This window comes from Lactuca sativa, chromosome 4 (genome assembly GCF_002870075.4).
Source record: "Lactuca sativa cultivar Salinas chromosome 4, Lsat_Salinas_v11, whole genome shotgun sequence".
In the NCBI taxonomy this organism is placed as follows: Eukaryota; Viridiplantae; Streptophyta; class Magnoliopsida; order Asterales; family Asteraceae; genus Lactuca; species Lactuca sativa.
Genome location: NC_056626.2, coordinates 169,442,616 through 169,506,939, shown reverse-complemented (window position 1 = coordinate 169,506,939; position 64,324 = coordinate 169,442,616). Strand labels below are relative to the sequence as shown.

The 64,324-nt window shown below is 40.5% G+C and overlaps 1 long non-coding RNA gene across 8 annotated transcripts; it reads left to right on the top strand.

The window, feature by feature from the left end:
* The first annotated feature begins 4,768 nt into the window (after positions 1 to 4,768).
* Positions 4,769 to 7,323, top strand: LOC111906853 (uncharacterized). 8 transcript variants are annotated; one of them, XR_002855361.3, is made up of 7 exons: positions 4,775 to 5,005; positions 5,119 to 5,262; positions 5,367 to 5,684; positions 6,372 to 6,517; positions 6,605 to 6,639; positions 6,782 to 7,013; positions 7,096 to 7,323. It is a non-coding gene; the product is annotated as an uncharacterized LOC111906853 (long non-coding RNA). The 8 variants fall into 8 exon arrangements; XR_008231736.1 differs by having other exon boundaries at positions 4,769 to 4,828; positions 4,946 to 5,005; positions 6,372 to 7,013; XR_008231737.1 differs by having other exon boundaries at positions 4,773 to 5,005; positions 5,367 to 5,416; positions 5,511 to 5,684; positions 6,372 to 7,013.
* Positions 7,324 to 64,324: the final 57,001 nt, after the last annotated feature.

The following is a 64,324-nucleotide window of genomic DNA, read 5'->3' as shown; positions in this document are numbered from 1 at the left end:
AAATAACCAATTTAAAATAATCTTCAACCTACAACAAAAGTTGATTCAAACTCACAATCAAACTAAAAATTGATTCAAATCTTCAATCAATTCAAACTCATACTTCAATGATAAAACTTCATCCTTAAACATATATTATTAATGGTGCCCCATAATTCAAAAAGAAAGGGGAGGGAGAAAGATGCGGGGGGTATGGTGGTTTTCACAAAATAGTAGGAGAATGAAAGGGACAAAGAAAAGTGTGAGCGGCGGCAAAATGGATGCTAGCATAAGTAAAGGGTGTAGGGGAGTCTTCATTGGAGATCAGGAGGATAGTGTGTGTGTTAGATGCATTTTATATGCATCTTTTAGCACAATTTCCTACGTATTTCATTATAAAAAGTTAATTAGTTCCCGATTATTCTTATGTATTTCGTGTTTCATGATTATTTTGAAGAATGCCCGTATTGCTCATGTTTGTTATGATTTTTCAGGACCATTTGGAGCACATGGATGATTGCGCAAGTTCAGGATGCGTTCGTGGATGCTTAGGAGCTTAATTGGAGTCTAGACTAAGGTAGGATACCGGGAAATGATCATGAACTGCTTGGAATGAAGAATGACGATCAAAATAGCCAAAAGAAGCAACTTGCGATCATATCTTCTATCCTTGTGATCGCAGGTATGTCCTTGCGATCGCAGGTTCGATCGCAGGTTGCCTTCGAGGATTTGTCGAGCCAAAAAATGCATCAGTGTAGAAAAAGAGGCACTTGCGATCACAGGTACAGTACATGCGATCGGAGGTTGGTCAATTTGCGTCGAAATAGCAACGTACTTCATTAAAAAAATCCCGTGACGCACTTTTGGGTGATACATGCGATCACAGGTACGGTGTTTTGACAGCTAGACGTATAAATACAACCCGATACTCTTCCAGTAACCCTAATTGGCGATTCTTGGCGATTCAGAGGCGATTTTCAGAGGTTTCCAAGTGAAGAACGCAGATCTAAAGGAGACGATTCAATTTTTATTCGTAGTTTAGTAAGATTTATCGTTTATACTTTATTTCTACGGTTTGTAATCCGTTTTTAGCCATGTCTGGCTAAAAAAACTCAGATTTCAGTTTCGCAAGACATAACCTTTTCGTATGATTAATCATTAAGCACTATGGTTGACTATGATTACTGTTTAGTTTGATCAATTCTGTGTTAAATTGAATGCCTGATTTTGATTTCAGTTTCTGTTGGCCACTTAAATTGGTTACGAATCATTATAGTCATCTAATTGTGTGGATCCGTAATTATCTAGACTAATTAGTAAAAAGTGACAAGTATTAGATTAATTCTTAGATTAGGGTTAAGTCTGATACGAATTGATCAAACAAGTTTTAACGCCTCCGAGCTTATAAGAGGTATTGAACGGTATTGAACTTTACTGGGAAATTACATTGTGTCTAATGCAACTTTTCTTTGTTGATCAAGAGCTTGTTTGATTAATTTAGTTAAAAGTTAGGTTTAATTCAAAGAACTTATTTTGATTAAATGATTTTTGTAATAAAGGTCATTAGAGCTTGTTAATGAACCTTAGTACCAGTTTAAACAAGTGCATAGTCAAATATTGTGTTGAAGGTTAATTATATGATTAGGGGAGTCATCACGAAACTGAAATTGCTTTCTCTCATTTGAATTTTCGTCACTTTAAAGTTAGTCCTTTTCTCGTCATTTTCAATCTCTGTTAGTTTAATTTTCAAAAACAAAATCACCCCCTTTTTATATTTATTGTATTCATCAAGAATCAGTTCACACCTTACGCAAAGAGGTGTAAACGTTAGGACGTGCCCCTGAGGATTCGACCCTGCTTACCTGTACTACCTGTTAGTGCAATAAGGCAGTTTATCTTATACTTTTATTTGTTTAAATCGTGTGCGACAGCGGTTCTAACAGTGTGTTTTGCAATGTTTTAAAAAAATGACCCGGTAAAATGATAGTTTATTTCATCATTCGTAATAATAATAAAAAAATAAACCTTTATCCTTAATAAAATGGTCTTTTATCATAAAAACAAATAACAAGATTGACATCAATTGCAAGTGACAAATACAAAATGCACCAACAATCTGTCCCTTTTTTGATGAGGACAAACATCATGGTGTCTTGGATTAAAAGGGTAAAAGATTTTATTGAAATTGGCTATACCCAAATAATAATAAATATAAGTTGATACCTGTCACACAATCATTTATTTTTTTCCTTTTTGGTGAAGCAAAAGACGGAAAACTTACCCCTTAAAATAAGTTTCCCCTCAAATAGAGCACTTTGATTTTATAATTAAATTAAATATAAATTTAAAGGATTTTTTTAGATACTTGTCTACCCTATATCAAAAAAATAATAAATGATTTGATCAATAATAATATTATTCACATACTTAGCACTTAAATTTGATCAAATACGGCATTCTTTCAAATATGCATATTAATATATCATTTGACAAGCATGACACTAATTGAAAGGCAAAACATCATAATCATGCTTGGTTTTTTTAAGTTAAGTATATAAATTACTAATTTTACCAATTGATCATGCATAAACAATTCTTTTTAAATCATTCGATCAAGCAAAATCAAACAAGTAAGCACGAATAAAAGCAATCAATCAAGCAATCATACATATATGGAACACAATTATGTGAAAATGTCACATTCTAAAAGACAATTTTTTTATACACATCACTCTATTATATACCTATTACACATCGGTCTAATTTTCATCATTAACTATTCACGGTGGTAGTTGGATGTTAGGCACACATGGATCTGATTGGTTAGTTTTCACATGTTTTTTATTTTTCAATTTCGAGTAAGTTTTTACGTAGAGATTTTTTTTCTTTTCAAAATCAACATTTTTATATTGTTTTTTCTAAAAATCATTTATATCTTAATATTTATAAGGACGCATATTTTATAATTATTCATATGCACTCATTTTATCTAATATGTTCACACTTATTATTATACAATATATATAAAATTGTCTACCTTAGCTACAGTAAAGTGGCTAAAAAATTGACATAAATGGTCCCTCAATTATTAGTACATATACATTAAAAATGTCCTAAGTTAGCAATGGTAAAGTTGCAAACCTTTTAGCAATTTTCGTCCTCTGTTTATGTTATTGTGTTCATCTCTGTCAAAAGGGTTTCTTTTCATTTTAGCCCTTGGGCTTTTTCTGTTTATGCGTTTTGTCAAATTTCGTCTCTGGTCAAATAATGTATGCATCCTGCTCACTATATGGTTAATGGTGGTGGCTGGAGACGCTTACGCACAGGTACGTGTTGACTTCTCCTTCTCCACCGTTTTCTTCTCCAATGAAAAGCTTACAGGTTATCACCTCCCTTTCTCTCTCTTTCTCGATCAAAGGCCATTAGCTAGCACCAGATGATGTTCCACCGGACCACAAGTACTATGTATTCGTATGATCATATCTTCACTTCAGAACCGCCGATCCAGACTGCTTCACACACTCCGCCTACTGCCGGTCGTGGCGTCTTAGAATTGCAGTCTTTCTCCGTTTCAAACACTTTGAAGCACAGTTGTGTTCATGGAGGAAGCGGAGGAGAACGGATGATCGATTTAATTTTTAACTTCATCTTTCGATTCTTAGTAAAATTGAGAAAAATACTTCTCGGATTAAAGAAAAGGGATATATACAGTAAAGTCCCAATATTTTCATCGATTTGACAAGAAAGTCCTAAACTTTATTTTTTTGACAGTAAAGTCCAAATTACCGACAGTTTTTGACACTTTTACCCTTTTTCCCCGGTTAGCCGGTAATTAGGACTTTTTTGTCAACTAAATAAAGTTTAGGACTTTCTTGTCAAATCGTCAATTAGGACTTTACTGTCAAAAAAATAAACCTTAGGACTTTTTTGTCAAATCGTTCAAAATATTGGGACTTTAGTGAATATATAATTTTTTTGTTAGAAATTTAATGGTATGATACTCTTTAAGCATAAGAGTTATCGAAACATTCTCTAATCAGCTAGATCCTATTGAAATCATTTACGTTTGCTTCTTGTTAAATCGTTTTTTTAATCTCAACAAACCGACATTGAAAAAAATTGAGATAATCAAGAAAGAAAGAAAGAACCAGGGTTGTGTTGACTTTTTGCAGTCTCAAAAATGGAGAAATAAGAAACCGAAAAAAACGAAATTGCCCTTCTTTCCCTTCTCCACATTCACACCCTTTTGACTAGGCATGTGTTGTTTGTGTTTGTATAAAGCTAGGGTAATTTCGTTTTTTTAGGTTTCTAATTTCTCCATTTTTGAGACTACAAAAAGCCAACACAACCCTGGTTCTTTCTTTCTTTCTTGATTATCTCAATTTTTTTCAATGTCGGTTTGTTGAGATTAAAAAAACGATTTAACAAGAAGCAAACGTAAAGGATTTTAATAGGATCTAGCTGATTAGAGAATGTTTCAATAACTCTTATGCTTAAAGAGTATCATACCATTAAATTTCTAACAAAAAAAATTATATATTCACTAAAGTCCCAATATTTTGAACGATTTGACAAAAAAGTCCTAAGGTTTATTTTTTTGACAGTAAAGTCCTAATTGACGATTTGACAAGAAAGTCCTAAATTTTATTTTGTTGACAAAAAAGTCCTAATTACCGGCTAACCGGGAAAAAAGGGTAAAAGTGTAAAAAATTGCCGGTAATTTGATAAAGTTTAGAACTTTCTTGTTAAATTGATGAAAATATTGGCATTTAGTGTATATATCCCTAAAGAAAAAAACCCCAAATCGACATGGAGGGTTTGATTTTCTCGCTTCCTCCTCTAATTGTTGGTAAAATTATGTCGCTTTTTTTGTTCTTTGTTCGCATTTTTCTTTTATGTTGGAACAATCGAAGCTCCTCCGGTCCACATGTAATCTGTGATCATAATCATTACTCTAAACCTACAGCTAATGTCTTATTCGCTTCAAGGTTCTCTTCCCGATTCTTCTCCGATAAAGATGAATCAGGTATAAATAAGTTTATATCAGTTGTAAGTAAGCCTTCACCTTCAAAATTTGAAATAATTTATTGTATGTATAGGAGATTAGGCTCTGTTTTGAATTCAGAATATTTGTTGCAGTTAAGGAGTTGAAATTCACTGAGATATGGGAGAGGTTTAAGCAAGATTGCCTAGAGAAAGATAACTGACTTTTATATCCAAGTGAAGCTTTGGTTTTAGCTTCTTGGCTGGAGGAAGAAAAGGAAGCAGGAAAAGGCAAAATAGGTAAAGCATTTAATATAAAACTTATACATCTAATTATCACTTTTCATGTTAACATAAATCTTTTTTAGATCTCATGTTTTAATGTATAGAATGATTGTTTGCAGGTTCTTTCTGGCATATGATCTTTACTAAACCGGAGGTGGTTTCATGTAATGTAAGTATACATCTATAGTTGTTGACAAATAAAAAACTCCTGAAACATTCGTAGTATATATCACTTAAACTACTAAAATGAGTGTTTTTTGTAGATGATTTCATTTCTTAAGAATCCGATAGACAAATGCTTTTTGTCAGGTAGATAATGTGTATTTTTTATTATTATTTATATATGAATGATTAATTGCTGAGTTTAGGCAACAAGATCAGCTTAAGGGAGCAAAAGTGCATGAGAGCAAATACACAACCCTTCCCAACGTACTAAAGTCAGTAAATACAAACAATTACTAATTTCCTTTTTTGCTTAATAACAAATTTTACTATAACTTTATAATTACTCCCTGAATAACTAAAAATAGCTAAAAAAGAAATAGGACGAAAGTGTATTCTAACGCTTGATCATTTTATTATTTGGATCTTCATTTTTTATTTTGTAAACATATTAAATTCATTAGTAATTTTTAATGTTAAGAAATGAAGAGAAAATGCTATATTTGTTTGTATTTTGGATGCAAGGGTATTTTAGGCAAATGTATAATTGGGTGACATTCAATTTGTATATTGGTAAAAAAATTTTGTAAATTTGTCAAGTGGATCATAAATGGTATGGCAGTAATTGGATCTTTAATTCTTTATTATTAGGAGGTGATTAGGTGATTTTTCGAGTAAAGGGCAATTTGGTCAAAACTGAAAAATCCCGGACATGATAGATAGATAATATATTGTATATAGACAACATATACATTACAGCCTTAATCTGAATGAACATGGTGTAATCCATACAAATGTAGGCAATGTACTTTTTTGAAGTAATTAGAGGAATGGAATGTTGAATATGAAAGGAGAATACAAACATGGGATTAGGCCATTTTATATATTTATGTGAGTTTCTGTTAACTTTTCTTATGTGATTCATTACTTACTTTACCATGTGATTGAATTTGCATGAGCAGATTTGCGCTTGGAATGGAAAGGACATCATCTTCAAGCAAACTAAATATTTGTTTCCATATAATATAATACTGTCTCTTAGTGCGAAATTGATGGAATGAAAAAGATTTTCATTATTCTTGCATTTTCCCCAAAATTGAATCGAAAGGTATTCATGAATTTGTTAATTATATTCCTAATGCAACTATATATTTTATATTAATTTTAATTGTGGAGTGAATAAAACAATTTGTAGCTTACCAACATACTATGCATATGTCAGCTTTCAAGGTCATATTTCTTCTTTTTTTAACTCTTCAATTTTTTTTTCTTTTTTATTTATTTTAATTTTTCTTAAATTTTATATACTATTTTCTAACAATATTATAAAGAATTGATTGAACATTGTAATCTCATGTTTGTATAATTTCAGAAAGATAACTTCCAACTACAACAGCCACACCAGAAGATTGGATTAAACGGATACAGTTGCTATTTGGGCAAAATCGGGAAAAAAAATTCGGCTAAGTTTCAGATATATCCTTCTCAAATAATGCATGCTCAATGTAGATACTACTAGAACAAATTACTCTACCTCTACTACTTTTTTATCGTATAACAGTGGAGATTAAACAGCTCCAAGGGCAAGATGGTCATTACAACAGGTCAAAATCGAATCATATGAGTGTTTTTGCAGTTTACTATTAATTTATTAACGATTTCTTAAGGTTTTTTTTTTGTTTTTAGTTTTTGGATACGGACAACCATTGAAACATATAGTCGAAGGGAAATCATGCATCAGTGCTCAGATTACACACATATATATTGGCTCTGAAATTATATTAATGCAAAAAATAGCAACATACTTATATTTATTTGTGTTCTATGTCTTTCTATTACGACATTGTATTGTTTATTGTAGGGGCAATTTGGTATAATGGGATGCATCAAGAAATAGATGTAGTTTATGCTACATTTGTGAGATAGCAATGTACTTTTGTCGTCAAAAAATGGTCTATAAAGCTTAATAAGTTTCATGAAAATGATTGTGAAACTTATAATATTTTGCATCAGTAACAATAACCCTTCCGACCCATGCGAAGCATGGGCAACCTTACTAGTTATTATTATTTTACTAGTTGATGGAAATGTTTCGTCGTCCAAAAGTTAGTGACACAAGTTACGTTCCCGTTATAAAATATAGATTTACCAATAGACGTGAGTTCATCATTTTAAAAAACTTTATTCATAATGTTTTATAATTTATTATACAAACTTATTTAATGCTGCTCTTAGTTAATAATAATATAATTAATTTTTTTAAACAGTAAATTTAACCCACTCCTAAACTACTCTTTAAATCTACCTATGCCCACAACTTGACTTAAACCCTCAACCTCAAAAAGAAAGAACAACATTGGATACCGCTGGTCTAAAAGCTCTTTGGTAGTGACAAAATTATATTTATATTGATGAGTTAATAGGTGAGCAATATTAGGATGTCAGTGGTATCTGGTGTTGCCACTTTTCTTGAGGTTGATGGCTAGACATATGTGGAATTAAGGTGTAGTTTATGAGTAGATTATATTTACCGTTTCAAAAAAATCATGACCTTTCTTTTATAAAAATTAATTACACTAATATATTTGTAAGGGTATTTTAATCATTTAAAGCAGAAATAATTTTTTTAAAAGTTAAAAAGAAAAAAAAAGACGGGGTTTGTTGTTAAAATTTATTTGTCTCTTAGATTGGAGGCCTCGAGTTTTAATCTAGGTGTAACACCCAAAATCAGAAAGACCAAGAAAGAAAAGAAAACCCTAAGTCAAATGGGTCAACTCGTCGAGTCCAAGGAGGAACTCGACGAGTCGGAGCGGGAACCGGGGGATCGGGTAAGTGACCAACTCGGCGAGTCGGCCTCATGGATTCGGCGAGTCCGGTCTGAAGAGGGAAACCCTAAATTTGGGACTTTGGGCACTATTTATGCATCTTATTCTCTCCATTAGGGTTCCTTTACAACCCCTCTCACCCAGAACACCAAACCCTAGCCACCATATCCGTTTTTGGAGCAAGATCTAGCCTTGGAGAAGTAATTTGCAAGCTTTTAAGAAGAAGAAGAAGAAGGAGTTGGGAGGTCCCAGGGAGAAGCTTGTTGGTCCAGGATTAGCTTCTCAACCTCATCATTTTCTGGTAATAAATCTCTCACCTTGGGTATTGTACCTCTAGATCTGGTTTGCCCCCAAATGGGTGGTTTCGAGCTCAAAAACCATAAATTCGTAATGATGAAGCAGTTGTATCGGTTCATATTGTAGATCTAGACATCCTTGAGTTCCAGGAGCTCAAGAAAGACATCTTTTGGGAAGCCATGACCTCGTTCTAGCCAAATAGCCTCCTTGATAGTTAAATTTTAGTGTTTTGGCTTCATTGCATCATAGACACACGTAAAGTTAGCAACTTTACGTGTTCAGATAGTCTTAGAAAACCAGATCTATTGTTTGGAGCAAAGGAGAAGCTCTGTGACTCGAAATTATGGAAATGCACGTATGGACTCGGTGAGTCTGGGAGATGACTCGTCGAGTCGGGCTAGATATCAGACTTGAGTCGCGTAGTAACTCGGCGAGTCACATGGGTAGACTCGGCGAGTTGGATGAAGATAGGCAGGAACTCGACGAGTTGAAGAACAACTCGGCGAGTTTGTTGAAGATTGCCTTGGACTCGACGATTCTGTTCTTGGACTCGGTGAGTCAAGTCGTGAAACCCTAAACCCTTCGAGTTAAGACTCGAATCAGTGAGTTGAGTGGAGACTCAGTGAGTTGGACAGGACTGGACTCGGAAATCAGTAGACTTGGCGAGTCGAGAAGGAAAGGGTTTTTGAGCTTATGAACTCGGTGAGTCAGTAGACTGACTCGACGAGTAGGGTCAACCTGGAAGGTTGACTTTGACCAGGACTTTGACTTTGACTAGAGTTGACTTAGTTTGACTGTTGAAGGGCAGTTTGGGACTAAATGTTATATTTGGTATTAGTAGATCGGGGAGTCATTGGAGTAGCAGTTCGGGAGTTGTCAGATAGCAGTTAGAAGGGTATCAGCCAGAACTCCAGCAGTGCAGGTGAGTTTCCTTCCAGTAGGAACGGGTCTAAAGCCACAATGTCGACCCGTTTAGTTAGCTGTAGTTCTGGACTTCGGTCCGATGCAGTAGTTCAGTATGCTTGGTGTCTCTGTGATTCAAGCATGTTTATGTGTTATGTGTTCCGGACTTCAGTCCGATGCAATATGCAGTATATGTGTTTATGCTATGCTATGTTCAGTCAGTTCCGGACTTCGGTCCGATGCAGGGGATAAGGTCCCAGTCAGTCCGGGCTTCGGCCCGATGCAGTTTCCGGACTTCGGTTCGATGCAGGGGGCAAGGCCCCAGTCAGTCCGGGCTTCGACCCGATGCAGTTTTCGGACTTCGGTCCGATGCAGGGGGCAAGGCCCCAGTTAGTCCGGGCTTCGGCCCGATGCAGTTTCCGGACTTCGGTCCGATGCAGGGGGCAAGGCCCCAGTTAGTCCGGGCTTCGGCCCAATGCAGTTTCCGGACTTTGGTCTGATGCAGTAGGCAAGGCCCAGTATGTGCTTTATATGTTATTGTATGGTATGTGGTAGATTGGGGGAGCTCACTAAGCTTCGTGCTTACAGTTTTCAGTTTTGGTTTCAGGTACTCAGTTTTCAAAAGAGGAGCTCGGGAAGATTGCAATGCACACACCATAGCTAGTCAGCCTGGGATGTTTTACTCAGATAATACGAATATGTTTTAAACTAATACTCCGGATTTACGTTAAGAATTATGTTATGGTTTGACAATCATGGTTTAAGTAATGTTATTTAAACGAAATTTTTAGACTGTACTTTTGGGATGTTACACTAGGCGTTTGACGATTTTGTGATACTAACTTCTAACCATTAACCCCGTCGTCTAAAATATGATATTAGGTTTATGGAAAATGAAAATAAAATAAAATAAAATAAAATGTATTAAATTTGTGGATTTACAAATAAAAACGAGAATAAAAAATTTATTCAAAATTTATTTGAAATTTTTTAATAATGTTATTTATATTATTATATTATAAAAATAATATTATTATTGTTTCTATTACCTTAATAAAAATTAAGTTTAAAATTACTAATTTTTAATAAATTTAGGAATAAAAATGTTATTAAATAATAAAACAGATTAGATTATAATGAATTTAAGTAAAAAATTAATCAAATAATAATCATTACCTAAAAAGTAAGTATATAAGGACTAGGATGATGTATCCATAATATACATTAGATTCGAGACCAAGGCAACACTTTTATGATCCTAAGGCAGCCTTTGTGGAGAGTTGTATTATATGTTTGAATTTTAACAAATTAAGGTTGTCCGATGTGGTAGAAGAAAAGACGTGTGAGGCTCGGCTGGAACCCCTGGAGACACGTGAACACCGCCCCGGGGATGGGTGGTTTGCGCATGACGTGAGGCGAGAGACGGACGAAGACGCATGTTTTGATTGGTCAATTCTTTTTTACCACTATTTCGACCGTTTGCATGTAAAAAAAATATTTTTTTCAAATTCTCTATATATACAATCATTTTATACATAACTCTCCACTAAAACACACCAATTTTATTTCAAAACAAACACACACATTCAACCAAAAAATGGATAACTCACACGACGATTATGATGATGAGTAGGTATTGCACACACTATTGTCTGCGGCACAAAACATGGTTCGAGAGAGAGGCAAAAGTTCACACGGCGAGAAGAAACATAGAAAATGGATCAATCGGGATCGAGAGGCGGCAAATGAACTTTTGGTACGTGATTATTTTTCCCCTGATAGTCTCTATGACCTATCGAAATTCGAAGATCATTTTCGTATGTAACACCCGGAACCCAGGAGATCAATAAAGGAAAGAAAACCCTAAATCAAGGAGGCTACTCGTTGAGTCCAGGGAGAAACTCGACTAGTAGGAGCGGATTTTTGAGTCGCGGGTTAAGTGACCTACTCGACGAGTTGGGGGACCAACTCAGTGAGTTGGTCTGGGGTTGGGAAACCCTAAATCCAGGATTTGGTGACCTATTTAAGCATCTTATTCTCACTCCCTTGGCCTCACTTCCAGTCTCCAAGAACAAAACCCTAGATCTCGAAACCCTAATGGGTGTGAGCCATTTATGAGAATATTTTGTGTTCTTGAAGTCTAGAAGAAGAAGAGGAAACTTGAAGGCTCAAGGAAAAGGCTTGTAGATTCAGAAGTAACTTCTCAATCTCATCATTTTCTGGTAATCAAGACTCTAACTTGACCATTGGCTCATTAGATCTCTTCTCCCCCCTTTATGAAGGTTTTTGGTCCAAGGTTGGTAGCTTTTGGGATTTGGACGTCCCAAACAAAAATCCTTTCAGATCTGGAAGCATTAAGGGTGGTTAAGGCATAAAGGTGCAAACTTTATGCCATTGGAACCTCCATGCAAGCTTTAAGGAGTTGTTATGGCCGTTTTAAGCAAAAAGGGCCATGCAAGGATGAAAAGGTAGAGACTTTACATGTCCTTCTGATGTCTAAGGCCAGGATCTATGTGGACATGCTTTGGTTTGGAATTCTATGGTCTTTGGACAAAGACTTATGCTTTTAGGAACTAGGGTTTCGAGCTAAACCCATTAAGAAGGACTTGGGGTGGTTAAAGTTGGAAACTTTACCCTTAATAAGTCATTTCCCGGATGAAGGCGAAGTTTGGGACTTAGATCTGGAGTGTATAGGCTTAATCCATTAAAATTAGCCAAACAGATTGAGGGACTCGGCGAGTCCAGGGAGGGACTCAACGAGTAAGGGTGGATTGTTCTGATTCTGTATGGTAGGACTCGCCGAGTCTGAGGAATGACTCGGCGAGTTGATTCGACAAATCGCGACCATAAGTAGCCAGGGAACTCGGCGAGTCAGGGGCTGACTCGACGAGTTGGATCGCGATTTCAAGATTCCGAGTTTTAGAACTCGATGAGTTGATGGAGCAACTCGGCGAGTTGAGTCAACTCGGACCGTTGACTTTGATTTTGACTGTTGAATTTGACCAAGGTTGACCTAGTTTGACTTCGAAGGGTATTTGGTCTAAGTGCTATTTTGGTATCGGTAGCTCGGGGAGCCAAAGGAGTAGCAAATCGGGGAATTGCCAGTTAGCAACCAGAGGAGTATCAACAGAGCTTCAGTAGTTAAAGGTGAGTTTTTCCTAGTAGGAACGGGTCGAAGGCACCAATGTTGGCCCGTTTATGTATGTTAGTGTATACCGGATTTAGATCTGATGTCGGGGTTAGCCTGATGTAGTTTATATATTTCATATTTCAATCTGATGCCGGGCGAGGCCCGAGGAAGGTTTATATGTATATTTCCGAACTACGGTTCGATGTCGGGTGGTACCTGAGGCAGTAGTGCATGTTTAGTTATACTTGTTGTCTTTGTGATACTTGTATGTGCCTGGTAGGGAAATGAGTGTGGGTGGGGGCCCGTATCTCGTCACTAGCTGAGTGTGGATGGGGTTCTATATCTCATTAGTAGCAGAGTAGGGGCGAGGCCCAAGATAGGCGGGGCCTTTGTTTGTATGTGTATAGTGGGCGGGGCCCAGAGACAGGCAGGCCTAGTAGAAACAGATATGTATACCGAGTGGGGATCGATGCCAGGCGGGGCCTGATGCCGGATTCGTCCGATATCGGCCGGGGCCCGATGTAGCGGGCTAGGCCCAATGTTTGTAGTATGTGATTATGTATATGGTATGTGGTAGTATGGGGAGACTCACTAAGCTTCGTGCTTACAGTTTTCAGTTTTGGTTTCAGGTACTTTCGGTAGCAAAGGGAAGAGCTCGGGATGACTGCACCGTACACACCAAGAAGTTTCAGCCTAGAATGTTTACTCTGATAAAATGAACAAATGTTTTGAATAATACTCTGATTGATACAATGGTTTGTCTTCTAGTTAAAAGGGGGTTTTGATAATCATGGTTTATTAATGATTTGAAAATGAAATTTTTGTACCGTATTTTTAGGATTTTTCAAGTTGGTATCAGAGCCGTGGTTTGAGGGATTCAAGCACACTCTTGGGTGTGTTTGAACTCAAACTGAGGACTTGGTATGAGAATTTTCAAAAGAAAATCATTTTTATAAAAAGAGTTTTGAGAAAAGAAAAGAATTTTGAAAAAGGAAAAGAACCTTGAAAAGAGAAAAGGGTGCGGTGCATGTAATCAGCCGAGCTCAAGTAAGTTCTCCCAAATTACCCATACATGTTTGTTTATGTAACGCCTGTGTTTCCGGGCTTGCCATTTTTAGCAATGTAATAGTCTAGGTTAACCTTTGTAACCCGTTTTGAAATAATAAGAGTGTATTATTTGAGTATTATGTGTTTTGTGCTTAATTGCTTAATTATGTGGTTTGATTAATTAAGAATAAAAATAAGCGTCAAAATTTAAGTGTAAAATAAACTTAATATCTTTGAATAATGTTGTAGTAGTTGAAACGAGGTTTCCGAATATATGTAGAACGCCCAAATCTGACTTCGTATGAGGAAGTTATGATTTATCGAAGTTTCGGCTTAGCGGTGAGCAGCCTGTTTTACTCGATTTGAGATCGAGGGGTTTTTAGCCGAAGCAATCTAAATGAGAATCGAAGATCTCATTGTTGGTATTAAAGCGATAAAAAGTTAGGCGAGAACGGACGTCAAACGAAGAAGTTATGAATTTATAACGAAGTTTTTCTGTCGCGGCCTATTAAAAATAAATAATAAAAATAAATTCGAAATTAGCCGACGGAGTCTAAACGAAAGTTGTAGAGCGTAGTCCCACCTTCGTGTGGATATAAAGAACGTCGAAAACGGAGTTCGTATGAAGAAGATATGAATTTCCGAAGTTTATTAATTATTTTGTATTTAAATTTAAATGGAAATTCGGAAGCATTATCCGAAGACGAGTCACCGGTCCGATCCGATGTACGCCCCGCGTACTCCGAAGAGTGTCGACATTTCGGATGACGCATGCAGTGACGATTTCGGAAGCAGTACGCGCTGCGTACTGCAGTACGCCCCGCGTACTCCGATGCTCCAGCCTCCTATAAATAGGATGCGAGGGCAGCCGACCCAATTGCCAATTTCTTCTCTTCTCTCTCCCGTTTTGCATCGTTTTGTGTGCCAGAAATATCCCGAAGTCCCGGTATTATTCTCGAGCCCCGAGGCAAGTCCCGAGATCCCGAAGATCCCAAGAAGTGCGGTTCCCGAGCCGAAGCTCTGCCCGCGAGAAGTTCGATTTTTGAAGAGATCTTCCAGATCTGCTGAGGATTACTACTTCTGCAAGTCGTAGTGCTGTCCGATCATCTTCTGATCAAGTGAGTGTATACTACCTTTCATAAACACGAGAATAATACAAGTTTGGTTCGAGTGTATTAAGTATATTGTTGTTTATAAGTGTGAGTGTGTAGTTACCTTCTTCCAAATACAATAATATGAAGTATTTTAAATAAAATGCGTGCTATGTGTATATATTTGGTTGTGCTATGTGTGAATGTGTATTCACTCTCTTCTATCTCATAGATATGATTTATTCTCTATGAGATATGTGCTATGTGTGTGTGTGCCTCATCTGTTATGTGGATTATGTGTTGATTAAAGCATGCTATACAGGTTTTCAAAACTATGTATAAAAATGTATATTTTATCTACTAATATGTTGGGTAGAACATGGGTAGATAGTTGGTGTGTAATAAACAGATGAGAGGCCTCGTTGTTGTTTGATTTAGTCATCTAGCGGAGTTTAGATGACGACCACTGGCTATTCTAGACAGTCTTGTGGAAACATTAGCAGGTTCGCCACCTGTAGGTGTTAATGAACTCGGGTGTTCATTTGCTGTACTCCATCCCCCTCATGGTTGCCTTATTTGACTTATATTGCTGAGGTACCCCCGAAGCATGTGTTGTCGCCCCAATGAAATATTCTTAGACTAGGTCCCTTGTGTTAGCTGTTTTAGGGACATAAAGTGAGAATAACGGGAATGGGTAATTGGGTTATTGTTGGTTGGTGAAAATTAAATATGATTATTTATTGTGGGTTGAAAACCCTATATGCTCACCAGGCTCCCAAGCCTGACCCACTCACTTTTAATTGTATTAGAGGAAGTGGTGCGAGGGCATGAGATGGATGAACCATCAGTTGTTTTGATTGCAAGTCTGTATATGTTTATATTTGTTGAATGACTTGTAATGTATTCGTTTATGCTTATTGGTCTGTATCGGAACATGACACCCCGAGTTTTGATTATAATGAAAAATACATTTCTTTTATGAAATGCTTTGGTAAACATTGTTTTATCATGTTTTGTTTTTGGGAACAAATTCCGCAACTCTTTCAAATCAAAAGGATTTACTCTGAAATTATTTTAAAAGCATAAATGAAATCGGTCTTTTATGGCCGAGATTTTGGGGATGTCACAGTTTAGGTAAGATTTGCTTACAAGAACTGCATGCTACATTAGGACTAAGGATCTAGGAGGATGCTTTATAAGCCTGTTATATGTATATGAGCTTTATGAGTTGCATTCTAGTACAGATTCCTGATATGTGGATAGAATTGCTTGATTATGTTCTGGTTTGTAACACTCGGTTCCTGGTACATATTTTAATTTAAGTAAACTCATGTTTTTTGCTCTGGGACTCAACAAGTTGGAGGCCCAACTCGTTGAGTAGAATCGACTTTGGATCGACAAAATAAGTGACCTACTCGACGAGTCGGGAGATCGACTCGACGAGTAGGACTGTCTGGATGAAACCCTAATATTTAGGATTTGAACCCTATTTAAACAACTTATAACGCCCAACACAGCGCCCACTGTTCCTTCCATCCCAAAGAAATCCTAACTCGAAAACCCTAAGCCTTATTTGAGTGTTCTTGAGTTTTTGGTGCCTTTTTGTGTGTGTTTGAAGTTAGAAGAGGAGAAGTAAGCTTGGGAGAACAAGAGAGAGCAAGTAGATCCAGAAGTATTGGCATATTTCTTGCTCATTTGAGGTATAAAGCTGATACCTTGGCTATTCGTTATTTAGATCTTGATTTGGGGCTATTTTCTACCTTTTTCTAAGCTTAGTGAAAGCTATACTCGGATTTGTGTGTATATTTAGAGTTGTGCTTTAGATCTGGAACCATTGAGGGTTCCCATGGCATAAAGATGCCAAGTTTACGGCCATGGGAGACCCATGCATCATATAAAGCCCTTTTTATGGCCTTTTGAGCCAAAAACCCCATGCATGGGCTTCAAGTTCGTAACTTTACGTATAAAAGGGACCCTAGGAGGCCAGATCTATGATTTAGATGCATTAAGACCCACTGAAATCGATTGGATAGTTTTAGACAAGGAGGGACTCGGCGAGTCGTTCTTGGGACTCGATGAGTCGAGTCACATTTCCCCATAAAATCCTTCATATTGAAGGACCAGGTGCTAAGATAGAAGAACCCTTAGTTCTCTAGGCTCATTGGGGGCCTAGAAATCATGGAACTCAGTGAGTGGATGGACAAACTCAGCGAGTTCAAGGCAATGTCCCAACCACATGAAGACAGACTCGACGAGTTCAAGGAGAACTCAGCAAGTCATAGATTGAACACCTTCATACGGATGAAGACGAACTCTACGAGTTCAAGGATGAACTGGGCGAGCCTATTGAAGATAGTCTGATGTGTTGTTGAAGGCGAACTCGTCGAGATCTTGCTAGAATCGACGAGTAGGGACAGGATTATGGCATTTTGTGGACATGGGGACTCGGCGAGTTGGCGGACCAACTCGGCAAGTCGAATCAACCAAAGTTGACTTTGACCAAGGTTTTGACTTTGACTTTGACTTGGATTTGAGTGAACCTTGTAAGGGTTATGAGTATGAGTTGATAACTTAGAAAAGTTGTCGTGTAAGGATTGAAGAGTCGGGGAGAGTCGATTTTCACACCGAGGACAGTGCAGACACTACACGACATTGAGGTGAGCTACCTTCCGGTAGAAGTGGGTCTAAGGCACCAAGGTCGGCCCACTAGTAGTTGATTATAGTTGAGATGATTGTCTTTGTGATAATTGTTTGGTTTGCTATTACTTGATGTGTTCTATGTGCCAGTATGTTATATTCTATGTGATAGTGGTAGTATGAGGGGAATAGTCCCCCGATCGGTTGTTAGGACCGAAGGGTAGGTCAGACACCCCATATACCTGACAACATGTTTATGATATGTTATTATGTGATAGTAGTAGGGGGTGAAATACCCCTTGTGACCGAGCGAGATAGACCGGAGGGTAGGCAGGCACCCCATAATGGCCTGATACGGGTAGGTCAGCACCCCATAATGGCTTGACATGGGCAGGTCAGCACCCTAGAATGTCTTGACATGGGTAGGTTGGGCACCCCAAAATTGCCCGACAGTATGTATGATTGTATGGTATGTAGTATGATGGGGGGGGGGGGGGGGGAACTCACTAAGCTTCGTGCTTACAGTTTTTAGTTTTGGTTTCAGGTACACCTTCAGCTAAGGGAAAGGAGCCGACAGGGTAGCAACACATCACACACACATGATTTCTGCTTTAAGAACCCTGGGATTGTACTCTGGCATTTTTACTATTTGATGTTGTGATTTTCGAGACTTGAGATTTGTGACTTGATGTTTGAAATGATAGTAAATATGTTTTCCGTAAACTATTTTTATAAGTGATATAATTAAACAAAAAATTTTGGTCTCGATTTTGGGATGTTACAAGTTGGTATCAGAGCCTTGGTTTGAGGGATTCAGGCACACTTTCGGGGGTGTCTGCACTCAAACCGAGGGCTTGAAGGATTTTTACAAGAAAAATAGTTTTCTAAAATTTAAAATAAGGTGTTTGAGGAAGAACAAGGTGTGTGATGCGTGCGACCAGCCGAGCTCAAGTAAGTTTTCCCCAAGATACCCATGCATGATATGTTTGTTGGATAAGGTGTCTAAGTCCATAACTATTTCGGGCTTGTATTTGACCCGACCCGGCATGGTCCATTTGGGTTGCATGGCACCATGCAATTGGATAGACTAAATGAGAGAAATAACACTTGGAGATTATTAATATATTATAAGTTCTAATATATTAATAATATTATTTGATTAGTTGATCAAAGAATTAATTTGGAATTAATTAAGTGATCAAAGGATAACTAATTAAATATATGGGTTGATTGTTTAAATCATCCATATCTTGTATAGTGGGCTAAGAGGCTCCATGGATTATCAAGTTGGGTTCTACCCATAGGATGCTCCATGGATGCTCCATGGGAGTTACAAACCCATGGGTCATGAAAATGAAGAGTCATGACACATTAGGGTTTACATGGTGTAACCCTAGATGTGTCAACACTATATAAGAAGCATGTTCTCCACCAAAATCGGCACTACTAAGGAAACAAGAGGGCTTGGCCGATTTTTGTGAAGTGTGTTATCTCAAGAGTCTTTCCAAGAGCATTTGGTGTTGTGTGAAGCATTTGAGGCATCACACTTGGGGTGCTAGGCTCACAAGGTTTCAAGGAACACAAGCAACAACAAGGTAAGTTATTCTATCTATGATTCAAGTTAAAATTGTTCCCCATGTATGCTAGATAGGAATATAACCTTGGAATTCAACTTTGCATGATAATTAGACAAACATAGATCCAAGGTTATTAGGGTTGCATGTACACTTAGGAAGTGTTAGAATGCTCAAAACCCATCAGTGGTATCAGAGCCTAGGCTTGTTTGTTTGTTATTTGTGCTTAAAAGTTGAAGAAAGTCGAAAATCTTGCTGTCTGACTGATGGACTCGGCGAGTCCATGGGGAGGACTCGACGAGTTCATGTGTATCTTCAACCTACTCGGCGAGTAGGTTTATGCACTCGGCGAGTAGGGTCGACAGAGTGCAGAATTTCGACTTGTGTTGCTGGAAATGGATTAGAATCATTACCCTAAAATGTTTTGGTACTTGAAAAACTTATTTTAGAAGGTGTAATGTCTTTTCTAACTCATTTACAACAACTAGTTATCAAAATTACAAAGATTAAATGTGATTTTGATTCTTGAAAGTGTTCATATTCATGTTCTTGTTCTTATGATGTTTAGATGATCATAGGAATTATTTGTAACCTATGTGGTAGATTAATTCATGATCATAATGTGTTTTAATGGAGTCCATAACTTGTCCTCAAGTTATGGAAAACCAAAAAGTCTCTTGGATTAAAAAAACCATTAAAAGAACACAAGAGTTAGAAAAATGAAAAGTTCTCATTTTATTACTCTATTAAACTCATAAGTTACAAGAAATGAAAAGTTTTGAAAGTTTACAAAACTTGCCCTCAAGTTTTGGAACAAGTAAAGTTAAGTTAAAACTTTAGTTCCAACCCCTAGAATTTTAAAAGTTAAAATTCAACCCTTATACTTATATTATTATGATTTAATAATTATATATATATGTATAAGAACAAAGTCGTCTTACCGCTAGTACGCCTCATTCACGAAGCCGGTCTATAAGGTGGGTATAAGGTTGTTGCCTATAAAATGGTGACTTAATGGGTGTCCACTCTCACCCACCGCTTGCTTGATCGGTGGAGGGTCGTTAGCCGAACGGGTAAGACAAGGACTTATTAATTCTCATTCAAAGTATGATGAATATTATAAAGTAACTAAATGTTTTATTAAATTCCCAATCTTAGTTACTTTAGGAAAAATGTGAATAAGGTGCTATTCCATGAAATTACACTTTACACTTTGATTAAGTCGTTGGTGGAGCGTGTGTGGTTAACCGGCACACTAACTTGGACTTAACAAGGTAGGTAAAGGGTGACTTAGGGTTTATTATAGTATCGATGGAGCGTGTGTGGTTAACCGGCACATCGATTGAGTGATAAACTTTAAGGGTACCAAGTGATTTGCATGGTTACTTCACACCTCGTTTTGTGATCCTCGGTATCCCAGTCACAAAACTTGGAGGGCACACTCGAGATTGAAACATGCCTTTGAAAAGTTCATTGAATCTCAAAGAATCTAGGAATTTCTAGAACCATTCAAAAAAAACCTAATAGTAAAATATTGCGGTTTTCGTGGTGGAAATTGGTGAATCGTCATTCACCTACCTTTCAAATATGATATAGCTTAGATTACGGCATACCTCTTCTAAGTTATATTATATTGTGATTGGATCCTAGCCTTAATATTACATTTGGGTGTTTTATTAAGGACTCTCTCATATCTAAACTAATCTTGTCCTCTCTCCTTCAGATGTCTTTCAACAATGCTTCTGGCTCTAATCCTAATGGCTCCTTTTCCCTTATGAACTTGTGTGGGAAAGTCATCTTTGATGGATCCAACTTTAATGAGTGGATCAGAAACATCAGGATGATTACCCGCTATGAGGACAAAGAATATGTCCTTGACAAGGAGCTTAAGGAGATTAATGAGTCCACTGCAACTCCTCAGGAGATCGCTGAATTTCGGGCGCATGAAAGGGATGCTACGAAAGTGGCTTGCATCATGACGGCCACGATGACAGCGGAACTCCAAAAGTCTTATGAAGATTTCTACCCTTATGACATGCACCAAGATTTGATGGAAAGATACCATCAAAGTGCAAGACAAGAGAGGTATGAGATCATCTGCTCCATGATAACAACCATGATGAAGGACGGGGAATCCGTCACGAGCCACATGCAGAAAATGCAAAGGTATGTGGATCGTTTGCTGAAGCTTAATGTGAACTTCCCGGAGGATCTTGCAATAGATATTATTTTGCATTCCTTACCATCGTGCTATGATCAATTTCGCATGACATATCACATGAACAAGGAAGAAGTCACCCTCAGCAAACTTCAAGGACTTCTCAAGACCGCAGAAACAGGTCTTAAGGGGAAGTCGGTTGCTATCACTCCTACTCAAAACTCTACTCCGGTTTTGGCAATCGGGAAGAATCGAGGGAGGAAGAGAAAGAGCTCTTCTAAGGGTACCAAGGCTCGGACCCTTGATGGCTCTTCTTCAAGTCGAACCAAGAAAGGTTTCGTTACTCCTTCTTCTGACCCAAAAGAGGCTGAATGCTTCTATTGCCATGAAAAAGCTCATTGGAAGCGGAACTGCCCAAAATACCAGCAAGATGTGAAGGATGGGAAAGTTAAACCCAACCATGCAGGTATTTACACTATCATTTCTAATAACTCACCCCATTCTAATTCTTGGGTCCTTGATACCGGGTGTGGTATTCACATTTGTTGTGACTTGCAGGGACTAAGAAGAAGTGAGGATGTGGAGCAAGGAAGGATAAACTTGATCATGGGGAATAGGAAAGTTATACCTGTTACCAAGATTGGAGTTTATACTTTATCGCTAAGTAGTGGGTTTAGTTTAGATTTGAATAAGTGTTGTTATTCGCCAGGAATGGCAAGAAATATTATTTCCTTTCATGCTTTGTACAAACAAGGGTTTACCTTTTCATTTAATAATGAAGTTGGTTCTATAGAAGTTTTCTATAATAATGTCTTTTATTTTAAAGCATTACCTTGTGATGGTGTGTATGAAGCTGTATCTGTTGTAGATGACTTGGGAAATAATGTTTTGTGTATTGATTCTACTAATAATAACTTGGATAAAGCATCTTTATGGCATTGTCGTCTTGGACATATAAGCAAGAAACGCATAGGCCAACTCCAAAAAGATGGAGTCTTGGAGTCGTTTGACCTAAAGTCAGATGATAGTTGCGAATCATGCTTACTTGGAAAAATGACAAAGTCACCCTTCACAGGTTCATGTGAGAGGGGTGAAGGTTTGTTGGACCTTATACACACGGATGTGTGTGGACCATTCAAACATGCCACAAGGGATGCTAATCGTTATTATTTGACTTTTACTGATGATTATAGTAGATATGGATATGTCTACTTGATCAAACATAAGTCAGAGACTTTCGAGAGGTTTAAGGAATTTAAACAGGAAGTCGAGAATCAGTTGGGCAGGAACATTAAGATGCTTCGATCCGATCGTGGTGGTGAGTATCTTAGTTCAGAGTTCCTCGACTATCTAAGGGAATGTGGGATAGTCTCACAATTGACACCTCCCAGGACACCACAGTTGAATGGTGTGGCTGAGAGGCGTAATCGAACCTTGTTGGATATGGTTCGTTCCATGATGAGTCGAGCTACGCTACCAATCTCATTCTGGGGGTATGCCTTAGAGACTGCCGTCCATATCCTCAATCTAGTCCCTACAAAGAAAGTTGCCAAAACTCCTCACGAGATGTGGACTGGTAAAGTACCTAAACTAGACCACATCAAGATTTGGGGTTGCGAGGCTTTCGTGAGACGCGAGACTCATGATAAGCTCGAACCTCGAAGCGAGAGGTGTATTTTCATCGGCTACCCACAACATTCCTTTGGTTACCTCTTCTACAGACCTAGTGACAATGTGGTCTTTGTAGCAAGAAGAGGAGTCTTTCGAGAAAGAGAGTTTATAAGCCAAGGAGACAGTGGGAGGCAAATTGATCTTGAAGAAATTCAAGAATCAAGCGGTGAAGGAACTTCAAACTCTAGCCCTCAACTTGAGGAGGAAACTCCTGTTGAGCAAATTGACAAATCTGTACCTCTGAGACGTTCCACGAGAGTTAGGAGTGCACCTGAGCATTACTATGGATTCCATATTACTGCAGAAGGTGAGACACTTATTAGTGATGAGACACTAGTAAGTCAAGATGACCCTAACAGCTACGAGGAAGCCATGGCAGGCCCCGAGTCTGCTAAATGGAAAGAGGCTATGGATAGCGAGATACAATCCATGTATGACAATCAAGTTTGGAACTTGGTTGAAAATGTACCAGGTCGTAAGACAGTAGGGTGCAAATGGGTCTTCAAGAAGAAGACCGACATGGATGGTAAAGTACACACTTATAAGGCTAGACTGGTTGCAAAGGGCTTCTCTCAAATTCCTGGAGTGGACTATGATGAGACCTTTTCTCCGGTAGCCAAGATTAAGTCTATTCGGGTTCTGTTAGCCATAGCTGCATTTCATGATTATGAAATATGGCAGATGGATGTCAAAACCGCTTTCCTTAATGGGAAGTTGGCTGAAGATGTTTACATGAGTCAGCCAGAGGGTTTTGTCAGCAACGAGTACCCTAATAGAGTGTGTAAGCTTGAGAAATCCATTTATGGATTGAAGCAAGCACCTCGCAGATGGAATCTTTGCTTTGATGAAAAGGTCAAGGAATTTGGCTTTTCTAGGAGCGAAGATGAATCTTGTGTGTATGTCAAGGCTAGTGGGAGTATAGTGAGCTTTTTGGTATTGTATGTGGATGACATACTACTCATAGGAAACGACATTCCAACCCTGCAGGAAGTAAAGTCCTGGCTTGGGAAGTGTTTCGCTATGAAGGACCTTGGTGAAGCTGCCTATATTCTAGGGATAAGAATCTTGAGAGATCGGAGTAAAAGACTAATTGGACTTAGTCAGAGTACCTACTTGGATAAGGTGCTGAAGAGATTCAGCATGCAGGACTCCAAGAAAGGAGAGCTACCCATCCAGAGTAACACCAGGTTGAGTAAGACACAAAGTCCTAGCACTGAGGCTGAGATAGCAGAAATGAGTCGAACACCTTATGCTTCGGCTGTAGGATCGATCATGTATGCTATGACGTGTACTCGACCCGATGTAGCTTTTGCCTTGAGCATGGTTAGCAGGTATCAGGCGAACCCTGGCAAGGCACACTGGACTGCGGTAAAGAATATCCTCAAGTACCTACGGAGGACTAAGGACTGGGTCCTTACCCTCGGTGGGAGTGATAACTTGAGAGTTGTAGGGTATAGTGATGCTAGCTTCCAGACTGATAGGGATAATTTCCGCTCTCAGTCGGGCTGGGTCTTTACTCTAAACGGAGGAGCAATTTCTTGGAAGAGTTCCAAGCAAGAGACAGTGGCTGATTCTACCTGTGAATCAGAGTATATTGCAGCTAGTGAAGCAGCAAAGGAAGCGATATGGCTGAAGAACTTCATTGGAGACCTTGGAGTTGTACCAGCTATTAAAGAGCCAATGGAAATTTTCTGTGATAGTGAAAGTGCTGTTGCCTTAGCCAAGGAACCAAGGGATCATGGGAGATCCAGACACATCGACAGAAAATACCATTTCATTAGACATCGGATCGAAGAAGGACTCCTCGTGGCAAAGAGGGTATCATCGGATGAGAACCCAGCAGATCCCCTCACGAAGGGACTGAGTAGGGTTAAGCATCTCCAGCATGCTCGGAGCATAGGGCTGAAGGATGATATAAGTTTTAGTAGTTAGATAACTCAGAAATTTGTAAAGTGTAATTGACATTTGATGATGAATAAAAGGTGTTTTATTTATGAGTAAAGTGTTGCTATCTCTTGTCAATCGTTTACTATATTTCTTTTGCATGTTTTGACTTCCAGAATAATTTTGTTTGGTGTAACATATTATTCAAACCTCCACAGTCGGTCATATGTCGGAAGTAGGTATGAATCAAGACTGTCATGATGGGTTGTAGAGGTCCAAGGTGTTGGACAAGGCTACAACAATCATGAGTGCTCATAAGTTCTGAGCATTGGACTCAACCCACGCTCACTGGAATCACTTCATGGAATTCTATCTCGAGTGATCGTGAGACGGTAATATCATATAAGTCTTCAAACCTAGAGATATGATTTGTTACTTACAAGTTGATTATGCATTGACTGTACGAAACCGCATTGGTAACTCGATGTTATAAAACGTACTTTTGTGTGTAATTCAATGAGTGGTAGAACAAACATATGAGTCGAAGTTTATCTGTTCCTTCTTGGATTAGAAGCTGATATCTGGGCCCCTCGATGATTTTGTTTTGACCCATGTACCGGGCCCGGTCAGAACTAAGTTGATGTGTTCAATTAAGTTCTATGTCAAACAAATCGGAAATCGGGAAACAAATGCTGGACAATAAGCAAGACTATGTTCCATGTATTTGTCCGGCTGATATCTAGAACGGAGGATTATATGATCACTTATCTTAAATGGCGTACCATCATCTTCTCAAGTTTCGAGAAACCTTGTAAAGAGCTACGATTGCCGGTCGGTTCCTGAAGTACTAGTGATATAGTTATTAGACTTATCCAAGTGGGAGACTGTTGGATAAGGTGTCTAAGTCCATAACTATTTCGGGCTTGTATTTGACCCGACCCGGCATGGTCCATTTGGGTTGCATGGCACCATGCAATTGGATAGACTAAATGAGAGAAATAACACTTGGAGATTATTAATATATTATAAGTTCTAATATATTAATAATATTATTTGATTAGTTGATCAAAGAATTAATTTGGAATTAATTAAGTGATCAAAGGATAACTAATTAAATATATGGGTTGATTGTTTAAATCATCCATATCTTGTATAGTGGGCTAAGAGGCTCCATGGATTATCAAGTTGGGTTCTACCCATAGGATGCTCCATGGATGCTCCATGGGAGTTACAAACCCATGGGTCATGAAAATGAAGAGTCATGACACATTAGGGTTTACATGGTGTAACCCTAGATGTGTCAACACTATATAAGAAGCATGTTCTCCACCAAAATCGGCACTACTAAGGAAACAAGAGGGCTTGGCCGATTTTTGTGAAGTGTGTTATCTCAAGAGTCTTTCCAAGAGCATTTGGTGTTGTGTGAAGCATTTGAGGCATCACACTTGGGGTGCTAGGCTCACAAGGTTTCAAGGAACACAAGCAACAACAAGGTAAGTTATTCTATCTATGATTCAAGTTAAAATTGTTCCCCATGTATGCTAGATAGGAATATAACCTTGGAATTCAACTTTGCATGATAATTAGACAAACATAGATCCAAGGTTATTAGGGTTGCATGTACACTTAGGAAGTGTTAGAATGCTCAAAACCCATCAATGTTATGATACTTGATATGATTATGAGAACTGCATGCTAGACTAGGGCTAAGGATCTAGGGAAGATGCCTTGTATGCCTGTTATGTGATTATGAGAAATACATGCTAGATTAGGGCCAAGGATCTAGGAAGGATGCCTTATATGCCTGTTGTATGAGTTTAGTGAACTATATGCTAGGGCTGGTTAGTTGGCAGTATGATAGCCTGATTAGGTTATGCTTGGTAATGGTTACTCAATGCACGAATGCTACTTGCTTTGTGCTTATAGGGGTTCCAGCTAGCTTTAAGTAACTAGCAAGCGGATATGTAATGGTATTCGCAAGCTAGTTAGGGAAAAATGGTAGGGACTCCTTGTGTAGCTGATGTTGGAGAGTAGGTCGGAGAATGCCCTAGGGCAAGCCTAGGATGAGATTAGTTGGAAAGCAGTATTAGTAGAAGTGACTTGGTGAGGTCGAAGAAATCCTTGAGGAAAGTACGAATAGATGTGGAAGGTAGTATGGGCCCGTACTATTGGAAGCAGAGGATCCGTACTCGAATCAAGGAGGGCTAAGATAGAACCAGGAAACTTGGAGAGTGTGTGAGACCTCTCGATAGTATGTATGACCCTGACATTTATGTGTTTATTTTCAGTATGGCGATTAAGCGACATGGAGAAGGAGGTTCAAGATCTGGGTCAGAATCAGGATCATGCTTAGGTGTGGGATCTGAGCAGGTTGATGACGGGCTACGTGAGTTCATCTCGTCTGAGATCACGAGAGGTATCCTTGAGGCCGCCCCGGTCATTTTCGGGTCGATCAAGGAGGGGATTACTGAGCTGATGGAGGATTGCCTTCAGACATTCAGGAGTGACTTGGCGTCTAGCCAGTCGGGTACGCGCACACTATCCTTCAAGGATTTCAGGGGGAGTGGTGCACTAGACTTTCACGAGGTGAAGGATCCCATTTCATCCAGGAGATGGATCACAAACATCGGGTCTATGCAGTTGACGAGCTTCTGCTCGGAGGGGTCAAAGGTCCACTTTTTTGCGGGTTGTTTGAGGGATAGAGCTATGGATTGGTGGGAGTCAGTCGGTGACTCACTGGGAGCCCCAACCATTGAGGCTATGACTTGGTTAGAATTTGTGACCAGGTTTAGGGCTGAGTTTGCACCAGCTGTGGAGCTTCAACAGCTGGCGAGGGAGTTTCTTGACATGAGACAGACTACGGAGTCAGTGGCGGAGATCACCGCCAAGTTTCGAGAGAGGACCTTGTTGGTACCTTAGTATGCATGAGATGAGGAGATGCGGAAGACCCGCTATCATGATATGTTGAGGGTTGATATTCGGGAGCATGTCAGCTACTCAGCCTGCCCGATCTTGGAGTCCATGATTGTTAGGGAAAAGGAGAGGGAGATTGACTTAGAGCACCTCAGGAAGAGGAAGGCAGAGATGGAGCAGGTTATTGTGGTTTTGGGGAAGAAACCCAAAGGATCCGACATGAGGTCGAAGGGCCATCTGGGCCAGAGGCGCTGCAGGAAATGCAGTAGGCCGCATGAGGGAGCTTGTAGAGCGGGTTCATCAGGCTGCTACAAGTGCGGCAAGACGGGGCACTTTGGCAGGGATTGTACTGCCCCTGCCCCCCACTATTCAAACATCAGACCTGATTTGGTTTCATTGAAATTAGAGGGGCCATAAAAAGGCCAATTGCCCTAGATTGATAGCAGTAGCAGCGCCAGTGGTGGCACCGACTCCAGCGACTGCACGGGCTACGGATGGTCGGAAGGTCAAGTCAGATGCTCTAGTGGTGAGGAGCCGAGTGTTTCAACTGACAACCGAGGAGGCACACGCCGCACCCGATGTGGTGACGAGTATGGTTTCTTCTCCTTAACTTTTATTCTATGTCGCTTGTGATATTGATGTATTATGTTATATGTTTTGCTTAGGATCATTCCATGTGAACGGTATCCCAGTTCAAGTGTTGTTTGATTCGGGTGCTACCTGATCATTTGTCTCTCTTGCGCTTAGTAAGAGGTTCCCTGAGTCTTCGGGCATGTTGGATTGCCCTCTAGAGGTCGAGATTGCGGACGACTAATCGGTGCGAGCATCATAGGTTTTTAGGGATTGTGTTTTGAGACTGTTCGAGGAGCGCTACTTGGTAGACTTGGTTCCCATACCATTGCGAGGGAAAAAGGTTACTATTGGCATGGATTGGTTGATCCCCAACGGGGCGGTGATCGACTGCGTACAACAGTTGGTCTGGGTCAGGACCCCAAGTAGGGGAGAGCTGGTGATTTAGGGCAAGAGGCCACAGTGTGGACCAGCCTTATGTTCAGCTGCGAGAGCTAGGCGCTATCTCCATCAGGGGTGCGCAGGGTATGTCGCCTATGTTTTGGATTCCCGGGATACGAGAGAGGCAACAATGAGTGGCGTGCCAATGGTACGAGAGTATGTAGATGTATGTCCAGAGGAGCTGCCCGGAATACCTCCAGAGAGGCAGGTAGAGTTTAGGATCGACCTAGTCCCTAGTGCGGCTCTGATAGCCAAGGCACCGTATTGGCTGGCTCCTCCTGAGATGCAAGAGTTGTCTACACAGCTGCAAGAGCTGTTAGACAAGGGATTCATTAGATCGAACAGTTCACCTTGGGGACCCCGATACTATTTGTGAAAAAGAAGGACGGGTCGCATCGGATGTGTATAGATTACCGGGAGCAAAATAAGGTAACGGTGAAGAACCGTTATCCACTCCCGAGGATTGATGACCTCTTTGACCAGCTTCAGGGAGCATCTTGGTTCTCCAAGATCGATCTGCGTTCGAGTTATCATCAAATGAGGTTTAGAGAGGAGGATGTGCAAAAGACTGCTTTTTTGACACAATATGATCACTATGAGTTCGTGGTGATGCCTTTTGGGCTCACCAATGCTCCTGCCACGTTCATGGATCTCATGAACCGCGTGTGTAGACAGATGTTGGATTGGTTTGTGATAGTTTTCATTAATGACATCTTGGTCTATTCCAAGACACAAGAGCAACACGAGGAGCACTTGTGTGACAACCCGAAATTTTTATGCTTTAAAAGCCAGTCCAATCAACCTTAAGTCAGACTCACTCCTGCTAACATTTGGCATTGTTTAGAGCTTGTTTAAGTGTTCTTAGCCCAATACACTCAAGGAATGAGTGTTAGAAAGTATCTGCTAAAAGCCACAACACAAGATTCAAGCCCTAAACTCCATCTTATGGAGTTTACGACCATAAACATGGAGTTTACGGTCGTAAAATCAACCCTGGCCATGAACTCCTCTATATATACAAGTATTGGCCATTTTTCTCATTCCTTTCTTTCCTTGGCCGATTTTCTATCATTCTCTCTCAAGTATCATCCTTTCATCTTAGATCTTCAAAAGTGTAAGTATTCTATCCCTTGATTAGTTGATACACCTTCTTAACTAGCTTTACTCATTGATTACATCCATGAAAATCATGTTTTCTTAGATCTACAAGGAACACCAAGAACACACACTAGTGTTCTTGGCCAAAATCAACCCTTTCAAGCTTCTATATGTTGGATAAGGTGTCTAAGTCCATAACTATTTCTGGTATGTACTTGACCCGACCCGGCATGGTCCATTTGGGTTGCATGGCACCATGCAATTGGATAGACTAAATGAGAGAAATAACACTTGTGGTTTATTAATATATTATAAGTTCTAATATATTGATAGTATTATTTAATTAGTTTGATCAAGAATTAATTTAGAATTAATTAAGTGATCAAAAGATAACTAATTAAATATATGGATTAATTACGTAAATCATCCATAACTTGTATAGTGGGCTAAGAGGCTCCATGGATTATCAACTTGGGTTAAACCCACAGGATGCTCCATGGGAGTTACAAACCCATGGGTCATGGAAATGAAGAGTCATGACACATTAAGGTTTACATGGTGTAACCCTAGATGTGTCAACACTATATAAGGAACCCATTCTCCACCAAAATCGGCTACACAAGAACAAGTGAGGGCTAGGCCGATTTTTCAAGTGTGTATATTCTCTCAAAAGTTTACTCCTTTGCATTTGGTGTTGTGTGAAGCATTTGAGGCATCACACTTGGGGTGCTAGGCTCACAAGGTTTCAAGGATCATAATCAATAACAAGGTAAGTTATTCTATCTTTCATTCAAGTTAAACATTGTTCCCCATGTATGCTAGATATGAATATAACCTTGGAGGTCAACTTTGCATGATAATTAGACAAACATAGATCCAAGGTTATTAGGGTTGCATGTACACTTAGGAAGTGTTAGAATGCTCAAAACCCATCAGTGGTATCAGAGCCTAGGCTTGTTTGTTTGTTATTTGTGCAAAATTGTGTTAAAAATCAAAACTGTTTGCTGTCTGAACAGTGAACTCGCCGAGTCCATGGGGGGACTCAACGAGTTCAAGTGTATATTCAACCTACTCGTCGAGTAAGTTCATGCACTCGACGAGTAGGAGGTCCTGACAACAGTTTTTCGACTTTTGTTGCTAGAAATGGACTAGAAACATTACCCTAAACTGTTTTGGTTCTTGAAAACTTATTTTAGATGGTGTAATGTTTATGCTAATCCATTTACAGTGGCAATTATCAAAATTAAAAGTTTTTAAGTGTAATTTTTGATTCTTGAAAGTGTTCATATTCATGTTCTTGAACTTATGAAGATTAAATGATCATAGGAATTACTTGTAACCTTCATGGTAGTTTAATTCATGATCGTAATGTGTTTTAATGGAGTCCATAACTTGTCCTCAAGTTATGGAAAACCAAAAGTCACACTTTTATTAAAGCCATTAAAAGAACACAAGAGTTATAGAAAATGAAGAGTCTTCATTTTATTACTCAATTAATCCATAAGTTATAAGAAATGAAAATTTTTGAAAGTTTCCAAAACTTGCCCTCAAGTTTTGGAACAAGTAAAGTCTTGATTAAAAACTTTAGTTCCAACCCTTAGAATTTTAAAAGTTAAAATTCAACCCTTATACTTTATAATATTATAAGTTAATAATATATATATATATATATATATATATATATATATATATATATATATATATATATATATATATATATATATATATATATATATATATATATATATATATATATGTATAAGATCAAGTTGTCTTACCGCTAGTACGCCTCATTCACCAAGCCGGTCTATAAGGGGGTATAAGGTTGTTGCCTATAAAATGGCAACTTAATGGATGTCCACTCTCACCCACCGCTTCCCTGATCGGTGGAGGGTCGTTAGCCGAACGAGTAGGACAAGGACTTATAAATTCTCATTAAAAGTATGATGAATATTATAAAGTAACTAAATGCTTTTATTAAATTCTCAATCTTAGTTACTTTAGGAAAAATGTGAATAAGGTGCTAATCCATGAAATTACACTTTACACTTTGTTTAAGTCGTTGGTGGAGCGTGTGTGGTTAACCGGCACACTAACTTGGACTTAACAAGGTAGGTAAAGGGTGACTTAAGGTTTATCATAGTGTCGGTGGAGCGTGTGTGGTTTACCGGCACATCGATTAAGTGGTAAACTTTAAGGGTACCAAGTGATTTGCATGGTTACTTCACACCTCGTTTTTGTGATCCTCGGTATCCCAGTCACAAAACTTGGAGGACACACTCGAGATTGAAACATGCCATTGAAAAGTTCAATGAATCTCAAAGAATCAAGGAATTTCTAAGAACCAATTAAAAACCTAATATCTATATTTCGTTTTTCATGGTGGAAATTGGTGAATCGTCATTCACCTATCTTTCAAATATGTTATAGCTTGGATTACGACATACCTCTTCTAAGTTATAATATATTGTGATTGGATCCTAGCCTTAATATTACATTTGGGTGTTTTATTAAGGACTCTTAATATCTAAACTAATCTTGTTCTCTTCATTCAGATGTCTTCAAACAACGCTGCTTCTGGCTCTAATCCTAATGGATCCTTTACCCTTATGAATTTGTGTGGGAAGGTCACTTTTGATGGATCCAACTTCAATGAATGGATTAGAAACATCAGGATGATTACCCGCTACAAGGACAAAGAATATATCCTCAATAAGGAGCTTAAGGAGATTGATGAGACCACTGCAACTCCTCAGGAGATCACTGACTTCCAGGCATATGAAAGGGATGCTACCAAAGTGGCATGCATCATGATGGCCACCATGACAGCAGAACTCCAAAAGTCTTATGCGGACTTCTACCCTTTTGAAATGCACCAAGATCTGATGGAAAGATACCATCAAAGTGCAAGACAAGAGAGGTATGAAATCATTTGCTCCATGATAACAACCATGATGAAGGACGGGGAATCCGTCACGAGCCACATGCAGAAAATGCAAAGGTATGTGGATCAATTGCTGAAGCTTAATGTGAACTTCCCTGAGGAGCTTGCAATAGATATCATTTTGCACTCCTTCCCATCGTGCTATGATCAATTCCGCATGACATATCACATGAATAAGGAAGAGGTCAGACTCAGGAAACTTCAGGGACTCCTTAAGACCGCAGAAACAGGTTTTAAGGGGAAGTTGGTTGTTAACACTCCTACTCCAAACTCCGCCCCGGTTTTGGCAATCGGGAAAGGTCAAGGGAAGAAGAGGAAGAGATCTTCGAAGGGTACCAAGGCTAGGACCCTTGATGGCTCTTCTTCAAGTGGAACCAAGAAAGGTTTCGTCACTCCTTCGTCTGACCCAAAAGAGGCTGAATGCTTTTATTGCCATGAAAAATCACATTGGAAGCGGAACTGCCCAAAGTACCAGCAAGATGTGAAGGATGGGAAAGTTAAACCCAACCATGCAGGTATTTACATTATCTTATCTAATAACTCACCCCATTCTAACTCTTGGGTCCTTGATACCGGTTGTGGTATTCATATATGTTCTGATTTGCAGGGACTAAGAAGAAGTGAGAATGTGGAGCATGGAAGAACAAACTTAATCATGGGGAATAGGGAAGCTATACCTGTCACCAAGATTGGAGTTTATACTTTATCGCTAAGTAGTGAGTTTAGTTTAGATTTGAAAATAATGTTGTTTGTAACATCCGGGTTCCCAGGTATTATTTTTTTTTATTCTTTTTTTATATTGTGAGGGGACTCGGCGAGTTGGCGTGTAAACTCGCCGAGTATGGTCGCAGATGTTCACGCGGGTTCGCGTCTGGACTCGGCGAGTCCAAGGGGTGGACTCGGTGAGTCCACGCTATTTAATGAAACCCTAATTTCATGGGTTTGGGACCTATTTAAAGGCCCTTAGGGCCGTCATTTGCATCTATCAGTCCCTGGAGAGAAACCCTTGAGCACTTGAGCGTTTTAGGAGAGAGAGGAGGCCATTGTTAACCTTTGAAGCTTTGTTTAGCAAGGAAAAGGAGGTTTTAGCCAAGAGGAAGCAAGGGAGGTGGAAATTCTGCGAATATGGAGCTCAGAACATTTCATTAGAGGTAATATCTTGGCTCCCCTTCTGTTATTATGATGAGGATATGGATTTAGGGTTTCTTGGACCCTTTATTTACTAGATTTGATGTCCAATCCGTCCCTATGTGGGGTAAGGCTGTAGGTCTGGATCCATTGAGGTCCAGAGAGCTTTAATCTTCAAGCTTTATGAAGATCATTGGGGGGTTTTTGTTGGAATAGTGTCTAAGGCTGCAACTATATTAGGCAAGTATTTGACCCGGTTGTGCATGGTCCTTTTGGGTTACCTTCACCATAGCAACCTGATAGGATGATTTATTATGAGAGAAGAAATATTATTAATATATTATGAGAATAATATAAGGAATAATAATATTATTATTTGATTAATATAAGTCATAAATTAATTAGGAATTAATTTGGTGACTTAAAGAGATTAATTGAATAAAGGGGCATAAACTGTCAATTGTATGATAGTTGTACTTTGGGCTATAAATCCCTTAAGGATAAGAGGGGAAGATTTCTAGGACTTAGGATAGGCTTAGATTTCGTCCAAGGATTATCAATTAGGGTATTGGATTGCTTAGGGCCTAAGTTATCCAATTAGGGTTTAAGGGTGAAACCCTAGGAGCCTCATTAGTATAAATAGACCCTAGGGGTCAAGGGAAATCGGCACTTGTGCTTTAGAAAGAAACCCTGGCCGATTTTTGATCCCCTCTTCTCTCTCTCAAATCATCCTCTTGCTAGTTGGTGTTTGTAAGCCATTAGAGGAGTGACAATTGTGACTCTAAAGCTCCAAGGACAAGAAGATCAAGCAAGTGATTCAAGGTGAACTTCTAATTCTGATTTCTTATTGTTATTATACTCTATTAGCCATTAGAAGTCTTAGATTCAATGTATGTTCAATTAGAGAAACCTAGATCCAAGCATTAGGGTTGCATGTGCCCATAGGAATGTTTATATGACTAAAACCCATCAGTGGTATCAGAGCCTAGATTGGTTTCTATTGAATTGATGCATTGATTGCTAGTTTGTTGCTTGAAAAAATCGTTTTTTTTGTCCTCTTCCTGATGAACTCGGCGAGTCCCATGGTGGTACTCGGCGAGTAGGCTCAACTCGGCGAGTCCATCTGGGTACTCGGCGAGTTCGAGCGTCAGAAAGAGCAATCTTCGGGATTTCTTGCTGTTTGTCTTTGAGATACTTGCCTTAATCATATTAGATCAATATAAATCCGATTTTATGATATATATGAGTATATTCTTGACCTAATTGAAGATATTTATCAATTAATAAAATATTTATTTCCTTATGTGATAATTGATTAATTATTTTAATTTAATTGGTAAATTGTTTTGCAAGAAATCATTAAATAAATCAAATATGGATAATTATGTGATTAATTGTTAATTTAGATTATTTGTTATTTGATCCCCTTTGTTTTGAAAAGTTTAAAACTTGCCCTCAAGTTTTGAGATTTATGTTTTGTGATTAAAAGTTTAATTTAGACAATTTAAATTTCAAACCCTAGAATTTTACAAGTTTTAAAATTCAACCCTATACTAATATAATATTACAAGATTAATATATATATATATATATATATATATATATATATATATATATATGTATGTATAATTAAAATGTTAGTCTTACCGTTAGTAGGCCTCATTCACGAAGCTGGTCTATAAGGTGGGTATAAGGTTGTTGCCTATAAAATGGCGCTTAATGGGTGTACACTCACACCCACCGCTTGCTTGATCGATGGAGGGTCGTTAGCCGAACGGGTAGGATAGGGCAACCTCATCTCTTCATTAAAAGTATAATATGAAATACAAAGTAACTACATGTTTTCAAAATTTCCCAATCCTAGTTACCTTAGGAAAAGTGAATTGATGCAATCCCATGAAATTACACTTTGCACCCTTGCTAAGAGGTTAGTGGAGCGTGTGGGGTTTACCGGCACACTAATTGGTTCTAAGCAAAGGTGGCAAAGGGTGATTCATTGTTTATCATAGTTCGATGGAGCGTGTGTGGTTTACCGGCACATCGAATAGGTGATTGTTACAATGAAGGCACCATGTGAATTTGCATGGTAATTCACACCCACTTTGTGATCCTCGGTATCCCAGTCACAAACGAGAGGGGCATATCGAGATTTAAACATGCCATTGAAAAGTTTCAATGAATCTCATCCAAACCTAGGAATTCTCATTACATTTAGAACTTAAAGTTATGTTTTCATGGTGGAGAATTAGTGAATCGTCATTCACTTACCTTCATATTATTTGCATGTTGGATTACGGAATCCCTTTTCTAATATGTAAATATTGTTGTTGGATCCTTGCCCTAATTTGCTTATTGGGTGATAATTAGGGATTCAAATTCTAATGTATCTTTGTCCTTTCTATTTGTAGATGTCGAACACAAACAACGCTGCTGCTAGTTCATTCACATTGATGAGCCTTTGTCAAAAGGTGACTTTCGATGGGACGGACTTTAGCGAATGGATAAGATACATTCGGACAATTGCTCGCTACGAGGACAAGGAGTGTGTCCTCGATGAGAAGCTCGAGAAGATCAACCCAGAAATCGCTACTCCGGCTGAAATGACTGCTTTTGAGACTCATGAACGTGATGCAACGAAGGTACATTGCATCATGATAGCCATGATGAACGCCGAATTCCAAAGGTCCTATGAGGACATGTATCCGTACGAAATGCACCAAGATTTGTTGGAGAGATACCACCAGAACGCGAGGCAAGAGCGTTATGAGATTTTCACTAACATGATTTCCGCCAAAATGGGTCATGGAGAATCTCTTACTGTGCACCTGCAAAAGATGCAAAGGTATGTCGATCGTCTTCGCAAGTTGAATGTTGACTTTGGGGAAGACTTGGCGATCGACATGGTGCTTCACTCTTTGCCTCCGTGTTACAATCAATTTAGGATGACCTACCACATGAACAAAGAAGAGGTCGCCCTAAGTAAGCTCCAAGGTCTCCTTAGGGTTGCTGAAAGCAACCTCAAGGACAAGTCTATTACACCCACTCCCAATCCACCCGCTGCTCCTGTTTTGGCCATTGGGCAAGGAAGAGGCAAGAAGAGGAAGGCTCCATCTAAGAGCCACCACAAGGGAAAGTCCCGAGAGGGTTCCTCCTCTAGTGGGACCAAAGTTGATCCCGCTAAGCCTAACCCTAACCCGAAGGAGGCAGAGTGCCATCATTGCCATAAAATAGGGCATTGGAAGAGAAGCTGCCCAAACTACCTACAAGCCATCAGGGAAGGATAGATCAAGACATCTTTCGCAGGTATATATACAATTAAATCTAATGATTCATCTCATGCTATTTCTTGGGTCCTTGATACCGGTTGTGGTTACCACATTTGTTCTGAATTGCAGGGACTAAGATGTGGAGCATGGAAGAATAAATCTAATCACGGGGAACAAAAGATCGTCGCCTGTGACCAAGATTGGAGTGTATTCTTTAGTGCTTAGGAATGGTTTATGTTTAGATTTGAACAATTGTTGCTATTCGCCAGAAATGGCAAGAAACATCATTTCATTTCATGGTTTGTTTAGACAAGGTTTTGGATTTTCTTTTAATAATGAGAATGGTTCTATTCTTGCTTATCTAAATGGTGTCTTATATATTGAAGCAATACCGTGTAATGGAATTTATGAAACTGTTATGATTGTAGATAACTTAGGAAATGATGTTTTAGATTCTTCCAATGGTATGGATAGAGCATCCTTGTGGCATTGTCGTCTTGGACATGTCAACAAGAAGCGCATAGCCCAACTCCAAAAGGATGGAGTGTTGGAGTCATTCGACCTTAGGGAAGATAACACATGTGAGTCTTGTTTGCTTGGAAAGATGACTAAGTCACCCTTCACTAGTACATGTGAAAGGGGTGAGGGTCTATTGCACCTCATACATACCGATGTATGTGGACCGTTTAGATCAACCATGACTGATGGGAACCGCTTCTATGTGACTTTTACCGATGACTATAGTAGATATGGGTATATCTACTTAATCAAGCAAAAGTCAGAAACGTTTGAAAAGTTCAAAGAGTTCAAGAATGAAGTGGAGAATCAATTGGGCAGGAAAATCAAGATGCTTCGATCCGATCGAGGAGGAGAGTACCTAAGTCTTGAATTTCACGACTATCTCAAGGAGTGTGGAATAGTTTCACAATTGATGCCACCTAGGACACCGCAGTTAAATGGTGTGGCAGAAAGGCGTAATCGAACCTTGTTGGACATGGTTCGCTCTATGATGAGTCGTGCTTCGCTACCTATCTCTTTTTGGGGGTATGCCTTAGAGACTGCCACCCATATCCTTAACCGAGTCCCTACTAAGAAGGTTGCCAAAACACCTCACGAGATGTGGAAAGGGAAAGCTCCCTCGTTAGCACATATCAAGGTTTGGGTTTGCGAGGCTTTCGTAAGACGAGATACTCACAACAAGGTCGAACCTCGTAGTAAGCGATGTATTTTCATCGGCTACCCGCAGGAATCCTTTGGATATCTCTTCTAAAGACCGAAGGACAATGTTGTCTTTGTTGCGAGGAGAGGAGTTTTTCGAGAGTGAGAACTCATAAGCCAAGGAGACAGTGGGAGGCAAATCGAGCTTGAAGAGATTCAAGAGTCGATAGATGAAGGAACCTCTACCGCTGGCACTCAATTCGAGGAGGAAACTCCGGTTGAACCGATTGACGAGTCCTTAGCTCTTAGACGTTCCGAAAGAGTTAGAGTTCAACCCCAGTTTTATGGTTTTCATATTACTACTGAAGGGGATACGTATATTAGTGATGATACACTAATAAATCTAGATGAACCTATTAGCTATAAGGAAGCCATGGCAGGCCCGGAGTCTGTGAAATGGAAAGAGGCAATGGACAGCGAGATCCAGTCCATGTATGACAACCAAGTTTGGAATTTGGTTGATAATGTGCCCAGACGTAAGACCGTTGGGTGCAAATGGATCTTCAAGAAGAAGACCGACGTGGATGGAAACGTACACCCATATAAAGCGCGATTGGTTGTGAAGGGCTTTACTCAAACTCCCGGAGTTGAATATGATGAGACCTTCTCACCAGTTGCGAAGATAAAGTCTAAGAGTGATGCTAGCCATTGCCGCATTTCATGATTATGAGATTTGGCAAATGGATGTCAAAACCGCTTTCCTTATTGGGGAAGTTGGCTGAGGATGTTTACATGGCTCAGCCTGAGGGTTTTGTCGATCCAAAGCATCCAAATAGAGTGTGTAAGCTTGAAAAGTCCATTTATGGACTTAAGCAAGCATCTCGCAGATGGAATCTTTGCTTCAATGAGAAAGTCAAAGAGTTTGGATTTATACCAAGCGAAGATGAATCATGTGTATATGTCAAAGCCAGTGGGAGTATAGTAAGCTTCCTCGTTTTGTATGTCGATGACATACTACTCATAGGAAACGACGTCCCGACTTTGCAGGAGGTTAAGTCCTGGCTCGGGAAGTGCTTCGCTATGAAGGACCTCAGAGAGGCTTCCTATATTCTGGGAATAAGGATAGTGAGAGAGCGAAGTAAGAGAATAATAGGACTTAGTCAAAACACTTACTTAGATAAGGTACTAAAACGTTTTGGTATGGAAAACTCGAAGAAGGGAGAATTACCGATACAAAGTAATGCCAAATTGAGTAAGACTCAAAGTCTGAGTATCAAAGTTGAAATAGCAGAAATGAGCCAAGTACCATACGCTTCCGCAGTTGGCTCAATAATGTATGTTGTGACTTGTACTCGCCCTGATGTCGCCTTTGCTTTGAGCATGGTTTGCAGATATCAAGGGAACCCTGGCAGAGCCCATTAGATTGCGGTTAAGAATATCCTTAAGTACCTTCGGAGGACGAAGGAATGGTTCTTAGTCCTCGGAGGGTGTGATGACTTGAAGGTGCGAGGGTATAGTGACGCCAGTTTTCAGACCGACAGGGACAACTACCGTTCGCAGTCGGGCTGGGTCTTTACCCTGAATGGAGGAGCAATAACTTGGAAAAGTTCCAAGCAGGAAACCATAGCTGATTCAACGTGTGAATCAGAGTACATTGCAGTAAGCGAAGCGTCGAAGGAGGCAATATGGTTAAAGAACTTCATCGGTGATCTTGGAGTTGTACCAGCCATAAAGGAGCCCATGGAGATTTTCTGTGATAATGAAGGAGTGATTGCCTTGACCAAGGAACCGAGAGATCATGGTAGATCTCGACATATCGACAACAAATATCACTTTATTAGACATCGTGTAGAAGAAGGACAACTCGTGGTGAAGAGGATATCATCAGAAGATAACCCAGCAGATCCGCTTATGAAGGGACCGAGTAGGGTTAGGCACTTGCAGCATGCTAGGAGTATTGGACTGAAGGATGATATTAGTATAGATTAGATTGTAGTAGAAACATGTAATAGATAAATGTAATTAACATTTGATGATTAAATAAAAGAGTATTATTTATGAGTAATGTTACTGTATTATGTTAATTGTTTAACTATTGTTTCATTTGACATGTTTTGACTTCCAGAATAATTGAGTTTATTAAGAATAATAGAATTGTTCAAATTGTCCATAATTGTTCATATGTTGGAAGTAGGTATGAATGAAGATTTTCATGAATTGGTGTGTAGATTGTCTAAATGGTATTAGACATAGCAAAAGTTTGCTACAACGTTCATGAGTGCTTATGAACTAGTTTTGAGCATTGGAACAAACCCGCGCTTGCTGGAATCACCTTATGGAATGTGATAAAAAAGGGTGATCGCAAGACGATAATATCATATGGTCTTAAAACCAAGATATTTGGTTTGTTATTTGTTAATTGGTTGTACATTGATAATGCGAAACCGCATCAGTAACTTGATGTTATAAAACGCATTGTTGTGTATAGTTGATTAATGAATAAGTAAATGCATATAAGTCAAAGTTTATCTGTTACTTTTATCCTAAGAGGGTAAAAGCGATATCTCGGTCGCTCGATGATTTGATTTGACTTATGTGCCGGGCCCGGTCATAACTGAATTGATGTGTTCGATTAAGTTCTACGTCAAATAAATCGGAGATCGTGAAACCAAATGCTAGATAAATTGGTTCCATGGAATTGTCAGCATGATATCTAAACAGAGGACTGTACGATCCCTTATCTAAAGGACAAGATTGATTAGATCAGAGTTTGATAGCGTCTTTGAGAGCTACGATTGCTAATCGGATTATACTTGTATATATACTTACTAGACTTATCCAAGTGGGAGACTGTTGGAATAGTGTCTAAGGCTGCAACTATATTAGGCAAGTATTTGACCCGGTTGTGCATGGTCCTTTTGGGTTGCCTTCACCATAACAACTTGTCAGGATGATTTATTATGAGAGAAGAAATATTATTAATATATTATGAGAATAATATAAGGAATAATAATATTATTATTTGATTAATATAAGTCATAAATTAATTAGGAATTAATTTGGTGACTTGAAGAGATTAATTGAATAAAGGGGCATAAACGGTCAATTGTATGATAGTTGTACTTTGGGCTATAAATCCCTTAAGGATAAGAGGGGAAGATTTCTAGGACTTAGGATAGGCTTAGATTTCGTCCAAGGATTATCAATTAGGGTATTAGATTGCTTAGGGCCTAAGTTATCCAATTAGGGTTTAAGGGTGAAACCCTAGGAGCGTCATTAGTATAAATAGACCCTAGGGGTCAAGGGAAATCGACACTTGTGCTTTAGAAAGAAACCATGGCCGATTTTTGATCCCCTCTTCTCTCTCTCAAATCATCCTCTTGCTAGTTGGTGTTTGTAAGCCATTAGAGGAGTGACAATTGTGACTCTAAAGCTCCAAGGACAAGAAGATCAAGCAAGTGATTCAAGGTAAACTTCTAATTCTGATTTCTTATTGTTATTATACTCTATTAGCCATTAGAAGTCTTGGATTCAATGTATGTTCAATTAGAGAAACCTAGATCCAATCATTAGGGTTGCATGTGCACATAGGAATGTTTATATGACAAAAACCCATCAGTTTTGACCATGGGTTATGATAAATGGGGCTAAAACACCATATAGAAGCAAATAGATGTTGTTTGGGTGTCAAGGTTCGAACTTTACGTGATTATCATGCTTGGGGAGGCTAGATCTATGATTGGATGGAGCAGATCTAACCTCAGAAGTCGTTTTTAGTTTGTGCATGGCATGAACTCGCCGAGTTGTTCTTGGGACTCGGCGAGTAGTTTGAAGGTTGCCCGTTAATCACTTAGTGAGTGGACTTGTCGAGTTGGGGGAATGAATCAGTGAGTTAGGGAGAGTCTGGGGTCTGAGTTCGAGTTGGAACTCGCCGAGTTGTTCTTGGGACTCGGCGAGTTGAGTCGGGGTGGCCCCGCGATTCTTGCCAGGTGGAACTCGTCGAGCCAAGGGAGTACTCGACGTGCCAAGAGAGGGTCTAAGTGAGAGTCAGTGGACACATGTAGACTCGCTAGTCGCCCTAGTGCACTCGCCGAGTCGGGTCAAAGTTTGACCGTTGACCTTGTTGACTTTTAGGGTTGAGTGCAATTGTATTTATGGGATTGTTTACTTGATATGATTAGGCGGAAGCTAGATCACATTTCTACCGAGGCAGAGACTTATCGAGATATTAGAGGTAAGTCTTCTCACTATACTGTACCTGGAAGGGTACCTATGTGTGATCGAAAGGTCTTGTATGCTATGAGTTGCATGTTTTGTATGCGTTATGTATGTGATAATTATGCTATGTATGATATGGGCCGGAAGTCATTATGACATGGACCAGAAGGTCAGGGAGTCATGGACCGAAAGGTCAACATAAGTAGGACCGGAAGGTCTATTGGGACTGGGACGGAAGTCCCCTGAAACGCATGGACCGGAAGGTCGTGTGGAGTATGGCCTAGAAAGGCGTATGTGTGAAAGGGTATTTTGGGGAACTCACTAAGCATTTATGCTTACAGTTGTTGTGTTATGTGTTTCAGGTACTAGCGAGGACCGTGGAAAGGCGCCAGCATGATTCGTACACACTAGAGAGAGGATTTGATTTTGTGATCTTGGGATAGGAAATGTTTTTATAACTATTACTGGATATTTTGTAAAACATTTTATGTGAAAATGGTTGTGACAAAAATGAATTTTTTGTTTTGAAATTTACGTTGTTACATTGTTATTCGCCATAAATGGCAAGAAATATTATTTCCTTTCATGCATTGTATAAACTAGGTTTACCTTTTCATTTGATAATGATGTTGGTTCGATCAATGCTTTCTTTAATAATGTTCTTTATTTTAAAGCATTACCTTGTGATGGTGTGTATGAAACTGTATCTGTGGTTGATAATTTAGGAAATAATGTTTTGTGTATTGATTCTGTTACTGATAATAACTTGGATAAAGCGTCATTATGGCATTGTCGTCTTGGACATATAAGCAAGAAACGCATAGGCGAACTCCAAAGGATGCAGTCTTGGAGTCATTTGACCTAAAGTCAGATGATAGTTGCGAATCATGCTTACTTGGAAAAATAACAGTCACCCTTCACAGGTTCTTGTGAGAGGGGTGAAGGTTTGTTGGATCTCGTACACACAGATGTGTGTGGACCCTTCAAACATGCCACAAGGGATGCTAATCGTTATTATTTGACTTTTACTGATGATTACAATAGATATGGATATGTCTACTTAATCAAGCATAAGTCAGAGACTTTCGAAAGGTTTAAAGAATTTAAACAGGAAGTCGAGAATCAATTGGGCAGGAACATTAAGATGCTTCGATCTGATCGAGGTGGTGAGTATCTTAGTTCAGAGTTCCTTGACTATCTTAGGGAATGTGGTATTATCTCACAATTGACACCTCCCAGGACACCTCAGTTGAATGGTGTAACTGAGAGGCGTAATCGAACCTTGTTGGATATGGTTCGTTCCATGATGAGTCGAGCTTCGCTACCAATCTCATTTTGGGGGTATGCCTTAGAGACTGCCACCCATATCCTTAATCTAGTCCCTACAAAGAAAGTTGCCAAAACTCCTCATGAGATGTGGACTGGTAAAGTAACCAAACTAGACAACATTAAGATTTGGGGTTGCGAGGCTTTCGTGAGATGCGAGACTCATGATAAGCTCGAACCTCGAAGCGAGAGGTGTATTTTCATCGGCTACCCACAACAATCCTTTGGTTACCTCTTCTACAGACCTAGTGAAAATGTGGTCTTTGTAGCTAGGAGGGCTGTCTTTTTAGAAAGAGAGTTCATTAGCCAAGGAAATAGTGGGAGGCAAGTTGACCTTGAAGAAATTCAAGAGTCAAGTGGTGAAGGAACTTCAAACCCTAACACTCAACTTAAGGAGGAATCTCATGTTGAGCCAATTGACATGTCTGTACCTCTGAGGCGTTGCACAAGGGTTAAGAATGCACCCGAGCATTACTATGGATTCCATATTACTGCGAAAGGTGATACACTTATCAGTGATGAGACACTGATAGGTCTGGATGAACCTAACAGTTACGCGGAAGCCATGGCAGGCCCTGAGTCAACCAAGTGGAAAGAGGCAATGGACAGCGAGATAGAGTCCATGTATGAAAATCAAGTTTGGAACTTGGTTGAGAATGTACCAGGTTGTAAGACTGTAGGGTGCAAATGGATCTTCAAGAAGAAGATCGACATGGATGGTAATGTACACACTTATAAGGCACGACTGGTTGCAAAGGGTTTCTCACAAACTCCGGGAGTTGATTATGATGAGACCTTTTCTCCAGTGGCCAATATTAAGTCTATTAGGGTTCTGTTAGCCATAGCTGCATTTCATAACTATGAAATATGGCAAATGGATGTCAAAACCGCTTTTCTTAATGGAAAGTTGGCTGAGGATGTTTACATGAGTCAGCCAGAGGGTTTTGTCAGTACAGAGTTCCCTAATAGAGTGTTTAAGCTTGAGAAATCCATTTATGGGTTAAAGCAAGCACCTCGCAGATGAAATCTTTTCTTTGATGAGAAAGTCAAAGAATTTGGCTTTTCTCGAAGTGAAGATGAATCTTGTGTATATGTCAAGGCTAGTGGGAGTATAGTTAGCTTTTTGGTATTGTATGTGGATGACATACTACTCATAGGAAATGACATCCCAACTCTGCACGAAGTTAAGTCTTGGCTTGGGAAGTGTTTCTCTATGAAGGACCTAGGAGAAGCTGCCTATATTCTAGGGATAAGGATCTTGAGAGACCGGAGTAAAAGACTAATTGGACTTAGTCAGAGTACCTACTTGGATAAGGTGTTAAAGAGATTCGGCATGCAGGACTCCAAGAAAGGAGAGTTACCCATCTAGAGTAACGCCAGATTGAGTAAGACACAAAGTCCTAGTAATGAGGCTGAGATAGCAGAAATGAGTCGAATACCTTATGCTTCGGCTGTAGGATCGATCATGTATGCTATGACGTGTACTCGACCTGATGTAGCCTTTGCCTTAAGCATGGTTAGTAGGTATCAGGGGAACCCTGGCAAGGTACACTGGACTCCGGTAAAGAATATCGTCAAGTACCTACGGAGGACTAAGGACTAGGTCCTTACCCTTGGTGGGAGTGATGACTTGAGAGTTGTAGGGTATAGTGATGCTAGCTTTCAGACTGATAGGGATAATTTCCGCTCTCAATATGGCCGGGTCTTTACCTTAAAGGGAGTAGAAATTTCTTGGAAGAGTTCTAAGCAAGAGACAGTGGCTGATTCAACTTGCGAATCAGAGTATATAGCAGCTAGTGAGGCAGCAAAGGAGGCGATATGGCTGAAGAACTTAAATGGAGACATTGGAGTTGTACCAACTATTAATGAGCCAATGGAAATTTTTTGTGATAGTGAAAGTGTTGTTGCCTTAGCCAAGGAACCAAGGGATCACAGGAGATCCAGACACATCGACAGAAAATACCATTTCATCAGACATCAGATAGAAGAAGGACACCTCGGTGAAAAGAGGGTATCATCGGATGAGAATCCAGCAGATCCCCTCACAAAGGGACCGACTCGGGTTAAGCATCTCCAGCATGCTCGGTGCATGCAATAGATATCATTTGCTGCATGATAACAACCATGATGAAGGACGGGGAATCAGTCACGAGCCACATGCAGAAAATGCAAAGGTATGTGGATCGATTGCTGAAGCTTAATGTGAACTTCCCTGAGGAGCTTGTAATAGATATCATTTTGCACTCCTTCCCATCGTGCTATGATCAATTCCGCATGACATATCATATGAATAAGGAAGAGGTCAGACTTAGCAAACTTCAGGGACTCCTCAAGACCGCAGAAACAGGTTTTAAGGGTAAGTTGGTTGTTAACACTCCTACTCCAAACTCCGCCCTGGTTTTGGCAATCGGGAAAGGTCGAGGGAAGAAGAGGAAGAGCTCTTCGAAGGGTACCAAGGCTAGGACCCTTGATGGCTCTTCTTCAAGTGGAACCAAGAAAGGTTTCGTCACTCCTTCGTCTGACCCAAAAGAGGCTGAATGCTTTTATTGCCATGAAAAATCACATTGGAAGCGGAACTGCCCAAAGTACCAGCAAGATGTGAAGGATGGGAAAGTTAAACCCAACCATGCAGGTATTTACACTATCTTATCTAATAACCCACCCCATTCTAACTCTTGGGTCCTTGATACCGGTTGTGGTATTCATATCTGTTCTGATTTGCAGGGACTAAGAAGAAGTGAGAATGTGGAGCATGGAAGAATAAACTTAATCATGGGGAATAGGGAAGCTATACCTGTCACCAAGATTAGAGTTTATACTTTATCCCTAAGTTGTGAGTTTAGTTTAGATTTGAAAATAATGTTGTTTGTAACATCCGGGTTCCCAGGTATTATTTTTTTTATTCTTTTTTTTTTTTATATTGTGAGGGGACTCGGCGAGTTGGCATGTAAACTCGCTGAGTATGGTTGCGGATGTTCACGCGGGTGTTTAATGAAACCCTAATTTCATGGGTTTGGGACCTATTTAAAGGCCCTTAGGGCCATCATTTGCATCTATCAGTCCCTGGAGAGAAACCCTTGAGCACTTGAGCGTTTTACGAGAGAGAGGAGGCCATTGTTAACCTTTGAAGCTTTGTTTAGCAAGGAAAAGGAGGTTTTAGCCAAGAGGAAGCAAGGGAGGTGGACATTCTGCGAATTTGGAGCTTAGAACATTTCATTAGAGGTAATATCTTGGCTCCCCTTCTGTTATTATAATGAGGATATGGATTTAGGGTTTCTTGGACCCTTTATTGACTAGATTTGATGTCCAATCCGTCCCTATGTGGGGTAAGGCTGTAGGTCTGGATCCATTGAGGTCCAGAGAGCTTTACTCCTCAATATTTATGAAGATCATTGGGGGTTTTGACCATCGGTTACGATAAATTGGGCTAAAACACCATATAGATACAAATAGATGTTGTTTGGGTGTCAAGGTCCGAACTTTACGTGATTATCATGCTTGGGGAGGCTAGATCTATGATTGGATGGAGCAGATCTAACCTCAGAAGTCGTTTTTAGTTTGTGCATGGCATGAACTCGCCAAGTTGTTCTTGGGACTCGGCGAGTAGTTTGAAGGTTGCCCGTTAATCACTTAGTGAGTGGACTTGTCGAGTTGGAGGAATGACTCGGTGAGTCAGGGAGAGTCTGGGGTCTGAGTTCGAGTTGGAACTCGCCGAGTTGTTCTTGGGACTCGGCGAGTTGAGTCGGGGTGGCCCCGCGATTCTTTCCAGGTGGAACTCTAGGCAAATGCCCGGAAGAGGGAGATTGAGTTGGAGACTCAGGCCAGGGAGGAGGCCGAGTCTCAGAGGATGGATCGGCGGCCAGCTCAGTCTCAGCCGGTAGCCAAGCGGACCAAGTCCGCCGATTCGAGGACTGGAGGCCAAAAGGGCCGCACTTGCGGGAAGTGCGGTAAGGGTCATGAGGGGGCCTGTCGATCGGGTGCTTGCTACAAATGTGGCAAGGAGGGGCATATCACCAAGTATTGTCCCAAGGGATTTGTGGTTTGCTTCCATTGCAACCAAACCGGCCATCGGAAGGCCGAGTGCCCTCAACTACACCAGGGATCAGCACAGGGATCTGCGCCTACTGCTAGAGTTACCGAGGTTCGACCGGTGAAGGCCGAGACTCCGAAGGCTTGTGGGAGAGCTTTTCAGTTGACAACGGAGGAAGTTCGAGCGGCGCCCGATGTTGTGGCTGGTATGTATTATGTATTTTTATCTTTTGTTTATGGTGTTGTGCTTATATGATGATATGCGTAGGTACTTTTCTTGTGAGTTCTGTACCTGCTTTGGTATTATTTGACTCGGGTGTGAGTCGGTCATTTGTTTCCTTGGCATTTAGTCAGCATATTAGTATCCGTCGAGAGGCGTTGAGTCGACCTTTGCGAGTTTCCATAGCTGAGGAGCAAGCAGTGTATGCTTCGGAGGTGATTCGAGGGTGTATCCTTGAGATCTTCGGTGTGGAGTTCCCGATAGACATGGTCCCGATTGCGATGGGGGATGTGTGTGTTATAGTGCGCATGGATTGGTTGAGCCGATTTGGAGCTGTCATAGATTGCGAGCGTCTGTTGGTGACGATACGAGACCCTAGTGGGGGATTTCTTACGGTGTACGACAAAGGTACACGTACGGGGTCATCATTTTGTTCGGCCGCCCGAGCGAGACAGAGTCTATAGCAGGGCTGTAAAGGATTTGTGGCATATGTGATGGATGCGAGGATTGTTTCAGAGGGTCAGAAGTCGATTGATGAGGTTCCAATAGTGCGCGAGTTTCCGGATGTGTTTCCAAAAGAATTGCTAGGTGTGCCTCTGGAGAGACAAGTAGAGTTCAGTATTGAGTTGGTTCTGGGAGCTGCGCCTATCGCTAAGGCGCCTTATCGCCTTGCACCTCCAGAGATGCAAGAGTTATCCTCGCAGCTTCAAGAGCTGCTGGGAAAGGGGTTTATCAGGCCGAGTAGCTCACCCTAGGGAGCGCCGATCCTTTTTGTCAAAAAGAAGGATGGTTCACACCGGATGTGTATTGATTATCGGGAGTTGAACAAGTTGACGGTCAAGAACCGTTACCTGTTGACGAGGATCGATGATTTTTTCGATCAGTTGCAGGGAGAATCTTGGTTCTCCAAGATCGATTTGAGGTCTGGGTATCATCAGGTGAGGGTGCGGGAGGAGGACGTCCCAAAGACAGTGTTCTGGACTCGTTATAGGCATTACAAGTTTGTGGTGATGCCTTTTGGACTCACCAACGCACCGGCGGTGTTCATGGATCTCATGAAAAGGGTGTGTAGACCGATGTTGGATCGCTCGGTGCTTGTGTTCATCGACGACATATTGGTGTATTTGAGATCCAGAGAGCAGCATGAGGAGTATTTGAGGGAGATCCTTGGAGTCCTAAGATCGGAGAGGCTGTATGCCAAATTCTCCAAGTGCGAGTTCTGGTTACAGGAGGTTCAGTTCTTGGGACACCTCGTCAACCAGAATGGAATATTGGTCGATCCGACCAAGATTAAGGCAGCCATGAGGTGGGAAGTGCCGAGATCACCCACTGAGATCAGAAGCTTTCTGGGATTGGCCGGCTACTATCGGAGATTTATTAAGGATTTCTCCAAAATCGATGTGCCACTCACCAAGATGACCCGGATGGGTGTTGCATTTTCATGGGGTCCGGAGCAGCAGACTTCATTTGAGACACTTCGCCAGAAGTTATGCGAGGCCCCAGTATTAGCTCTTCCGGAAGGGATGGAGGATTTTGTGGTATATTGTGATGCATCGATATCCGTATTGGGAGTGGTGCTTATGCAGAGGGGGTATGTGATAGCGTATGCTTCGAGGTAGCTTAAGCCTCATGAGTCGAGATATCCCACTCATGACTTGGAGCTGGGAGTGGTAGTGTTCGCTCTCAAGATCTGGCGACATTATCTGTACGGGGTTCGGTGTACGATATACACGAACCACAAGAGCTTGAAGTATTTGATGGATCAGCCCAACCTGAATATGCGTCAGAGAAGGTGGTTGGACGTGGTCGATGATTATGATTGTGAGATCCTGTACCACCCGGGCAAGGCTAATGTGGTAGCCGATGCTTTGAGCCGTAGGGCGGAGGGTGCCCCAATTCGAGATGTTTGTTTGAGATTGACAGTGATGACTCCGGTGTTGGATGCTATCCGTGGGGCCCAGGCTGAGGCTGTGAGGTCAGAAAGCTAGAAGAGAGAGCGAGTTGTCGGGCTGGTATCGGAATTCGTTACCGATAGCCGGGGGCTTATGACCTTTCAGGGTCGGGTATGGGTATCGTCCGTGGGCGGAACGCGTACCATCTTATTGGAAGAGACTCATCGATCGAAATTCTCGATCCATCCCGGGGCCACTAAGATGTATTTGGACTTGAAAAAGGATTATTGGTGGCCTGGTATGAAGAGGGATGTCGCATGGTTTGTAGAGAGATGTTTGACTTGTTGCAGGGTTAAGGCCGAGCACCAGCGTCCATATGGTAAACTGCAACCATTAGAGATTCCCGAGTGCAAATGGGAACAGATTACCATGGATTTCATCACCAAATTGCCAAGGACCGCGAGGGGTGTCGATGCAATTTGGGTGATTGTGGACAGGATGACGAAGAGCGCTCACTTTCTTGCTATCAGTGAGAGCTCTTCTGCTGAGAGGCTGGCAGAATTGTATGTGAGGGAGGTGGTATCGCGGCATGGAGTTCCGATCTCGATTGTTTCAGACCGAGATGTGCGATTTACTTCCAGATTTTGGAAGAAGTTCCACGAGGAGTTGGGTACGAGACTGCATTTCAGTACCGCGTACCACCCACAGACGGACGGGCAGAGTGAGCGGACGATTCAGACACTCGAGGATATGCTTCGGGCATGTGTATTCGATTTCGGAGGGATTTGGGACACGTATTTGCCCTTGGCGGAGTTTTCTTATAACAACAGCCATCATTCGAGCATTGGCATGCCTCCCTTTGAGCTGTTGTATGGGAGGAGGTGTCGAACCCCCATTTGTTGGGGGGAAGTAGGGCAGCGTGTGATGGAAAGCACCGAGATTGTGCTTCAGAAGATAGAGCAAATCCAGCAGGTCAGACAGAGGTTGTTGACCGCTCAGAGTCGGCAGAAGAGTTATGCGGACAGAAGCCGGTCCGAGCTTGATTTTTAGGTCAGCGACTTCGTGCTCCTGAAGGTCTCTCCTTGGAAAGGAGTGATCCGATTCAGGAAGAGGGGCGAGTTCGGGCCCCGATATATTGGTCCTTTTAGGGTGATCGCGAGGGTAGGAAGGGTAGCCTATCGTTTGGAGTTGCCAGCAGAGTTGGGTCAGATTCATGATACTTTCCACATGTCGCAGCTGCGAAAGTGTATAGCCGATGAGTCGGTAGTAGTGACATTAGAAGATATTCAGGTGGATGCGAGCCTGAATTATGCTGAGAGACCAGTGGCGATCAGGGATCGGAAGATCAAGGTTTTGAGGAACAAGGAAGTGCCTCTGGTGCAGGTCCAGTGGCAGCATCGGAAAGGGTCAGAGTTGACTTGGGAACCGGAGCGTGAGATGCGGGAGCAGCATCCAGAGTTGTTTTCAGAGTGAGACTTCGAGGGCGAATTCTGATTCTAGTGGGGGAGAATTGTAACATCCGGGTTCCCAGGTATTATTTTTTTATTCTTTTTTTATATTGTGAGGGGACTCGGCGAGTTGGCGTGTAAACTCGCCGAGTATGGTCGCGGATGTTTATGCGGGTTCGCGTCTCGACTCGGCGAGTCCAAGGGGTGGACTCGGCGAGTCCATGCTGTTTAATGAAACCCTAATTTCATGGGTTTGGGACCTATTTAAAGGCCCTTAGGGCCGTCATTTGCATCTATCAGTCCCTGGAGAGAAACCCTTGAGCACTTGAGCGTTTTGGGAGAGAGAGGAGGCCATTGTTAACCTTTGAAGCTTTGTTTAGCAAGGAAAAGGAGGTTTTAGCCAAGAGGAAGCAAGGGAGGTGGACATTCTGCGAATTTGGAGCTTAGAACATTTCATTAGAGGTAATATCTTGGCTCCCCTTCTGTTATTATAATGAGGATATGGATTTAGGGTTTCTTGGACCCTTTATTGACTAGATTTGATGTCCAATACGTCCCTATGTGGGGTAAGGCTGTAGGTCTGGATCCATTGAGGTCCAGAGAGCTTTACTCCTCAATATTTATGAAGATCATTGGGGTTTTGACCATCGGTTACGATAAATTGGGCTAAAACACCATATAGATGCAAATAGATGTTGTTTGGGTGTCAAGGTCCGAACTTTACGTGATTATCATGCTTGGGGAGGCTAGATCTTTGATTGGATGGAGCAGATCTAACCTCAGAAGTCGTTTTTATTTTGTGCATGGCATGAACTCGCCGAGTTGTTCTTGGGACTCGGCGAGTAGTTTGAAGGTTGCCCGTTAATCACTTAGTGAGTGGACTTGTCGAGTTGGAGGAATGACTCGGTGATTCAGGGAGAGTCTGGGGTCTGAGTTCGAGTTGGAACTCGCCGAGTTGTTCTTGGGACTTGGCGAGTTGAGTCGGGGTGGCCCCGCGATTCTTTCCAGGTGGAACTCGTCGAGCCAGGGGAGTACTCGACGTGCCAAGAGAGGGTCTAAGTGAGAGTCAGTGGACACGTGTAGACTCGCCGAGTCGTCCTAGTGCACTCGCCGAGTCGGGTCAAAGTTTGACCGTTGACCTTGTTGAATTTTAGGGTTGAGTGCAGTTGTATTTATGGGATTGTTTACTTGATATGATTAGGCGGAGGCTAGATCACATTTCTACCGAGGCAGAGACTTATCGAGATATCAGAGGTGAGTCTTCTCACTATACTATACCTGGAAGGGTACCTATGTGTGAACGAAAGGTCTTGTATGCTATGAGTTTCATTTATGGGATTGTTTACTTGATATGATTAGGCGGAGGCTAGATCACATTTCTACCGAGGCAGAGACTTATCGAGATATCAGAGGTGAGTCTTCTCACTATACTATACCTGGAAGGGTACCTATGTGTGAACGAAAGGTCTTGTATGCTATGAGTTTCATGTTTTGTATGCGTTATGTATGTGATATGTATGCTATGTATGATATGGGCCGGAAGGCATTATGACATGGACCAGAAAGTCAACATAAGTAGGACCGGAAGGTCTACTGGGACTCAGACGGAAGTCCCCTGAAACGCATGGACCGGAAGGTCGTGTGGAGTATGGCCTGGAAAGGCATATGTGTGAAAGGGTATTTTGGGGAACTCACTAAGAATTTATGCTTACAGTTGTTGTGTTATGTGTTTCAGGTACTAGCGAGGACCGTCGAAAGGCGCCAGCGTGATTCGTACACACTAGAGAGAGGATTTGATTTTGTGATCTTGGGATAGGAAATGTTTTTATAACTATTACTGGATATTTTGTAAAACATTTTATGTGAAAATGGTTGTGACAAAAATGAATTTTTTTGTTTTGAAATTTACGTTGTTACATTGTTATTCGCCAAAAATGGCAAGAAATATTATTTCCTTTCATGCATTGTATAAACAAGGTTTACCTTTTCATTTGATAATGAAGTTGGTTCGATCAATGCTTTCTTTAATAATGTTCTTTATTTTAAAGCATTACCTTGTGACGGTGTGTATGAAACTGTATTTGTGGTTGATAACTTAGGAAATAATGTTTTGTGTATTGATTTTGTTACTGATAATAACTTGGATAAAGCGTCATTATGGCATTGTTGTCTTGGACATATAAGCAAGAAACGCATAGGCGAACTCCAAAGGATGCAGTCTTGGAGTCATTTGACCTAAAGTCAGATGATAGTTGCGAATCATGCTTACTTTGAAAAATAACAGTCACCCTTCACAGGTTCTTGTGAGAGGGGTGAAGGTTTGTTGGATCTCGTACCCACAGATGTGTGTGGACCCTTCAAACATGCCACAAGGGATGCAAATCGTTATTATTTGACTTTTACTGATGATTACAGTAGATATGGATATGTCTACTTAATCAAGCATAAGTCAGAGATTTTCGAAAGGTTTAAAGAATTTAAACAGGAAGTCAAGAATCAATTGGGCAGGAACATTAAGATGCTTCGATCTGATCGAGGTGGTGAGTATCTTAGTTCAGAGTTCCTTGACTATCTTAGGGAATGTGGTATTATCTCACAATTGACACCTCCCAGGACACCTCAGTTGAATGGTGTAACTGAGAGGCGTAATCGAACCTTGTTGGATATGGTTCGTTCCATGATGAGTCGAGCTTCGCTACCAATCTCATTTTGGGGGTATGCCTTAGAGACTGCCACCCATATCCTTAATCTAGTCCCTACAAAGAAAGTTGCCAAAACTCCTCATGAGATGTGGACTGGTAAAGTAACCAAACTAGACAACATTAAGATTTGGGGTTGCGAGGCTTTCGTGAGATGCGAGACTCATGATAAGCTCGAACCTCGAAGCGAGAGGTGTATTTTCATCGGCTACCCACAGCAATCCTTTGGTTACCTCTTCTACAGACCTAGTGAAAATGTGGTCTTTGTAGCTAGGAGGGCTGTCTTTTGAGAAAGAGAGTTCATTAGCCAAGGAAACAGTGGGAGGCAAGTTGACCTTGAAGAAATTCAAGAGTCAAGTGGTGAAGGAACTTCAAACCCTAACACTCAACTTGAGGAGGAAACTCATGTTGAGCCAATTGACATGTCTGTACCTCTGAGGTGTTGCACAAGGGTTAAGAATGCACCCGATCATTACTATGGATTCCATATTACTGCGAAAGGTGATACACTTATCAGTGATGAGACACTGATAGGTCTGGATGAACCTAACAGTTACGCGGAAGCCATGGCAGGCCCTGAGTCAGCCAAGTGGAAAGAGGCAATGGACAGCGAGATACAATCCATGTATGACAATCAAGTTTGGAACTTGGTTGAGAATGTACCAGGTTGTAAGACTGTAGGGTGCAAATGGATCTTCAAGAAGAAGATCGACATGGATGGTAATGTACACACTTATAAGGCACGACTGGTTGCAAAGGGTTTCTCACAAACTCCGGGAGTTGATTATGATGAGACCTTTTCTCCAGTGGCCAAGATTAAGTCTATTAGGGTTCTGTTAGCCATAGCTGCATTTCATAACTATGAAATATGGCAAATGGATGTCAAAACCGCTTTCCTTAATGGAAAGTTGGCTGAGGATGTTTACATGAGTCAGCTAGAGGGTTTTGTCAGTACAGAGTTCCCTAATAGAGTGTGTAAGCTTGAGAAATCCATTTATGGGTTAAAGCAAGCACCTCGCAGATGAAATCTTTGCTTTGATGAGAAAGTCAAAGAATTTGGCTTTTCTAGAAGTAAAGATGAATCTTGTGTATATGTCAAGGCTAGTGGGAGTATAGTTAGCTTTTTGGTATTGTATGTGGATGACATACTACTCATAGGAAATGACATCCCAACTCTGCACGAAGTTAAGTCCTGGCTTGGGAAGTGTTTCTCTATGAAGGACCTAGGAGAAGCTGCCTATATTCTAGGGATAAGGATCTGGAGAGACCGGAGTAAAAGACTAATTGGACTTAGTCAGAGTACCTACTTGGATAAGGTGCTAAAGAGATTCGGCATGCAGGACTCCAAGAAAGGAGAGTTACCCATCTAGAGTAACGCCAGATTGAGTAAGACACAAAGTCCTAGTAATGAGGCTGAGATAGCAGAAATGAGTCGAATACCTTATGCTTCGGCTGTAGGATCGATCATGTATGCTATGACGTGTACTCGACCTGATGTAGCCTTTGCCTTGAGCATGGTTAGCAGGTATCAGGGGAACCCTGGCAAGGTACACTGGACTGCGGTAAAGAATATCCTCAAGTACCTACGGAGGACTAAGGACTAGGTCCTTACCCTCGGTGTGAGTGATGACTTGAGAGTTGTAGGGTATAGTGATGCTAGCTTTCAGACTGATAGGGATAATTTCCGCTCTCAGTCTGGCTGGGTCTTTACCTTAAACGGAGGAGCAATTTCTTGGAAGAGTTCTAAGCAAGAGACAGTGACTGATTCAACTTGCGAATCAGAGTATATAGCAGCTAGTGAGGCAGAAAAGGAGGCGACATGGCTGAAGAACTTCAATGGATACCTTGGAGTTGTACCAACTATTAAAGAGCCAATGGAAATTTTCTGTGATAGTGAAGTGTTGTTGCTTTAGACAAGGAACCAAGGGATCACAGAGATCCAGACACATCGACAGAAAATACCATTTCATCAGACATCAAATAGAAGAAGGACTCCTCGTGGCAAAGAGGGTATCATCGGATGAGAATTCAGTAGATCCCCTCACGAAGGGACTGACTCGGGTTAAGCATCTCCAACATGCTCGGTGCATAAGGCTGAAGGATGATATTAGATTTAGTAGTTAGATAACCTTGAAATTTGTAAAGTGTAATTGACATTAGATGATGAATAAAAGGTGTTTTATTTATGAGTAAAGTGTTGCTATATCTTGTCGATCGTTTACTATATTTCTTTTGCAAGTTTTGACTTCCAGAATAAATATGTTTGGTATATCATATTATTCGAACCTCCACAGTCGGTCATATGTCGGAAGTAGGTATGAATCAAGACTGTCATGATTGGTTGCAGAGGTCTAAGTTGTTAGACCTGGCTACAACAATCATGAGTGCTCATAAGTTCTGAGCATTGGACTCAACCCACGCTCACTGAAATCACTTCATGGAATTTATCTCGAGTGATCGTGAGACGGTAATATCATATAAGTCTTCAAACCTTGAGATATGATTTGTTACTTACGAGTTGCTTATGCATAGATTGTACGGAAACACATTGGTAACTCAATGTTATAAAACATGCTCTTGTGTATTATTCAATGAGTAATAGAACAAACATATGAGTCGAAGTTTATCTGTTCCTTCTTGGATTAGAAGCTGATATCTGGGCCCCTCGATGATTTTGTTTTGGCCTATATACCAGGCCTGGTCAGAACTAAGTTGATGTGTTCCATTAAGTTCTTTGTCAAACAAATCGGAAATCAGAAAACAAACTGTTGGACAATAAGCAAGACATTGCTCCATGTATTTGTCCGGCTGATATCTAGAATAGAGGATTATATGATCACTTATCTTAAATGGCGTATCATCATCTTCTCAGTTCCGAGAAACCTTGAAAGAGCTACGATTTCCGATCGGTTCCTGAAGTCATACTTGCAGTTATAGTTATTAGACTTATCCAAGTGGGAGACTGTCGGATAAGGTGTCTAAGTCCATAACTATTTCTGGTATGTACTTGACCCGACCCGACATGGTCCATTTGGGTTGCATGGCACCATGCAATTGGATAGACTAAATGAGAGAAATAACACTTTTGGTTTATTAATATATTATAAGGTCTAATGTATTGATAGTATTATTTAATTAGTTTGATCAAGAATTAATTTAGAATTAATTAAGTGATCAAAAGATAACTAATTAAATATATGGATTGATTATGTAAATCATCCATAACTTGTATAGTGGGCTAAGAGGCTCCATGGATTATCAAGTTGGGTTAAACCCATAGGATGCTCCATGGGAGTTACAAACCCATGGGTCATGGAAATGAAGAGTCATGACACATTAGGGTTTACATGGTGTAACCCTAGATGTGTCAACACTATATACGGAACCCATTCTCCACCAAAATCGGCTACACAAGAACAAGTGAGGGCTAGGTCAATTTTTCAAGTGTGTGTATTCTCTTAAAAGTTTACTCCTTTGCATTTGGTGTTGTGTGAAGCATTTGATGCATCACACTTGGGGTGCTAGGCTCAAAAGGTTTCAAGGATCATAATCAATAACAAGGTAAGTTATTCTATCTTTCATTCAAGTTAAAAATTGTTCCCCATGTATGCTAGATAGGAATATAACCTTGGAGTTCAACTTTGCATGATAATTAGACAAACATAGATCCAAGGTTATTAGGGTTGCATGTACACTTAGGAAGTGTTAGAATGCTCAAAACTCATCACTATAATCGTAAGTACTCTTCATTATACTTCATATCTACTAGGAAGCTTTGAATTACACCCTTGAAACATGCATTTCCCCAAGAACATCTTGAGTTTATGGACCAAGATCACCCTTGGCCGTAAACTCCATGTTGATGCATGTTTGAGCCTTAAACACTACCAACAAGCAAGCCCTTGACCTAGAACCCTTCCTGGATGGAAATAGGACCTTAGAGTACCCTCAAATGCATAATGACCATGAGTTTACAGCTGTAAACTCCTTTGGGCCGTAAACACATTAAAAGCCTCCATTGAGTTGGCCTTTCTCATCGTTGTGTAGAGAAAAAGTCCCTCAAGCTTCCCTAGCCTTCAACCAAACACTTATGCATGTTTGACCATGAGTTTACGGCCGTAAACTCCCGTTGGCCGTAAACCCATGGTAGTAAACTCATGATAGTGCCATTCTACCTTCCTTTGATAAAATCACATGTGATTCCAACACTTGGACAAAGTGTTCCTAGTCCCGTGAGGTGTTTCTTTGCATTTGGTTTCTTCAAAATACTATATTTATGTTAATATATGTGATTATATGTAAATTAGGACTTGTTAAGTCTCGAGACATCATTTATGGAACTGCTCAATCCTTACTTGAACCATTTGGATCACAAAACATAAGGTGAGTTCATACGCCTACATTTTGTCACTTTTCACTGTTTTAAGGGGGGGGGGGATACAAGTCTAAACACAAGAAATTGTGTTTATAATAAATAAAACTCTTCAAATGTTGTAAATTACATTAAGTCATCAAAATGATTTTAAATATAAATAAACTCTTTTAAATATTGGAAAATGCTTTTTAAATGGTTGTTAAAATCTTTTAATATTAGAAAATGCTTTTAAATGTTTTATAAAATCTTTTAACTTATATTGTGAATAATTGATGTCTATATGGATATAGTTATACAAGTAGTGTTTAACGGACTTAGGACTGACTACCAACTCCAATCCCTTTTCCTTGTTTGGATGTGGGTTTAGAGTAAGGTTGTTAGTCCGAATGTCGTTTAAATATTAAGTGTATATCATGTATATGTATGTAGATATAAAAATTTCTAGAAGTCAATTTAATACCTTGGGTAGCAATGGTATTCTTCCAGTTCAGTTCAGTCAATTAGATACAAAGAACTTACTAGTAAAGTATAAGGAGTATAGTTAGAGAGTCAATGTTCATTACTTGGTATCACTTGGTAGTTCATAAAAGCCATAGCTGTGCATAGAGATATAATACTTGTTAGTTATATATTCAGAAAGTACGAACAATACTACAAACTAAACTTAAGGAACTCAAAAAGGTACATTCTTCAATGTACCACACATATAAAAGGGGTACCCGGGCACGGTACCGTACCTTCAGTTAACATGGGTATGCGAGCATTGTACCACGACACCAAACATAGGTGGGTACGCGCGCATAGTACCAACACCCAAACATAAAACGAACATAGGTAGTAGTGTTTGTGATTGCCTAGTACATACCCAAAAGTTATGTACAATGAGAAACTGATAGATGGTTGAATATGTGAACTCTGTTTTGCTTTCCTTTTCCTTGTTTGGATGTGGGGGTCCGACAGGATAGCACAATCAATTGTCCGTCCTTTTCTGATTATGTATAATAAGTATGTACTATGTGAATCACGAGACAACCTTTTCAAAGTGTATTCAGAGTACTATTCAGAAGAACTTAACGATCGTACTATAGTCTTTTCATAGTATATTTATTATACTATGAACTGAGACTGAACTTGCTATTTTAATAGCATAATATCCAACACGGGAATAGTTTTATGAGATATAAAACTAAGTATGCTATTCCATAGCATATTTATACATTCATTAAGTCATACTTTTAGAGGGTTACAAGTTAACTATTCCATATCACAGTACGCCAACCGTCAGTATAACGCTTTTAGGGTATAAAACCACAGTTCAATAACAGTTAGGGAATATGGGTTTTCCTAGGTTCAATGGTAATATTTTCAAGGTATTCTAGTAACCTTTACTAGGCATTCTAGTTCATTAAAAAGGATTCGTAAGAAGGTTGTTATTATGATTTCCTCGCTTATACATTCTCGAGTTATATATAACGAAGATCTGGTAGACAATAGAATGTGAGGTTTCTAACTTAGTTCATTTTCCTTGTTTGGATGTGAAACTAGGATAAAACCACACATTTTGTTATCTGCCCAATCTTGATTATATATAACGTGTATAAGCTAAGTTTTCATGGATATTAACTCATCCCTTATTCAGAATCAGAATAACATAGATTACTTTTAATTATAACTATAATCCTTCAGTTTGTACAAAATATTATATATAATGAAGACTAGATAGATTGGAGATTGTGTGAACCCAATTTTGCTTTCCTTTTCCTTGTTTGGATGTGGGGGTATGACTGAATCACACAACCGATTATCAGTCTCATATTGATTATATGCAATTAGTATAAACTAAATGATTATAGAAGAAATTGTTTAAATATTACTTTACTTTTAAGGAAACATAGGGGTTTCTTGTTAGTCTTTCAAACTTGTTCAATTATCAAAGAAGTTTCTTACTTTAAATTAAATCTTATGCACTCACCAGCTTTATAGCTGATGCTCGCTTTCAAAATACTTGTATTCTCAGGAATATATTAAGACAGGTATCCAACCGGAGTTCGTGAAGACGGAGCAGTAGTTTCACGTCTTATCTTTTGATACTATTATACTATAACAACATGTAATATTTTGAACTCGATGTAAACACTTTTACATACATATTAATGAATGTTTTTGCTTTGATTACTATTATATTAAGACAGGTATCCCTCCTATGACATTGAGGTTGTCCCAATCGCTGAACGGGACAGTTCACCCTAACATGGCCAGGCTGATGACAACAATGGCATAACTCTACTTCTACTGTGCATTCTTGACGTTTGTGACCCTTCCACCCGCATCTGCCACACTTGGACCTACTACGCACATCACCCTGTGTCCTCTCCTTCCTTGAGAAACCCTCCCAACTCCTCGGGTCCTTGGCACTAGTTATGGTAGCGTCTGACTGTCCAGCTTGCTGAGCCAGACCGGAAACTCGCTTCCTCTTTCTCAAGTGACTATCAGAACCCACCTCTTGCTCCTGGGTCACCCTGACCATTTTACCCACTGCCCGGATAGCTGAGGTCCGCCTCTTTATCCCGTCGATCACTCCATCGGTGACACGTACGATGGTGTCGGGTAACTCCTCGCGGAGGGCCCGTGAAACCTCCGCAGCAATCCAATCCTACAGGGAACCCTCTTGGGGGTAAGGTGGACCACCCACTCCCGACCCCTGATGACAAGTGCTAAAAATGGGACTCCCCTCCCTGATGGATCCCTGGGATCCATGAGAATCGGGCTCTAGATGAGCCCCAAACTGTCCTGAAACTGTCCCGGCCCTAAAGGCCTTAAGTCGGTTGTCCATAAGCTCCATGATGGCCTCTCTAAACGAATCGAAAATTACTGGAGTCTGATCGATGATGTTGCGCATAATCTCTGCGGAAATGAAATCCCTCATCTGATCATCAAGTTGCCCGGCTCTAGAACCTGAGCCAAATCCCTCCCTGGCACCTGAATTGCTAACTGGTATCTCGCGCAACGTCACCATGCTGAAAACATAACACAATAACTGTCAGAGTACTCATCGCTACTGAGGGATCTCACACACACCCCACCATTCCCTGGTTTCGTCTTGGCCCCTCTTGAATCGAGTACGGATCCTCTGCTTTCAGTAGTACGGGCCCATACTACCTTCCACATCTATCCGTACTTTCCTCAAGAATTACCTCAACTCCACCAAGTCATTCTCCTACTATTGATCTCTGTTACTACCTTCCTATGCTTGCCCTAGGGAACCTCAAACTCCACCCAACCCAGTCCTTAGCTGCTAAAGGCCTCCTTGTACTGCCAATTAGCCACCACCTGAATACCATCACATGCAATGAGGCTCGGATAATCCTTCGAGTAAAAGACTCGTCCCTATAACGGTTAGACTCAAACGAGAGCTGCGCAATAGGGCCAAATCCAACACTCTGAGATTATTTGACCCTGATCACATGTGACGCAACGTATTCACCTGATGTCTAACTCCCATCACCCAGAGTCCTACAAAGCACAAATCAAGCATCATTCAGAAAAAGGAAACAATCATAGGCAACTCTATCCTCAGAACTATACTAGCATGCAATGCTAAGTTCATACTATCAGGCATAACCTAATCAGGCTATCCTACTTGCTGTCTACTCAATACTAGCATGCAATTCTCATACAACTGAAACACATAAAGCAGGCACATAAGGCATCACTCTTAGATCTTTAGTCCTATTCTAGCATGCTGTTCTACAAAAGCTGATAAACATAACATAAACTTGTATGGGTACTTTGGGGAATACTTACTTGAGCTCGGCCGGTCGCGCACATCACACACTTCGTTCTTTCTCAAAACTCTTTTCTCAATTTTTAGAAAACATTTTCTTTTTGGAAAAATCTTTTAATCCCTTGATTTGAGTTCAGACACCCTCGAAGGTGTGTCCGAATCCCTCAAACCAGGGCTCTGATACCAACTTGTAACGACCCAATTTTCACGTCCAAAAATTTCGTTTTTAAAACATTACTTTAGAAAACATTAATAATTAAAACATTGCTTAATTAAACCATTTCACATCGAGAACCGAATTTGAAATCCATAATAGTTAAACAACCAAAATGTCAGAGTATCAATCCCAGGGTAAACTCATAAATGCGGAATCAAAGGGTGTGTGTGTGATGAGCCGCTACCGCGCCTGCTCCTTCCCCTTGGCTGAAGAGGTACCTGAAACAACAACTAAAAAACGTAAGCACAAAGCTTAGTGAGTTCCCCCATCGTACCCCATACCATACAACACATATCATACATACTGCCAGGCTATTCTGGGGTGCCTGACTACCCGGTACGGCCATTCTGGGGTGCCGACTACCCGTGCGGCCATTCTGGGGTGCCGTCCTACCCGTGTCAAGCCATTCTGGGGTGCTGACTACCCGTGTCAAGCTATTCTGGGGTGCTGACTACCCGTCGGTCCTGACAACCGATCCTCAGGGACTGTTTCACCCCTACTACTACTTACACATATCTCATACATAACATATTATCAAACATATATGGGGTGTCTGGACTACCCTTCGGTCCTAACAACCGAACTCGGGGACTGGTCCCCTCCTACTACCTCTATCGCATATAACATAACAAGCCAGCATGCAAACATATCATCACATACTGTCAGACATTTTTGGGGTGTCTGAACTACCCTTCGGTCCTAACAACCGATCTCTACTTCTAACACATATAACATATCATGCTAGCATATAACATATCAGGTAGTAGCAAACCTAGATGATATCACAAATACAATCATCTATCATACGACTCCTACTGGTGGGCCGGCATTGTGGCCATAGACCCACCGCTACTGGAAGGTAACTCACCTGCACTGGCTGAACTTGCTGATGATCCCACTAGCTGCTGCCCGAAAACTCACTGAACTCCTGCTCCACTAGCTCCCCGAGCTATCAATATCAACGCAACACTTAGTCTAACTGACCCCCAAAAGATAACCAAATCAATTCTGGCCAAAGTCAAAGTCCTGGTCCAAGTCAACCTCCCAGGTCAACCCTACTCGTCGAGTTCATAAGTTCAGAGTCCTTCCTATTCGCGACTCGACTCGCCGATTCAGCCCCTGACTCGCCGAGTCTACTGATTCCCGAGTCCTGTCCTGTCCAACTCACTGAGTCCTTGCTCGACTCACTGACTCGAGTCTTAACTCGAAGGGTTTGGGGTTTCACGAACTGACTCGCTGAGTCCAAGAACAGACTCGCCGAGTCCAAGACATCCTTCAACCAACTCGCCGAGTTGTTCTTCCAACTCGCCGAGTTCATGCCCAAATTCATCCGACTCAACGAGCTGTTCATCCCACTCGTCGAGTTCCTCCTCATCTTCAAGCTACTCGTTGAGTCCACTCAAAGGACTCGCCGAGTCTATTCGGATCTTCATACATGCAGAGGGCTTTTGAGTCATGCATGGACTCCAATCTGTAGATCTACCCTTCCCAAGCCTATTCCTCACGTAAAGTTGCAAACTTTTCGTGTAGAGATGGAGATCTAGGCAAAATATACCCTAAACTAGGGTTTAAGGCAAGGAGGCTCCACAATCAACTCAAGGGCTAAAACTTTATGCTTCTCTAAACCATAATATGCTTGGATATGAAGTAGCAACTCCAGATCCGGCTTCTAACTCGAGTGGTCAACTAATCATGGCTAAAAAAACCCAAAACTCACCACCAAAATAGATCTAAAGGAAGGGAAACGACTTAATACCTTCAAATGCTCAGAAATATCTTCCCAATCCCAGATCTATAGCTCCCTCCTTGCACCTTCAAGCTCCTTCTTCCTTCTCCAAGCTTTAATGCACTATTCAAGGCAACAATTGGCTCAATCAATGGGTATAGCGGCTAGGGTTCGGCATTCTGGGCTAAAGAGGCAGTGAAGGAACCCTAGGGAAGAGAATGAGGCGCTTAAATAGGCTCTAAGCCC